We start from the raw sequence: 72,089 nt of genomic DNA, 5'->3' as shown, positions 1-72,089 counted from the left end.
ATATTCCATGCTGCTATGCGATATATCTCCTTGCAACACAAGGGCGGCCTGTTCGTAGCAATGATTCTTAACAGATTCCATTTTTCAGTCTGACAAAAGCCGCTCCTTTTACTGCGCTGCCACTGCCAACTGATGGTCACGAGTATATTGAAAACGTTGCGGCCAGCTACTTCACGAGGGTGGAGTGGTGATGTAGAGTCAGAGAATCCGCCTCGCATGAAAGATGACCCTGGTTTGAAGCCTGGTACCGGGCAATTCTCCACCGGATTTAAATAAAGAAAAAATAGAAGGGTTTAACGCTGCTCAACCGAATATTGACCGAAAGCATTAGCTGCGGGTGACTGAGCGTTTTTTTTTCTTCTTCTCCAGCCCATATATAAAGCATAGCTGTAACCAAGCCATATTAACGTACCTTAGTGGCCTATAGTGGTAACGTGAATTTCAAGGTCCAGGCAGGCTGATTCTGACATAACTTTCCTATGTGAAACGAGAGACACAAGTGGGCAGCTCCTGCCATGGGATCAAGGATACGAACACGTACACCGAAACGGACACGGACACGGCATAGAGCGACGAGCGGTTACAGCTGGCCTATAGTGTTGCTTTCGCAATAAAAAAGAAAAACCGCGCGTCGATGGAATTGCACAAAATAGGCTTGGGTGTGGTCTAAAGCCAGCGAACACCTCCGACAACGCACTCCCTCATCAGAACAGAAGTTCGCCGCCCTGGTGCAGTAACGGCTACAAACTTCCTTTATTAGACCTACAAAACCCCGGACCCCTGTCGCCAGCGTCTTCGGAGCAACTGAACACGCCCACGGTCGAACCTATGATGCAGCGAGGGGTGCTACAAACGTTTGGCTCCGAGGAGAGGCCCCCATTGGAAACCTGAACCTGGCAACGTTTAAAGCTGGAACCCCAGCCAGTGAGGCTAGTTTAGCAGTGTTGTTGGAGGAACTGGATGGTATGCAAATAGGATATCATAGAGTTCAGTAAGGTTAGGAGGCCAAATGAGGCATATACTCAACTGAAGGACGGGCACGTAAAGCGTTATTGAGGTTTACCGTAGAGACTATAACTAGGAGTCGGTTCCTTATAGATAAGGACATAGCCGGTAATATAGAATAATTCTGTAGCATTACTGAGAGGGTAGCAGGCTTCGTAATTAAGCTACATAAGCGGTATCAGGTGAAGGTTGTACAAGCATGCACTCCTACATATAGTTATGATGACCAGGAAGCAGAAAGCTTCTATGAAGATGTTGAATCTGCAATGGGGGAATTAAAAACACACTAAACGGTACTGAACAAAAAACGGATATGGAACGAAAAACTATAGGGGTAACATTAAGAGATAGGAAGCGTTCAGAGTTGGTCAGAGAAATAACTCAAGTTACCGACAATCTAGTGGAAATTAAGAAGAAATGGGCATGGGCACGACATGTAGGGTGACGAGAGGATAACCGATGGTCGCTTAAGGTAACAAATTGGATTCCAAGGGAAGGAAAGCGTAGCAGGGGGCGGCAGAAAGTTAGGTGGGCGGATGAGCTTAAGAAGCTCACAGCGTTCAAATGGATGCAGCTAGCACAAAACCGTGTTAAGTGAAGAAATATGGGAGAGGCCTTCGCCCAGCAGTGGGTATACTCAGGCTGATGATGGTGATGATGAAACGGTACTGATGCGCGAATTTAATGCGAATGTAGGTAGAAAGCAAGCAGGCGACCATGCAGGGGGCCACTATGGCATTGGAATAAGAAATAGTAGGACGGAGTTACTAGTTGAGCTTGCTGAACGCAACAATTTACAGATCCCGAACACCTTCTACAGCATTAAGAAGAACCGGAAGTGGACATGGAAAGGTCCTAACAGAGATAGTAAAATGAAATTGATTTCATACTGTGTTCTAACCTCGGCATTATGCAGGATGTAGAGGTAATCGGATAGGCGAGATATAGTAACCACGAAATGGTACATCTAAAATTAATCTGGATTTGAAGAGGGAGCGGTACAGATTAGATAGGAAGAAGTCCAACAACGTATTATCGGTAAGAGAAAAAGTTAAAGAATCCAGGCTCTCGCTGCAGAGTACATACTGAGTGCTAACCGAGGAAGCAGACTTTAGCCTAGAAGCAATGAACACTAATTTCATAGACATCGTTACTAAGCGAGCGGTACAAGTATGCAGTAGAATTTTTAGAGAGGATACCGGCACACTCTCTAAGGAGACGAAAGAGCTGATTATGAAACATCAGGTTATGAAAGCCTCCAACTGAGCACGACGGAGAGAACATGCAGATGTATCAAAGCAAATCAAAAGGCTCATGGTTACTGACATAAGAAAGTATAGTATCTGGAAAATTGAGCATGCTCTAAAGGACGGTCATAGCTTGAAAGCCGAGGAAATTAGGCACAGGCAAGAATCCAATGTATACAAAGAGGGACAAGGCGGGCTATGTCGTTGCATACATGGACGAGATAATCAAGGCAGCCGAGGAGTTTTATACGGACTTCTACAGTACCCATAGTAGTAAGGAACGGAATAAAATTTGCTGTAATGAAGAGCAATCAGATGTTTCACCTGTAACAAAGCACGAAGTTAAGAAAGACTTAGAAGCTATGAAGAGGGGAAAGCAGCTGGGAAGGTTCAGGTAACTACAGCTTGTGAAGTACGGACGGGATATTTTGCTAGAACAACTGGCTAATGTCTGACGACATCAAAAATAGCGGAATCATGAATTAACGCTAACAGTATCTCAACTTATAAGAAAAGGGACAAAGGACTTGAGAAATTACAGAGCAATCAGCTTACTATCAGTTTAAGGTATTGACCGAAGTAATCGCTCATGGTATCAAGGCAACATTAGAGTTTAGTCAACCAAAGGATCAGGTAGGATATCGGAAGGGGTACTCTGCATCGATTGTATCCACACTGTGAACAGGTGATAAAGGGCTCTGAATATAACCAGCCCCTAGACATAGCATTCGTTAACTACGAGAAAGCATTTGATTCTGTCGAAACCATAGAGGTCATGCCGGCATTACGAGATGAGAGTGTATGTGAGCTATATGTTAAAGTACTGGAAGATATCTATAGTGGCTGCATAGCAACCATAGTTTTGCATTAAGAAATTGTTAAATTCCAATGAAAAAAGAGGTATTAAAGGAGACACTATCTCCACAGTGCTATTTACAGCTTGCCTAGAGAGTGTATTCAAAGGCATGAAATGGGAGAAGTTAGGCATCAATGTCGATAAAAAAGATCTCAGTAATCTGCGATTCGATGATCACATTGCCTTGTGAAGTAACTCAGTGAACCAACTAGAACTTATGATAAATTATCTAGATAGAAAAGCTGAAAGGTAGGCCTAATACTGACATGCACAAAACAAAAGTATTGCTTAACATCCTGGGCAAAGAACAGCAGTTTAAATCAGGTAGCCAAATGTTGGTAGTGGTAGGTGAATATGTCTACTTAGGACAGGTAGCGACCGCAGATCCGAACCACGAAAGGGAAATACCTAGGAGAATAACATTGAGATGGAGCCCATTTGGAAGCTACTGAAACATAATTAGCAGCCTAGCGGCATCACTCAAGAGGAAAGTGTATAATAGTTGCATTCTACTGGTACTGACCTGTGGGGCTGAAACATCGAATTTAACGAAAAGGGTTCTACTTAAGTTCAGGACACCGCAGAGGGCCATGTAACTGAAAATGGTAGGTGTAACGTTAGAGAGAGGAAGCGTGCTGAGTGGGCCAAAAAAATAAATACATAATAAAAGACAGGTTGGTGGTCTTGCCGTCAGCAGTTCTATCATCTTCCCACAGCCGCAATTATGTACTATATAGCAATGGACATTGAAAAGACATAAGACAACATCCGTCATGCAGCAATCCTGAATGCTATTGACATGCTTCATGTCCCTCCGAGAGTCAGCAGTTATGCAGCATCATTTTTGGGCGGTAGACAATTTGCAATACGCCTCAGTGTTGACACAATCGGTTCATTCATTTCACTACGTGTGGTGCCCCAGAGATCAGTATTGTTTCAAAAATGAAGGAAGTGCTAACTACACATTTACATGAAAGGGGACACGGACAAACGCTCTCGCTATTTCGTTCGTTTTTGAAATGCTGCACCAATTAGCCCAGTAAAAAGTCCTTCTCGAATCAGTATTGTCTGCGAGGTTGCTCAATATTAATTTCCTCCGATTGGCATGGCGCTTATAAGATATCCCTGAAATCACGTTTTTGCAATACGCAGATACCATAACGCTATAGCGCACTCACCATGATCTGCTCACTCAAGAGGCCACCCTTCAATCAGCATTAGACATAACCTCTGATTATGCTTCCTCCATAGACCTTCAACTTTCTCTGTGTAACTATATAAACGTCTGTCACCAGCCACTGGGGACGCCGTAAACTTTCTTCAAATCCAATTCGCCTCTCTCTATCAGGCACCCCACTACAAGAAATTCCAAGCATGAAAATTCGTGGCATAACAGTTCACGAATCAGGATCGGAGATTGCTTGGCTTTTTCATGCAAAAAAAGAGCAATTGAGACAATGTGTTTGATTAGAAGAATTGCGTCTAAAACGGGTTGCGCTGGCTTTTCTTTTGCGCGCCAGTTAGTGAGGGAGGTTCTGCAGCGGAGTATTTTTTATGAAGCCTAGTTCCACTATCTTACAAGAGCACAATGGGATCGCCTTGATGACCATAACCTGCCTTCTACGACTCACACCGGTTGTAGCGTTACAAGTGAATGCGCAGCTCAACACCATCGATGAGCTGGTTCAGCAGCGCCGTGATGCTCAGAGACGTAAGGCCACGTTATCACATTCCACGCAAGCACTGAGGGCGTATGCAACGTCACATATTCTTCAGTCATTTGCGACAGTTATCCCTCCCTGGAAATTTGTACAGTTACGAGACAGCAAGCCAACTGATATCCGCAGACAAACGTCTGCCAACTCGGCATCGTCGCTTCGCCAGAGATTTGAAGAGCAAGATACTCACCTGCCTCAAGGGTCCATTGTAGAGTATGTGGATGCAAACCTATAAGGCTGTGAAGTAAAAAAACCAATCTGCGGTCTATGGAGACCTAGCCTGAGTCAGACCTCTACGTTTAAACTTTTGCAACCACTCACATCTTTCTGCGCTGAGCTGGTGGCAGTTCAGGAGGCACTCTGCTCCGTGGCTACCATAGCCATGATTCCTGGAGCTCACCTTGTCATCTACACAGACGCACATCAAGCAGTTCGTTTGCTCCAACATGCCAGCAGTCGCTCTAATATATTAAAAGACATCCACTAGCTTAGGGTACGCATTCTGCAGTCAGTGCGTATTTAGCGGGTCCCACGGTACATGCTGCCTTCCCAAAGATAAGCAGATTTAGCGACCCGCCTCTTGAACCAAGGCGCATCAATGCAACGGCTCTTTGAAGTGGACGACGCTACCCTCCTTTTATCAAGAAAGGAACACCTCCGGCGTCTCACAACTGCACTTATTCCTCCATTTGTGGTATCCCTTCCCCGCGGTCTCACCCGTGCAGAGGAGGTTGCGCTTAGAAGGATCCGGGTTGGTGTTGCCCTCATACCAGCTGTCACTAGGGCGTGGTGTCACTTCAGACACTTATATCCCCGCCAAGGTTGCCCGATCTGTAAAAACGAAAATGTTGAAGCGACATGCACCACTTGTTGTGGGACTGCCCAGGACTGAAACCGACACGAGTCCGGCACCTGACGATAGCTGGCCTTTCAGCAACTAATCCTACCTAATATATGGCTTGGAAGCAGGGACCTCATTACTGCTCATTCCTGGACTTCAAAAAATTCAGGCAACCTTTTTCTATCCGTTTAATCATTTCTTCATCCTTCATTTCTTATCTTACGGACGCCCTGAGGCCATAAATATTGTTAAAAAAGTAATATGCATAGCCAGGGCATGTAGTTCAAAGAGAGTAACCAATTTGATTCCAAGGGAAGGAAGCATAGCAGAGGGCGGCAGGAAATTAGGTGGGTGGATGAGATTCGAAGACATTCGAAGGGGTCAAGCGGACTCAACTAGGACAGAACCGGAGTAATTGAAAGACAATAGTGAGGCCTTTGTCCTACAGCGGGCAGTCCGGCTGACGATAATGATGACTACACCATCATTGATGAAATCCTGGTCTGCTGAGGGATTGCGTTTTCGGACGTGTTCTCTGGTATCACAATGGACCCCAAGACATTTTATTAATACCGATACACAGATTTTATTCGGGTGAAGAATTGCGCTGCACCTAATTTGAACCATGGTTGTGTTACATGCTAGTTGAACGTTCTCCCTGTGCACCACAGTTTCCCAACCTCCTGCGCTCAAATTTCAAATAAGGAAAAAAGCTCATGCTTACATTGTTCTTCATGCGTTTACTTAATACTTTGTTCATCAGCACACACCGCATTGAGGACCTGGGTAAATAAACACCGTTCAAATATCAATTTTGTGAATATGCTGCCTAATTCGTAAAAATATAGCAATGTGTTGTTGCGATGAAGATTGGCAGTGGCGCGAGATGAGCCCTCGTGCTAGGCCTGACAGAAAATCATCGTTCATCCTATCACCATGTTGTGTCATCTCTTTGCTCGTCACCACGTATCATTTTGGTTGGAAGTGCGGCGTGTGTCATCCCCATTCTCGCCTTGGAGGATCGACGCCATTTTCAAGCCGGGACCATCGACCGAGGGCCCTGGGACATCGCTGAGCAGCTTCGCCCCAGCCCTTCGTGCCCAGACACGACCAACTATCACCGCCCTGCCCCCAGTCCGGATCTAAAGACAAGGGGAACAGACAGACCAACCCGACCCGAGACGTAGGACCGGAAAGGCTCGAAGGACCTAAAGGAACCTGACATGTACACGAAACTCCGGTCCAGCCGCTCGCCGCGACATCGAGCCATCGGTTCCATGGACTCTGGTGGCGGATGGTTGAACAGCTCCAGGGGAGGCGGATCACCCAAGCATCATCGTGGTGGCAAGCGCATCATTCTCTATCTTTTCTTAAACATCAACACAATCACATCACCATCGACTTCAACGAAACAATCGGGATGCTTGCTCGGTGGTCCCGGGAAGTGTTGCGAAGAAGAAAATCGGAAGTGGCGCGAGACGAGCCCTCGCGCTAGGTGAGACATAAAATCATCGTTCATCCTGTCACCATTTTGTGCCGTCTCATTGCTTGTCACCACGTAACAATATTTTGTAAACGCAAAACAAGCACAATATTTCAGGCTTCATGGCGTGTTTGAATTTTCAAACAAGGTTGCAGGTGGCGGCAAAAAATGAGACATGGCTGTAGCGAACACCGATCGTAATGCCACTGCTCGCTGGACGTGGCAAGTGGCATAAATACGTGGCAGATATTTCTGCTGCGCAGCGTTCAGTAGCGCTGTTGGTATGCGGATTATGATGAATGACATTACGGCGGCTTTCTAACGGTGATGAAAACATTATACCTCCTGTCATGAGCAAGAAAGGTTTAAATGCTCTGTCCAGCAGTGTATCAAGCTCCCAATCACGTGGCTAGATTTCAAGCTACTAGGAACATATTTTTGTTGTTTTGTAATATCATTATTAGTCATCTTTCATACATTTCAACCACTACGACGAAACCCCTTTTTATTACAATATATTTTTCTTTTCGATATTTTTACTCCTATTCACCCTGACCAGCACCGATTTCATGTTCGTATAGTAGAGGAGAACTTGAGCCCTCGCTTTCCAACCGAGCGTTTCGATTAAAGGCCTAGGGCCTATTGATACGTGCTATGCCCGGAGCCTCAAACTTGACTGCTCAATCTGGTCCGAGGACCGCTATTTGATGACAAACATCAACAAAGACCCGAGGGCTATCAGCTTAGGTGATCCGCCATGAAAATGAAGCAGCCAAACATCTTATTGAAAAACATGTCACCACCCCGGTGGGTTGAATATAATCTTGGACCCAGGTTCTTAATTACATCAAATAAAAATACAACATTCAAAGCACACACTCTCTCACTCGTCGGTCCCCAAACCCTCTCACACGGCGCCTGTCTTCCCTTCTCCTCTCCAGCATATTTGCCACGCAACCGTGCAGCTGGTACCTGTCTGGAAGAAACGCCGCGGGGTACCTGGGGGCTTGGTCACCCAGCCGTCCCGTTCCAGGAAGAAGATGGGGGCGTGGGCGCTGTCCTGGAGAAGTGTACCCTCACCGTTGCTCGCACTCTCTGAGTCGCTGCGGGGGGCCAAGAGCCGCGCCTTTTGCCGCCTTCTGCGGGACATTTAGTGGGCGCTTGCGGCAGGGCAAAAGGGTTCGTTAGGCTGGTCTCCCAGCATCGATGTCTGGCGACACAGCGGGAGGCCACTAGGCTGAGTCGCTGCTGGGGGGCCAAGGGTCGCGCCTATTTTCGCCTTCTGCAGGACATTTAGTGAGTGCTTGTGGCAGTAGAAACGGCTTTATTAGCGGCATCTCTCTGCACCGATGTTTGGCGCCACAGCGGGAGATCGCTGGGCGAGCCGGCCGTAAAGTGTTTTGCAGAAGCACGCCGCTGCTGTTCCCGGCCGATAACGGTGCGTCTGCCGTCGCTTCTTCGCGACGCCTGGGGGGGCGAAGGGACAAAACAAAAACCAAGCCTCCCGCGCACCCCGCGGGGCGCGGCTAGCGCTCGAGTAGAGAGTACAAAACGAAAAAAAAAAAACAGCGCTGACCCCTTGGCTTCGGCGAGCGGGGGTTCGACACCCAGCTCGACTCCACGCGCGAGTCGTTTTTCACAGCGGCCTTACACGTTCCTCCTAAGAGGGTAAATGAGCTTGGGAGTATGGTGATTTACAGAAGAAAAAAAAAAGAACAGGCCGCCACATTCCTCTTTCAAGCGACCATTTCGCTAGGGTACAGCGCGCATAACTCCGTCCCTAATGACGGAAACCGTACGCTCGAAGTCGGGAAATAAAACCAATACAAAACAACGGACTAAAAGCACAGCAGTGAGCCCTAAAATTTGCCACACATGCGTCACATGTAAAGACATACAAACCACTATCGCTAAAATTGCACAAGAGCACGTATAGCTACCCAGAGTTCGCCACAGCCCGAGCGTCAGCACAAAAGCACTCGTCCGCAGCGCACTGTTGTAGCACGCGTCACTGTTCACATCCCATCACGCGGCGGTTGGCGGGAACATTCGCGCCACTGCACAGTTTCCGCCCCATTATGCAACTGTCTTTGCACCACTGCTTGGTGCCGCCAAAGAGTTCCGTGCACGCCACCCGTTGGGTGAGCAGGAAGCTTCATGCTTGGTGAGGCCAGCCTGCCTATGTCAAACAACCAGATCCAAAATCGAACCATCAGGCTTTGTCTGTCCGTGTACTTTCTGCCGGGATTGTACGGCGGCTCGCCCGACGACGCTAGCCAGTAGCGCTGCCTGCGCTACCGAACCGAGGTTTGCAGGCGCCTGCTGCTATCAGCCAAAGCCGATACACTGCAGGTCTCGTGCGCGCCTCGGCGCTCGCGTTGTCGCGCAGTGGTGGACTTTACGGCCTGCGGCACACCGTTTCCAACGCTCGCGGACCTAGCGCTAGAGATCTTCGCACTACTCCTCGATAGGAGACGTCTTGCCGGAACTGGCACGTCGTTGTGCCTTACCTTTGGCGGCCTCGACCCTCTAAGGCTAAGCCTTCTTGAGTTAGTACCTTCTGCTGGTCCCCGTTCATTTGGGTTAGTCCGTGTCGACGTCTTTTCAGACGGACTCACTAGACTTCGCCGTAGTTGAACCGGCCAAGGGCTCGTCACTTTCTTCGAAAATTTCTATCCATGCCACGACACTTCTCGTGCAGTTCGTCTCGCCCCCTAACGCTAGCTCCTATAGCTGCGCCTGCGAGGCTGCACTATCAGTTTCTGCCGCTCCTTGCCTTGAGCTAGCAACGCTTCGCTCATCTGGCTTTCCGCATTCGTCGAATACAAGGAGGGGCAGCCGTAAACTGAACCAGTGCTTTCTGCCACGTGACCAAGGTCTAACTGCCGCTGCTCCGTTGCTTCAGACGCAGTTTCAGTCCTTGCGCTGCCAGCCTGATCATCATAAGCGCTCTCATCAGTACCTAGAAATGTGGCGCAACAAACACAAACACATGGCAAGAAACACAACACAGGCGCACGCTACCAACTATAATATGGATCTGAACACACACTTCCTCTTCACCACGCCTCCTATTCTACACCCAAGTATATCTTCTCATCATCCTCTGCTTAGCCAAGGAGGTAGTAGCACTTTCTTCCCCGCAGAACATAAACATCGTCCAAGCATGGCAGTCACCAATTCTGCACTCACGTACATCTATCTCCACACACCTCTTCTTTGCCCAGCAGCTAATACCACAATCGTCCGAGTGTACCACAACCATCATCCGAGCTGGACAGTCACAAAGTTAACCACATAGTCACATACTAGCAAACAACCACCACACATGTGCAGTAAGGCATGTCCATCCAAAACACATCACTTGAGAAGTCTCTATGTAAAGAAAAAACTGTAACTTGCCCAGCATGTCTACGAAGCAACGAAGTACATGAGAATGAGAAGTACATGTATTTGAGGGAAAGAAGGATCAATAAACAAACATGGCCACAATGCACGACAGGTGTCTAAAAATAACAGCATTAGGGCCAAAATAAACTAAATTCTTTTCATTACTCAAGAAGATTCTTCAATAAATGTAAATTCTTTGCTAAGTCAACTCTGCGAGGCTTCACTAACGCATACATCTTCTTTCTTCTGTATCCAGAATGCCTCTAAAATTTCGCGCGCCATCTTATCCCTACTCCTCCCTTAAATATTAAGCTTGCTAAACAATGGCTCACATGCACGTCTGACAGTGCAGGGTAAATTTGATCCTTTCTCGTTTTCTGTGAAATTCTCATGTTCTCTTATTCTATCATTGATACATCTTCCAGTCTGCTCTATATATACTTTACCACATGTCAGTGGAATCTCGTAAATCACTCTCACCACACATTCCATAAAAGTCTTTGCATGTTTCTTATCGTATTGTGCTTTCTTTCTCCTCCCTATTAATGCACACAAACCACCCAGTTTTTTGGCGCAAAAACCACGACTGGCACATTATTCCTACCTGCCACCTTTTTGAGGCAGTGGACCACTCTATGAATATAAGGTATTACTTGTGGGCGTTTATTTCTCAACTTATCAGCAGTCCTTCTTTTCCCTTTCATTTTCTGAACCAGTCTCTGCTACCGCACAAATAATCGTAACCGGGAAACCGGCCACCAGAAGCCTTTTTAATTGGTTATTGAAGCTATTCACATAATTTTAACACGGCCGACTCCAAACAAAGGGAAGTTATCGCTCTTTTAACAGTCTTTGAATGGGCTGAAGCATATAGAAGTCGCTCTTTTTTAACAATGGGAAAATACTTCCAACACACTTCCCCATCACAAATTTTTATATTTAAATCTAGAAACTGCAACTGGTTGTGCACAGGTAGTTCAAGGGTAAATGTAAGTTCTTTTCCTTGTAGACTAAAAATAGAAAGGACGCGTTCCACAATTTGAATCACTGCAGAACCTTTATCCAAAATGGCTAAGAAATCAACAACATACCTAAATATTTTAAAACCTGAACCACTGAGGAAGTATTCGGCAGATAGACAACTTTCTGAGGAAGAGGAGATGATGATCAGATGATGGTCAAGATAAGAATTATATTACCGCAAGAAAACATATATACATGGGCAAACTGTAAGTTACAGCAACACGAATCACAAAAACAACTGTAACTTAAAAGAAAATAGACTCTCACACAGAGATATCCCTCTACAAGCCCTTGCTTTCCTACCGAGCCTTTCAGTTAAAGGCCTAGGGCCTATAGATGCGTGCTAAGCACGGAGCGTCAAACGTGACTGCCCAACCTGGTCCGAGGACCGCTTTTTGATGACAAACATCAGCAAAGACCAAGGGGCGGTCACCTTAGGGGATCCGCCCCGAAAATGAAGCAGCCAATCAACTTATTGAAAAACATGCCACAACCCATGTGGCTTGGGAACAATCTTGGACCAGGTCCTTAATTACATCAAATAAAAATACAACATTCAAAGCACACACTCTCTCCACTCGTCGGTCCCCAAACCCTCTCACACGGCGCCTGTCTTCCCTTCTCCTTCCCGGCTTGTTTGCGACGTGACCTTGCAGCTGGCACCTCTGGAAGAAACGCCGCGGGGTGTATGGGGACTAGGTCACCCAGCCGTCCCGTTCGAGAAAAGGGGAGGGGGCGCTGTCTCAGAGAAGTGTACCGTCGCCTTTGCTCGTACCCGCTGAATCGCCTAGGGGGGCCAAGGGCCGCGACTATTGTCGCCTTCTGCGGGATATTTAGTGAGCGCTTGGGACAGGGCGAAAGGCTTCGTTAGCGGGATCTCCATGCACCGGTGTTTTGCGGCACAGTGGGAGATCGTTGGGCGAGACGGCAGTGAAGTGTGTCGCAGAAGCGCGCCGCAGTTGTTCCCGGCCGATACGGGTGCGTCTGCCATCGCTTCCTCGTGACGCCGGGGCGGGGGGGGGGGGGGGGGGGGGGACGAAACAAACAGATCTTCCCGCGCACCCCGCGGGGCGCGGCTATGGCCCGAGTAGAGGAAAGAGAAGGAAAAAAAAAAAACAAAACAGAGCTGACTGCATAGCTTCGGTTCGGGGGGGTTCGACAGCCAGCTCGACTCCCCGCGCGAGTCGTTTTTCACAGCGGCCTTACACCAACCATATCTCGGGTTTCTTGTTCTGGAGCAGCAGAGTCATTTCGCAATATCGAAGAGGGATGTGTCCCCATTTAGCAAGGCATGTTCTGTTGCCATGAAAACAAGCGATCTCTCATTCACCTAAATATTCTATCTCCTTAGCTCGTGTTCCCTTTATAATAGAATCTGAACATTGTATTTTTTTCTTTTTAGCCGCCCGATAATATGCCATATCGCTTATCATTTACATAAGCTACGCTCACCTTTTTTTTAAGTTGTTGCCGAGACTACGCGAACTGCAATAAATATTCCCAGAAATGTCATGGCAGGATTTCGCACCAACAAAGTATTTTTTGTATTGTAATTTTTTCTCTTTTAGTGGACTGTATTTCTCGCCACGTAAATGGCATCTAATAAAAGATAACGACGATAATAAAGATAACTGGGAGTTAACTAGTAGGCTTTTGGAGATAATGAGAGAAAAGGTTCTTTACTTCTTGATTGGCACTAGGCGCGAAAATTGACGACGAGGACGCACACGGTGACAAATGAAAAATCCCTATAGATCACCGCAGCATGACTACAGTGAAGACGGATACACCTTTAAAGTACGAATTGCATACAGCAACCGGAGCTTTCTCTCTCAGTCAGAAGCTCAAGACGAGAACCCTTAGATTCTCAACCAGATTTCTTAATCCCTCAGCTCGTCGTCGATAAGGCATACCTTTCACGGGCAGGCCTTCGGGCGCAGCAGTAAGTAGCCTGTAACCGCTTAGATAGGCGGACCCACCGCTCTTCCAACGGATCCCATGTGACCTGGTAATGTACAAACCAAGAAAAGCACTAAACGGCAGGCAACGCTCGGCGCGATTTCGTCTGACTCGACCGCGACGACACGTAGTTTACCGGCTAGCAGGTACACGCATTTTGCACGAAACGTGACGATCTCGAACTCTGACTTTACACCTTCCCCTTCAAGAGGATATCTGGGCCGCTGGCCCTGATTATCCAAAAACATTGCAAACTGGCGCAAAGCACTTGCAAAACCCAAAAACAATGGAGTGCGGGCACACTGTGTTGACCATCCGTCACATGCGCGCACGCATGAAGCCGGCACACACACGCTGAAAAATAAGGAACATGTGCACTGCCTTACAGAAACATTAAGCATCAAAGGGGTCAGGGCTCATGGTGAATCACATATCTCCTTTGGAGTTGTGGAAGCGGAACAACGCATCAGCATTCGCGTTACTTCCCCCTAATACGTACCGAACCCGCTCCGTCAGAGCCGGCATTATCAGAAGCACGTTACGAGAATAAGGGATTTTGTGAGTCAAAAACATATTTCCGACCTCATAAGTACGTCTGAGTCGACCTGCAACCTTAGTCCCTTGAGGACTTTCGCGCACTGAATGGGCTGCTCTAAGCCTGTCAGGAATTGCTCGTTCACACTTCAGATGCAGTCGGTGACCTTCTGCCATTCCCAAACTCCACCTCAGCCCTCCGCATTGCTATGCGCGCCTCTGACTCCAGTTTCAGTCTTTGCAGCTCAAAATCCAGCTCTAGACGCTACATAGCAAATGCTTCTAATTCCATTTCAGCAGAAAGCGCTTGATTTTCTGCTTTAACCGTTTAAATTTTGGGCTCATCCACGATAGCTCCTGTGCTCTGGGGCACTTCATCTGATATACTGCTGCCCTCTGTCTCACACTCTGCCGTTCTTGGCATCATGCTAGCGTCTTCACCTACACCCATTATAATTCTGAACCGCGACTCCTCTCACGAATTAAGATTCCCGCTCACCAGTATCGCCGTAGACATTTGCTTCCATAGTGCTGCGGCACTTTAAGTCGTAACGCCACTTCCTGAAGGCTGCCTGGGACGTCTGTACCCTGGAAGTCCCTAGTTGCAGTCCCACTGAAGATACGCTGTCACACTGCTCCGCCGACGCCGATGCTCCCTGACGGAGAGCCACTTCTTGAAAGCTGTTTGGGCCGGGCTGTTCCACTGACGTCCCTGAGTCCAAGTCGTTTTATAGTTCCTCTTCCACGCATTTCCGCTACCGCAGATGTGATGCTTCCTGCATGAAGCCACTACCTGAAGGTTACTTGTGACGGCTGCACTCCGGAGGTTCCTGGGTCCCAGTAAATCTATGTCCGGTCTCATGCAGTTCCGCTGCCCTGATGGTATGCCTCATGATGGTATGCCTGGTATGCCTTTAACCTCATAAACTGAGGTTAAGGTCGGGAGACCTCAACCTGGGGGGCCTCAACCTCTTAAATTGAGGTTGATGTCCCCCAGGCGACCTCACCTCACATTTCAGGTGACCATTGGCGACCTCACTCAACCTCACCTCAAACGCAAACTGTGAGGTTGAGGTCGGGTGCTCGACCTCAACAAAAAAATAGAATAAATAAATAAATCGTAACTTAAAGCAAATATACATTTCTTGATAATCCTAGGGTATATAGGCAAGCAAGAATTTCGTCGTATGAAGGCTGTATTTTACTCTTAATTTTATACAATTAATAACCCGGATAAAAGCAGAAAACCTCCGGAGACTACATGTCCAGCTCTGTGCTAAAGTGGCCATCCTTTCCCCCCCTGGCCTACCCTTTTGTGGTCGGTTTCATTCTAAGACCTACATGGGTATCACGTTACTACGCATAGGCCCATAATGCAATACAAAGAGTTTATGCCATGTCACCCTCGTGAGTAAGATTAGTATTAGAAATAAAAGAGCCAGTTCTTACTATATACTGAAAAGACAAATGCTGTTGACCCTAGTGACGATGACAACAATGACGATATGCCGTTTTTCTTAATTCGAAAAAAAAAATTGATGACTGTCAAGCTTTTTTTTGTAATACACTGTACATTGTCTTGCGACCGAATACGTTAAATTAGATAAGAGTAGGAATACAGTGGTGTCTCCTTAGTGTGGACGCTTTGGTTTCCGACCAAAACTGTCCATACAGCGTGTCATCCATAATAACGAGTCATGAATAAACACGAAAAGTAAAGAATTGAGAAATAAATTATAAATAATGGTTGTTGTTTTATTTAAATTTGTAAATAAAAACAACCGAGCTGTCGATGCTACCCTCTTCTCCATGAATCCATCGACCCAAAATCGGCTCATTCCTCAAGAGCCGCCATCCTCTTGAGTAGCTGAAGTGAGTAATGCCTAGACTGAGCGTAGAATAATCTTTTCCAGTGAACATCAGCCAATTTTACTGAACAAAAATTCCGTAAGTCGTCACAGGTAAAACCTATCAAGATGGAGGAGAAGGAACGGTACGCACCCATAATGTTGCCGAGGCAGCGAGCCTTTTCTTGAATTATTTGTTCTAGATTCCATGGCCAGGTGTTCTTCACTCGAAAGCGAGGTTATGGTTGCCAATCCGGTCAGCTGCGCCAGGAATGGTTTTGTACTTCCTGATTGGACATGGTCACGAAAGATGACGACAAGGACGCAGACGTTAAAAAATGGAAAAAAAAACTATAGATCAGCATATCATGGTTAAAGCGTAGATGGACAAAAATTTGGAGCACGAATTGCATGCAGCCGCCTGGTCTCTTCCACTCTCTCAGAAGCTCAGGACGAGAACCCTTAGATCCTTGACAACATCCTTTCGTAATGCCTCGGCTCCTCGCTGATTGGGCAGACCCTCTCACGGGTAGGGTTTCTGACGCAGCAGTAGCCTGTAGCCGCTTAGATAAGCGGATCCACCGCTCTTCCAACATCCCTTGTGGCACTTTAATGCACAAACCAAGAAAAGAACTAAACAGCATGCAACGCTGTTATGACTTGACCAGACAAAATTACAAGAAAAGGAAACCGTGTATGCGCACAGATCTCACGTCGTCTAACACACACCACTAATGTAAAACACAAATGAACAAATGAACTCGAAGGCGACAGCGTTAACGATCTGCACTTCATTGCGGCGTGAGCCAACCGAGGGCGAAGTACACTCGAAAAAAACAGAATGGCCCTCTTTTCTTCATTTCCCACGAACGGACCTGCCCGGTCGAAGCCGAAATGCCTGAAAATGAGCAACCACCTCCACTTCACCGTTCAACCTGTCAGCTCAACCGGCGAGGTTTATATGTTACCTGCTCAGTGGATTGTCAATAGAATCGCACCGAAGCCACTGTAAGATGGCAAAGCACAGCACGTAGAGGAACTGTTGCTCCGTAAGCCCGATGTTTACACATTCGCGCCCCGTACGCGTTTCTGGCCTCGCTTCCCCTGATGGGGCTGGGGCAGGTAGGTCACCGCCGGTTGCGGCGGGGGCTAGCCTGCCACCGAATTTTTATCTGTTATAGGCCGTCATTGCACCCGCCACCGCTTCGGTGGTGGACGACGGCTGTTGCTGCGGCACGCGTCTTTCTTTTTTTTTCCTTTCCCTCTTCCTTTTCTTTCTTCTCTATTTTCTCTTCTGTCTGCACGAGGCAGCGGAGGTGGCTCAGCTACAGAGCCAGTAGCAGGCCCATGCATTTTCTTTTCCTTCTTTATACAGCCACAAAAACAACAACAACAACAACGGGCGAGCAAGGGGTGCCGTTTCCAAAGCCTTCGTGGAATTCGTACAGCCGACCGGTGGGAAATGTACGTTTTCGAAAAATAGGGGACAAGGGGGCCGCACAGGCACGACACAGTTCCCGCGAAGTCTCTGTTTAACGTATGAGCACGCACTTTCGCAGGATCGAGTTCACGCTTCCACTGCGGTAATTTCTCTTGTAGTAAATATGCCCGGCCCCTCGGCGCGAGCCCCTAAAAACGCGAGCGTGATGGCACATGGTTCGCAGGTCGGCGGAAACAACTATTTTGCCCGATACGTGACGATCTCGAGCCCTGGTACTCTATATTGAGATAAGTAATAACAGTGCAACGCATCAATTATACGATAGTCATCATGCTCTTAGTAACCATGGAGACATGAGATAGTCAAGATGTAGGACGTACCTGAACGAGAATTTCTGTTAACTAAAATGGCAAGCATGTAAAATCATACATTTTTTATCAATAGCTCTGATACTAATAATGTAATAACCTTATTTGCAGTGATATATAAGAGCGTAATGATTAATACGATAATGATGAATGATACGATTATAGCGTGAGATAGGACTACGGATAACGTACCTCAGCAAAAATGTCAGCTAATGTTATCAGAAAAGGTATATAAGTAATCAGACAAAATAGTTGCTGATAACAACAATAATTGGAGAGTTATAGGTAATGAGATTGATAACGTCATCAACTGATCAAATGATAGCATGTCTAGAAAGATGTCCGAATTCACGACATCCTAACTAAATGGCACGAACATAAGACATAGCAGAAGAAGTGTCCCTGCTGAGGTGGCTGCTCATCGCTTGAGTGAAAACCTTACTTTTCGCGTAAATACGATCCTTACATCAAGAGAATTGACTTCTCAGAGTCCGAGGAGGTTCCGACCGCTCATGTATCATCTGGTAGTGTGGCATTCATCACATAATTCCTGCAGCTGAACTGCGCTCTGGGACTAGGCCTAGTGCCGTCCTTGGCACGCTGGCGGAGGTACCTTCGTCGGCGCCGCCTGTCTCGACGGCATTACCGACCGCACAATTGACATCCGAGCCTGGGTCCCAACTCCTGGTTCCTGCTCCTGGTCCATCGGCTGCAGCACATATCCCGCCGTCTCAAAATGTGCATCAGCCCGTGAGTGATCTGTCCCGAGGGCGGAGGTCGGGAATGGCTAACCAGCTTCCACTTGGTGATGGAGTTTCCACCAATGTGAGTGAGCAGCCGAGCACGCCAATGGACGTGTCTTCAGCGCTACCATCTGGACGGGCGGCACAGCGCGGTGCTCAGAAGCGTCCTTCAGAAGACATTGCACCGGGATCATCTACCGCAAACAACAGTTCACAAGGCAAGCGTTCCTGTACAACAACTGATCACCCGGTATTTTCAACACCCGGATCACCATGCTATAAAGTGACCATTAAGGCTCTGACAACCAAGTGCCTTACTGAGATACCAAACAGAGTTATTCAGGCGAATCTGGACGCATGTCTTGGAACCAAGGGTTTCCGTGGTTTCACGACCAGGAAGAAGTCGAATACAATTGCTGTGTGGCTCCCGAGTTTGGCTGCTGTTGAGTGTCTTCAAACACTTAAGTGTATTTCAGTAACAAGCGAAGTCTCGGTTCCAGTCCAGGTTTATCTTGTTGATGGTTCCGATCTACAACGCTGCATTGTCTACAACGTAGATGTTGACGAGGACCAGGCTACACTTCAGCGTGAGCTCTACTGCCCTACTCATCGTGTGATTCAAGCTCGTCGCATGGGAAAGGGGCGCTCTTGCATCGTCACCTTGCAAGGCCCCGTGACTCCCCCAACTCGCCTATACTATTATGGCTGCATTCTACGCCCTCGACCATATAAACCAAGTGTCGTCTACTGTTATACCTGTTTCCGACCTGGACATATGCATAGGTCCTGTCCTTTTACAACACCAGATGACGCTATGCCAGAAGAAACAGTATCTTACCGATGCGGACTTTGCAAAGCTAATGACTATGACATCACCTCTCCAACTTGCCCAACAAAGCAGAAAGCAACTCAAAAGGTGCGTCGTGGAATACAAAGGCAATGGTCTCAACATGTTACTTCACCACCGTTTCAGACATTCAACAGATTCGAGGCTCTCCAGTTGGACGACGATGAATGGCCACAGCTATCTGAGACAGAGCCACCGGCAATCTGTACACCACATGCTTACAGCGCTAATGTGAGTGCACAACGTCGTCACAAACAGAGTACAAACGTGAAGGACATGCCGGAACCTCCGCAGGACGATGTGACAGCAGTTGACGACCAAATTGAAAGGCTTTTAGCGGAGGTCTATAAGCTCCGAAAACATCGTGAACTGCTTGCTCGTCGTAGGCGAGCAACGGAATCTCAGACCGCGAATATCAAAGCTGCCTCGACAACGATTATGTCCCATACTCCCATGCCGTTCACTGACTCCCAAAAGTCTTCTGCTGCCCTGCCTGATAACTCTTCGAAGTCGTTACTGAGGTTTATGGTCACTCAGTTATCTAACCTGACATCTGTGCTTTTGCGACATCTGGACTCATAATCAAGATGGCGACTACAAGATATCGCGGTGTGCTTCAGTGGAACTGTAGAGGGCTCTCCACAAAGGTTGGAGAGCTCAAATCCCGTCTTCGCATGAACAAGCTTCATGTATGGGCCATGCTACTGCAGGAGACCAACGCGTTGCCACCCATTCCTGGTTTCAGTGGATACGTGTCTCCTTCCATGGACGATCGACGTGTTCACACGGATACTCCTCCGGGAAAGGTGGCTGTATATGTTGACACACGGTTTCCTCAGGTACGCCTTGCTCTGGAAAATTGGTGTACTTCATATCAGGAGGTTGTTGCAGTGGCAGTCAAATTTGGTAAGGCAACTGTTGTAGTTGTGTCAGTCTATGTAAGGCCTGGTGGTGGCTCTCCCTCCCGCATAAACCTGGGATGGTTACTGAATGTTAGGCAACAATACCCGGGATGTCCAGTTTTAGTTGGTGGTGACTTCAATGCGCCTCACCCGGACTGGGGATACCCCACCTTAAGTCCTCGTGGCAGGCGAGTGCGAGACGCCTTTACGGATGCGCTGTTTATTCTCCTGAACCATCCAGATACACCAACAAGGACTGTGCTTCATACTAGGAGTGGAACATACGCTCCAGATCTTACGTGGTGGTCAGGAAACGGCACCCCCTCGTGGCACTTAGAGCCGGACTCCTGGGGCAGTGACCATCATCCTATTGTCATCGGTCTCTATCCATCACAGGCCCGACGATTACGCCGCAAGTGGACAGTTGTTAATTGGGACAATTTCCGCGTCATTCTTCAAAATCACTCTGTGGAGTCGGCACCATCGCTTCTAGACCGCATAAAAAGAGCACTAAATGAGGCTACAACCATTACCTGGGTGGAGGTTGGTCGACCAACACCGGATGTGCCTCTGCTCAACTTGTGGGCTGCTCGTCGACAAGCGGAATTGACTGCATCCAGAGACCCAACTTCTGCGCATGCACGTACAAGACTAAATTACATTACTGCTAAGGCTAGAAGGTATGAGCGTGATCTCTCACGGCGACAATGGTACCTGTGGTGCGAGCAGTTCTCCACACAGTCATCGAATGCTCATCTTTGGCGAACTTTTCATGCCATGGAGCACGGTAGTCGCCGTCCTGATGCAGCGGCCACAGCATGCTTTGCAGCAAACTTGTCTCCGAATGATTTCGCAAGACAAGCAGCACGCATGTTTTTCCCCAAGTACGACGTGTTGCCTGCACCATTTACAAGAACTTACTTGTGGGGCATGCCAGCCCATGTCGACAAGCTGCCATCTGCTGCCGACACCGAGGGAATCGCGAGCCCATTCTCCATGCCCGAATTGCTTGCAGCTATAGATGAGGCCAACCGAAAGACAGCGCCCGGTCCGGACTCCATTACGTACGAGGTCTACAAGAACCTCAGTGGTGATGCACTTCCTCAACTCCTTGACACCATTAACAAGGTATGGCTAGACGGCGATGTACCAGACAGCTGGAAATCGGCTATTGTGATCCCTATTCCAAAGCCGGGGAAAGCACCAACAGACCTAAGTAACTTTCGACCTATTTCTTTAACGGCAACAATTTGCAAGATTGCTGAGAAAATGCTCGCCACACGAATCTCGTGGTGGCTTGAACATCACGGTTTCTACCACCCGGCCCAGATAGGCTTTCGACCATCTATAGGCACAGAAGACGGATTGGATGTCTTGGCGTCCTCCGTATTATCATCAACACGCAGCCACAATGTACGCACCGTCCTCGCCATGGATGTAGAGAAGGCTTACGATAATATCAGTCATGCTGCCATTCTGGATTCAATTGACATGCTTCATTTACCTCTTAGAGTACGCAATTTTGTAAAATCTTTTCTTGAAAATAGACAATTCGCAATACGCCTAAATAACGAGGCCATAGGATCATTTGTCCCTCTTCGCGGCGTACCCCAGGGATCGGTGTTGTCACCAACATTATTTAATATTGCGTTTATCTCACTTGCATGGCGGTTACATGAAATTTCTGATGTTAAATTCTTAATATACGCTGATGACATCACGGTGTGGAGCACACACAACGACCTACTGACTCAATCATCGGCCCTGCAATCAGCTTTAGATATTACGTGCACATATGCATCTTCCATTGGCCTTGAACTTTCCGCCAGTAAAACTACGTTCATATCAGTCGCCAACCGCTGGGGCCGCCGTAAACTATCGGCAACTCCTATTCGTCTACATCTATCCGGAACCCCACTTCAAGAAAGTCCAACAGTAAAAATATTGGGCTTAACAATTCATGAATCAGGAACTGGAACTACATGGCTGTCTGGCGCTAAAAAACAGGCGTTACAGACACTGGGTTTGATTAGACGCATTGCTCCAAAAATGGGCGGCGCTCGCTCAGATGTTGCGAGACAGTTGGTGCGGGCAGTTGTGCAACCGCGCCTTGTTTATCAAGCCCAATTTCAGCATTTAACAAGGGCACAATGGGATCGACTTGAGGCTATAAATCGAGAGGCAATGAGGGTCATCACCTGCCTCCCTCGCATTACACCAATCGTGGCACTCCAAGAAAACGCACAATTAAACACAATAGATGAACTGGTGCAGCAACGACGTGATGCACGCAAGCTTAAGGCCACACTCTCTCACGCAACGTGTGCTCTGAAGGCTTATGCTTCGAAACATTCACTACTACCACCGCCACTGCCAGTTCTTCCACCTTGGCGTTTTGTACAACTGAGCGATAATAAGCCGACTGATTTACGCCGACCAAGAACACAGGAAACGGCGTCGTCACTTCGCGACCGAATTATGGAACAAGACGCCCGCTTGCCACATGGTTCAATTATAATTTACGTCGACGCAAGCATCAAAGCCTGTGAAGTGATAACAGCAGTTTACTGTCCTAGCAAATCTTCATTGAACAAGACGGCAACATTTCAATTACCGGAACCTCCATCTTCTTTTTGTGCGGAACTGCTTGCAGTGCAAGAGGCGCTTCGCTCTGTTACCGCCATTCCCATGCTTCCCACGGCCCGTATTATCATACGTACAGATGCCCTCCAGGTGACAAAGCTACTTAGACGAGTTAGTAGTAGCCCGGAACTCTGCCAGAACATACACAGTCTAGCGGCTCGCATACCAAATCCAATTCGTATTGAATGGACCCCGCGTGACCTTTTAAGTGCTCAAAGCCAAGTGGATGCTGCAACCCGCATATCAAACTCGACATCGACATCGCCAAACCTCATAAAATTAGACAATGCCACCCTGCTTTTAACACGAAAGGAGCACCTCCGGCGCCGTACACGTGCTCTTATACCTCCGTGTACCGTAAGCCTCCCCCGCGGTCTAACCCGTGCAGAGGAGGTGGCGCTTCGGAGGATTAGAGTTGGGGTGGCCCTAACACCAGCAGTGATCCGAAAGTGGCCACAATTTCGGTATTTATATCCACACCCTGGGTGCCCCATCTGCAAGTCTAAGAATATAGAAGCAGACATCCATCACCTACTGTGGGATTGCCCAGCGTTGAAGCCAACGCGGATCCGGCACCTGGTGGCAGCTGGCCTCTCCCTCCATAATCCGGAGTCATATGCTGCTTGGACACTGGGACCGCATCATCGTTCACTCCTCGACTTCATTGCATCAGCCAACCGTTTTTCATTTATTTGACCACATCCCTCATCCATCATGACATTCCTCTTATGCCCTGAGGCAATAAACTTCGCAAAAAAAAAAAAAATAAGACATAGCATCAGAGACAGGTAAGCGACGAACGGGCTTATAACGAGCTGCTGAACGTACAGTGCATTCGCATTTAGGCAGCTAAAGACATCGGTGCGGCCGAATATTAGTAATCAACTATGACAACAGGTATGTCGTTCAAATTTCTTACCGCAGATAGTAATGCTGGAGCACTGAGAGGGTATGCAATCAGCAGTCTCAAGAAATATATGGTTGTCTAAAATTTGGTGCGCCGGCGCAACGTCTCTCTACCAGATGCGGAGACACTCATCTCCTGGTATAAACCAAATAAAGCCTATTTGGTTTTTAAGAGGGTAATATTTTGGTTGTAGGAGAAGCAAGTGGCCCCGCCGGAGTGGTGCAGTGGTAAGACGCCCGACTACCGTGCTGGAGTTTCCAGGTTCGAACCCAACCGCGGCGGCTGCGTTTCGATGGAGGCGAAACGAAGTGGCGTTCGTGTGCTGTGCGATGTCAGCGCACGTTAAAGATCGCCAGGTGGTCGAAATTACTCCGTAGCCCTCCACTACGGCTCCTCTATCTCTCTTTCCGCTTTCATTCCCACCTTCCTCCCTTCCCTTACGGCGCGGTTCAGGTGTCCACAGAGCTAGTGTGACAGATACTGCGCCTATCCTTTCCTGTGAACCAATTATAGTTATATAAGCAAGGGCCAGTACATCGAACTGGGCTCTAAATCAGTTATTCTCGGTCCAAACAAGGGGAATATGCGTTCAAAGCGTTCTGTAAGTTCAACAATATTATTGCCTTATAGTAAGCTGTGCTCGAATTGTTAACAAATAAACCTCATAATTATGAGTAAAAATGTTTGCTATGGTGTTTACTATACCCTCTTCATGAAACGTGTTTTTTCTAGGTGACTGGGGCTACGGCGAGGAAGAAACTTACGAGAGAGAGGTTACTGGTAAGTAAAGAAACAGACTCAGAACCTTTATGAGGAATACTGTGTTAGATACCAAAGCATATAAAAAAAACGTGTCAGAAGTGACTCGGCGGTACAACAAATGAGAAATCCTAATTACACGATCTGTGTCGAATGCGTCAGTTCTGTTGTCACCTTTAAAAATGCTTAATAGCCGCTACTTTTTTGCCATAATTTCAGCAGGTAACACTACTTTTTCAAGCAGTTTCTTGCTATAGTTAGCACTTTCGTTTCTTATTGTGCCTGCACTCAATTTTACTTTGAGCGGTTCGCATTTTTTGTCATGAGACGTCTAATCGCAAACGGGAGGAAAGTGAAGTGCGTCCGACAGCAGCATTCTGTGTATCAGCTGGACATCGCCCGTAAAGTTGCAGGAGAAGGTCGTTGCGAAGAACAAGAACATTTAGTGCTGTGTGGTGTTATCGCAATGCTGACGTGTTACCACAAAGGCCTGAAAACAGGGGCACGTGGTATTTGAACGCGGACGCAGCACCAAGTGGACTTCAGGTTCGTGGTGCACTGCTTCTCCCTCGGATTGCCTCTGCTAGGCCGGTGGTCTCTTCAGCAGAGATTGTGGTTTTCAACTTGTCATCACCCGAAGAAATGCACCATAATTTGACGTACGACCTCCCGAGTGCTACGTGCGGTGCCTCTAGTGTCTTCCTCTGGCTACCTCTCCCACCATCCGCGTAATTCACCACCATTGTATGCTATTTGCCATGCCAATAGCAATGTCATTTCAACGTCTGGAACTCTACATCATCACTTGAACGGGTCACCAGCAACGTATTTATGTCAATTCAGACGTCCACAAGGAACAATATATCAATGGTGTACTTAAAACAACGATAATGAATCTAGGGATGATATTAGACGGCTGATTTGATGTGAAGCACACTGCTGATGATTGGCGCTGTCGATAAAAGGCCATTCTAAACGCTTGTAGGTTTGAAGAAAACGACTGCGAATATGCTTCAGTGGAAAATTTTTCAGGTTAGACGGTGTTGGGCGGGTGTTCCGGATAATCTACGGGTGTGTGTGACATGAGGGCTGGTTTAAAGTGTGATAAATTTTATAATATATGGGAAGACGGGTGATTTTACTACAGGAGGTTATTTAGGAAAGATGGAGTTGAGATATCAGCGGACAAACGGTAGTGTGAAACCATAAACAGCTGTATTTAATAACGACCTCATATCGATGCTTCTAGCCGTCCCTCCCATATTAGAAAGGATTCGGTCCTTCCGCCTACTCAGCTTATGCTGGGGAGGAGCTTATGCCGACTAAGCTCAAAGGAAGCAGATTACTAACGAGCTGTGTTGCATAGTGAATGGTATTTTTTTAAACTGAAGTAATATTAAAAGTAAATAATTGGCTACAACTAAACAAACAACAATGACATAACTAGTGTTGGAGCCCACGAGCTCGGAGTTTCGCATCCGGTTAGCTACCGCTGAGTTTATATATTGACCTTCTGATATATCTATATAATATATATTTACATTTATATACTTATTTCGGTATTTATAGATTTATATTGCGGGTATCGTATTCTTCAGTGTTCGTCAGCGTTACCCTCCATCACAGCAGCCTACGTGAAACGTCTTGTGATGCCCCGAGTGCCGAGTAGAATACCTCAAAGCCTTGACACCTATGGAAGCATAAAGGGGCTATAAGAGCTCCTGCCCTCGCCGGTAGACCACGTTATACATGACACTCGCGATATCACAAGACCTTCCACGCCCGCCAATATGGTCGAGGGTGGCGCCGGCAGGTTCTATTGTGCATAGAACGTCGTCGATCACAAGGCGGACTGTGCAGACTGCTAATGGTCCAATTTCCTGAGCGCTGGCAGTGCGCAGATGAATGGCAGGAAGCGGCGTCATTACCTTTTAGAGCGCAGCTCTTTGGCGGCCGTTCCTGGGTTTCGCGGCAGCGTCGGCGTCGGCCTCGTAACCAGTTCCGCCCCCCTTTCAGCCCCCCCGTTCGAGCCGGCGCTTTGGCCACCGGAGCCTCGCAGGAGGAGGGGGGTACACTCAGCGGCGAATGATGGGGGCAGGAGCGCGCGCAGCTACCGGAGCACACGAGGAAAAAAAAGGGGGGTCGCCGGAGGCAGCGCTAGCAGCGACTGACTGACGTCGCTAGCTAGTCAACACAACGTGCTGCGTAGAACACCGTCGCCGCCATGCAGAAAGAGGAGACCCCTCCCCCCTTCCTGAGTGGAGGCGAGGGTGCTCTCCGGTGGCGGAAACGCCGACCCGCTCCGCAAGTATGCGGGCGCACCGAGACGACCGGTGCGGAGGGCAATACAATAGCGCTCGCATCCTTCATCGTACAGCGGCGGATCACGGTGCGTGCATCCCGTTCTCACTCGCTTCCAGGCTCGCTTCACTCGCTAGCGGCGTCAGCGAGTCGCTTCTATCTGTTCGTTGCGCAACGTTCCTATGGACCCACGCGCTGCCTCCCGCAACCTCCCGATAACTCAATTGCTCTCTTCATTTCTCGGACCACAAAGCTTCTTTAATGACAGCCAAGAACTGTTAGTGGAGTGTTTCTTAAAGGAATACGTGTGAAAAATTTAAAACAAAAGAAGTATGTAATTGTGCTTATATGCCTTGCTCGAAATCCTTGCCTCTTTTTTTCTGTATTGGTTCACGGGAAAGGAAAGGCGCAGTATTTGTCACATTTGCTCTGTGGACACCTGAACCGCGCCGTAAGGGAATGGAGGAAGGTGGGAGTGAAAGTGGAAAGACAGAAAGGGGAGCCGTAGTGGAGGGCTACGGAGTAATTTCGACCCCCTGAGGATCTTTAACGTGCCCTGAAATCGCACAGCACACGGATGGCTCTTCGTTTTGCCTCAATTTTAGGAAAAGATGAAACAGCTGATGAGCTGCGCTCAAATTTCGCATTAGGAAGCAACATAATCGTGGGCATTTTTTTTTGAGTCTGCGACAGATGGCGTAACTAAGAACTGAAACGGTTGTGCTAGTGTCTACTGTTTCGTTTACAGGAACTCCTTCAATGAATACTGTAATAATGTTGGCTGGTACGGAAACAGATGAATTCGTCTCTGATGGTGTCGTTCTTTCCTCTGGAACTGCTGCCGTTAGTTTTCAGTGTGGACACCTGGTGGCGGTGGACCATCGGAGAACGCGAACGGCGGGCTGGAGACGGTGAGTGGGGGGAGCGGCGATCGTAACCTGTAGAGGATTACGCAGGAGGCTCAGCAAACACGATCGAGAGGCACGGGGGAAGATTGTACGTTGGCTCACGCGTATAGGCGTAGGGACGAGGGCCACGATTGCGGCACGAACGAGCCACATGGCCAGCGACTTCACAGGCGTAGCAAATAAATCGGTCGCATGTCTACGCCAGGGGCTGAAAGGCTGTGGCTGTGATACGGCGGAATACCGTACCATAAGCGAGGGTTGCAGGTCTGCTGAGTTTGCTGAGTACCCTGAGGTGCGTATAGGAGGGAAGGCCGGCTACACACAGGGGCGCAATGTTGGGTCGTGCCGTCCCCAAAACATCAGCGCACGTGACAGGAGCCGCAACCAGGAGCTGGTGAGGTGGTGATGGCAGAACATCAACGATCTGCTGCTGTATGATATGCCGAAGTGTGGGAGTGAGTGGCGGCGCAGGCGCTGGCGGGCAGTTAGACAAGGAAAGCTGGCGTGCGACTTCCTCACGAACAAACTGCTGAATGTAGTCAATGAGCGACTGTTGTTCCCGGCCACCTTCCACGGAGAGAGCCAAGCTGGAAAGTGTGGCCTACTGAAGGGCAGATTGTCATGTTGAAAGCAACTGTTTGCGCAGCTCATCGAAGGTTTGGCAGAAATTGATAACAGCGGACAGAGTTGGTGTGTTTTGGCGACGAGAATCTGGGAGGCATCATCGTATATGGCTTGCATAATGTTCTTGATCTTATCGACCTCGCTCATGGTAGAGTTGATGGGCTTGCAGATGTCGACGACATTCTCTGTGCAACTGGTGAAGATTTCGCCGTTCTTTTGGGCCCAGTATCACAAGCATTGCTTGGCGCGAAGTTTACGGATAGCGGGATGGCCAAAAACTTCGGTCAGGCTGGTCTTGAAAGCCGTCCAAGTAGAGATGTGAGTCCCATGGTTCCGAAACCGTAGACTGGCAACGTCACTCAAATAAAATATATTTTTTGTGAGGTTCATGGTGTAGTCCCACTTGTTGTATGCACTTACGCCTTCATATGATGCCAACAAGTTTTCCCACATCCGTGTCATCAGTGCCGCTGAAGAAGCCTTGGTCACGCTCCCATGGAGCGCCAGAACAGATGACAGGCTATGAAGGCAGTTGGGTTGGCAGTTGGTTGGCGGTGTCAGGCATCGCGTAAGTGGTAGGCCACGTACGGCTGCGGAGCTCCAATTTGAGTGGATTGCTGTGATTTCTACACCTTGTAATAGAAGATCTTGCACACGGCGCTACGCTGTGAACAGTGAACAGAAAGTTCGGCGATCAGTCGTAGAGCTTCATCTTCTTCTCGACTTGTGTCAGCACACGCACGAGCGTCGGAGCTAGCGTTGTCGTCATCTTTCATGAACATGGTTGTAATCGTTCCCTTTCTTGAACATCATGAGCTGAAGACCTATATATATATATATATATATATATATATATATATATATATATATATATATATATATATATATATATATATATATATATATATATATATAAGGGGAAATGAGGGTGCTCGTTATAATACATGAAGGAAGAAGCCAACAGTCGTCGAGAAGAATTGGTTCACAGGAAGGGAAAGCGCAGTAACTGTCACACTTGCTCTGTGGACACCCTACCCGCGCCGTAAGGGAAGGGAGGAAGGTGGGAATGAAAGTGGAAAGAGAGAAAGTGGAGCCGTAGTGGAGGGCTACGGATTAATTTCGACCACCTGGGGATCTTTAACGTGCGCTGACATCGCACAGCACACGGACGCCACTTTAGTCGGCGAGGCCAAGGAAAGCGATGTAGCGTAGTTGGAAGAGCACCGGAAGCAATATTCGAAGGTCGTGGGTTCGGTTCCCACCATCGGCACGTTGTTTTTTCTTCTACTTTGTGTTTAATTATCTTTCCCCTAAACATATTAGATTACTAATTTCAGTGATTATGCAAGTAAACATTAAGAAAAGAGACATAAAGTACCATCCCCAACGCTTTCCTTGGCCTCGCCTACTGCTGGCTTCTTCCATCATATATATATTCAGTGTGAAAATGAAATTGGTAATATAAATCCCATGACTAATTTTTGTTTTCAATGAGATATTTATATGTGTTGAGCAAGTGTTTCGGACAATGCTAAAGAACATAGTTTTGCAATATACAATGCGTTTCTCTGAAAAAATCTTATATCACTATTGCAGGATACAGGTAAGAAAAAAACGGCACCCAGCTATCAAAGAACCCATGCAACCAATAGATACCGTGCTATACTATGACTTCACGACCGACCGCCTTGCACCTACAAGTAGCGCTAGAAACGTGGTTTCTTCGAGTGAGTCCGTGCTGGCATAAAGTTCCTAAATACTTCGTGAGTTCCAGCTAAAATACATTCTTTAATGTCACACCAATGATCGGTGACTGTCGACGGTGACAAAGACGACGAGTGTATGTCGAAAGGCGCGTGCTACCAAGAAGGCGGAAGACAAAGAAGAAGACGCAAGAGACTGACGCGCTAGCTAAACGGTCGACCGGAACACCGACCTGAGCTTCAACGTACCCTTACATTTGGTGGAGTGTGCTCTTCGTTCTCTCCTCTCACGCTGGACCTTCGCAGCCGCACACTCGCTCCGCCATCCGCTATACCTGAGGCAACAAGCCAGACCGCCACTCCACGCTCGACTGATCCCAGCGTTTCCCCTACCATCCTGTGCTCTGGTGGGCTTCGCCAGCGTGGCCCCAGCTTTTTCAGTGGCGCCGACGACCAAGATGTAGACGATTGGCTATCCTCCTACGAACGGGTAAGCGCCTACAAGTGGGACGATACCACCAAGTTAGCAAACGTCCACTTTTACCTGACCGATGTAGCAAATTTATGGTTCCGGAATCACAATCCCGACCTACCCACCTGGTCGGCCTTCAAAACGAGGTTTTCCGAGGTGTTCGGCCGCTCCGCTGTGCGCAAACTGCGCTCCGAAGAACGCCTCGAAGCCCGCGCTCAGAATCCTGATGAAACGTTCACCAGCTACATAGAGGACATTGTGGATCTTTGTAGACGTGTTGATCCTTTTATGTCCGAAGTTTACAAGATCACCAAAATCCTGAATGGAATCTCCGAAGATGCATTTCACATGTTGACGGCCAGAAACCCGCAAACCGTCGTCGAAGTGGTTCAGCTCTGTCAGAGTTACGACGTTCCCAAGAGGCAACGAGCTTCTACCCGGCGTTCTCTCGTGAACGATCGGTTATTCGTGCCTCCGACAGCATGCGGTCTCACTTCTGAACCACCTTCCCTCCTTCCCGAGATCAAGGCCTTTATATGGGAGGAAGTGGCTCGCCAACTGTCGCTCCTCCCTGCATCTGACGCAACCACCCCATCGCTAGATTTTGAACTTCGACGCACCATCCAGGAGCAAGTTGCAGAAGTTTTACCGCCAAGCTCTCAAGTTACGCCTGTGACAGCCCCTTAAAAGTACGCCGCTGTCGCCGCCAGACCACCACCCTGCCCTGTCGCGTATGCTGCGCCTTTACCACCGCCAGCACCTCCGCCCCGCCATTATCTGCCTCCTCAACATCCGGTCAACAATCAATGGCGGACCTCGGACAACCGCCCAATCTGTTATTCATGTGGCGTTCCTGGCCACGTCGCCTGGCTTTGTCGCCTGCGCGCGCAGTCATACCGTGTTCGATATTCAAATACGTTAGGGAGAACTTTTAAACAACAACAACATGCCTTTTAATTCTCCAAACTGCACTCACTATTGACACTGTTCGGAGAGCGTCTCAATGAACCACCGCACTGCTCCGTAAATGTTGAGTGTCTCTCACTTGAAGGGAGCACGCGTACGAGCGTCTCTATCTCGCGCCACCCACCGACCACACATAACACACGCACACAGAGCAGTACCCCGCGGTGAAGGATGGGCTGTTCCAGTCCGTGTACATCCATCCCCCGTTGTCAGTGGGATGCCCAAATGTTATGCTGTGAAGACCGCGAAGGCAGCACCCGGAATATTCAGCATCCTCCCCGCCGAATGAGCGCTAGCTCATTAATTTCTGGTTTCCAACGGCTACAAAAAGTACCACCTGGTAAATGGATCATACAGGATCGCGTTCTTCCACCTGACCCAGGAAACTCCTCCGTGATGCCACCATTTCTGCGCCTGTTGGATTTCGAATGCACAGAGCAGGCCCTCATGTCGATCCTTTTTCCGATCACAGTTGCGAACAAAGCGTCGCATCCAAGCTGTGACTCGCTGTAGGCGATTAAGATTTCTGAAGCGCGTAATTTCTATCACCTGCAGAGTTGCTTGTTCGGCAGCATGGCTGACCGCTAGCCTTTTACTTTTCCTTTCATCCTCGGCTCTCTCGGTCGAAATATCAGCCGTCGTGTTAGGTAAGGTTGTTGGTGACCTCTCAAGCCATTTGGGTCCTTTCCACCATTTTTCACTCACACCTTGCAACAGGGCCCATCCCAGTCTAAACCAAGTTCCCAAAAGCTCTTGAAACAGCATTTTCGCTGTGATCGTCACTGGCCTCAGCATACCGAGTGGATCGAAGATTCTCGCTGAGGCTTGGAGCATGAAGCGTTGGTGTTCCTGTTGACAGTAAGAAGCTCCAGCGCCGTTTTCAGGGAATACTTCAGCTCATCGTTTCCTCTGTCCCACTCGAGCCCCAACACTCTTGCCATGGCTGAAGTCGTCGTCACAGTGTCGGCGCAGGCATTTCCAACGCCGTCAGCATTGAACCGTTGTAGGAGCTCGTTGTTGGAACTCCACTTTCGCCGTTTCATTCCCGCTGAGCTCATTATTTGCTTTGCCTCCTCATAAAATTTCGTCGACTGTTCCGTGTTGCTGACTCCGGTTATCAAATCTTCGACGTACAGGCAGCTTCCTAAGATTTGTGCGGAGTGAGAGAGGTCCTCAGAGACATTAGCCAGATGTTGTATTGTGGTAGCCAACATGAAAGGAATACTTGTGGCGCTAAAAGTCACTCTTGTCATGCGCCAGACCTCTATATCACCCTCTGATGAGCCCTCACTTGACGCAGATGAATTCCAGAGGAATCGCAGTGCGTCGCGGTCCGCACGTTTAATGCCAATCTGAAGAAAGGCCTTCTCAATGTCGGCGGTCCATGCAATTTTGTGGCATCGAAAGTTCAGAATAAGCCGCTGAGGTCGGGGTTTAGGCTCTGTCCGGCGCTGAGGGCATCGCTAAGTCACAAGCAGCCTTGTGCTTTCGCAGATGCATCGAACACTATGCGAACTTTGGTGATAGAGCTCTCTGAAGGGAAAACAGCACGATGAGGCATATAATACACTCGAGACGAGGTGCTGTCGAATTTGTCGGCTGGAACTCTTTTAGCAAAGCCTTTATGTAGGTAGTCACAGATGGCTGCATCATAGACCACTAGCCTGCTCTTCTAGGGTCTCAAACGCCGCATCAACCAGGCCAGGCGTTCTCTTGCTACAGCTTCGTTGTTGGCTAGCCCTTGATCAAGTGCCTTCCACGGGAAGCTCGCCTCGTATCGCCCATCGGTCAAAGTCAGAGAACGAGTAAAGTCTTCTCTCACCTGCGGCTCCTCGCTTCCAAGTCGGCAGCTGCTTGAGGAGATACCGAGGCTATCCAGCTCCCAGAATGCTGGAAGTTCGTCTGCTAGGTTGGCGTTCTTGTCACAGACGTGGTGCGCAGAACGGCAATGGTGGAACGCGACACACCTGAAGTAGGCAGTGGTATCGGGCCTTGCAAGGTCCAGCCGAAGTCAGTCTTGAGCGCAACCAATGCCCCTTGCGCTCTCCTTACTTCTGCGTGCACAATAGTCCAATAATAATCAGCGCCAGTAGGATTTCGATGCCTTGCGTGAAGAGGCGAGTTGGTGAGATGGTGACATCCGCTAATTTCAAATCAGCCACCTGACTCATCTCAACAGCGTTTTCTGGAAGCAGTAGTTGGTCGGAGCAGATTTCTTCAATTTCGAGGGCTTCGATGCTGTGCTCCCTGCAGTCCTACTGGCTTCGTAGCCGGAGCTTCACTCGGCGTCGTTTTTTCTTTCTAACGTTGGTTGAGCCGTCGAAAGTGTAAATGGTCACTTCGTCTTCACCGATCACCTCAAGATCCAGTATTCGCGAGAGCTTCTCTGTTATAAACGATCGTTGACTGCCTCCGTCAAACAGACAGCGAGCGATGTGTTTTCCTTTCGGTCCGTCGACCCACACCTGGTGGTGGTAGAAAACATTTATATAGGACAAATACAGGAGGTTATGCGTGAGCTGACCCTGAAGGGGCCAACCCTCACAAACACTAGGTGGAGGTCCCTAGTTCGGGACCCCAGTGGCGTCTGCCGCCGCTCGGGCTCGCCCGACTAAGGCCCGTTGGGCCTTCAGGTCGGAGCAGCCGAGCAGGGTCGCCTCCCAGTCCTCCCGGGTTGGGTTGGGGTGAAGGGGGATAGCCGGATTTGAGGGGCAGGCCCACACCATCTGGTAGATGTCCGAAGACACCACCCCACAGTGCGGGCAGCTGCCAGAGAAGGCAGGCTCGAAGTGTTTTAGAGCTGCCGGGCACAGCAGTGTGTTTGTATAGAGGCGGAGTAAGAGCCGCTCATCCGCCTTTGAAAGGCCTTTACATGGGCGGGGGTAAAGGCTGTGGCTAGATTGGTAGTAATTTACGATACCTTTGAATGTATAAGCGGGATTAGGATCAGCGTCCTGGTCGGAGGAGGAGGAGGAAGCTTCCCGGAGAGAGAGCGCGCGGGCGGCGGCGTCGGCAGCCTCGTTTCCAGCCAGTCCCTGATGAGCAGGAGCCCAAATAATATATCGGGTAGCGGGGTCCCCAATGTAGGAGCTATTTTGAAGTATTCGGTAGGCTAGATAAGGGGTACAGCCCTGTTCGACATTCCGACAGGCCCCTCGCGAGTCGGAAATTATATATTTCTAGTCAGAGTGGGAAGCAGCCAATGCTATAGCGACCTCCTCCGCATGAGTTATGTTGCGAGCCCTGAAGCTAAGACCGTTGACTGTTTTCGCCTCGTGGACGACTGCGGCCGTGTACCACCCCCCATGGTGCGGGCCAGAGGCGTCCACATCAAAAACGCCGGGTTTAGAACCATAGTGGCGTGCCAGGGCTTCCGCCCGCGCCAGGCGTCTGCCATCATGGTCTTCGCGTGCCATTTTGGCGGGAAGAGGGCGTACGCGGAGGGCAAATCTCCACGGCGCTGGAATGCGTGCCCGTTCTTCCATAAGTGTCGTATGTCTGATGTGGAGACGGGCAAGAAGGCGGCGGCCCGACTGCGTCTGCGACAAACGCGTATATTCATTTGTGAGGTGCGCTTCCCTCAACTCCCTGAAGGTGTTCACTGCTGCATCCACAGTAAGTAGGCGCAGGCTTGAACAAACGGCTTTATTCACAGTGCTGCATACAGGCAGCTCGAAATAAACTCCCCCCAGTACAGCACATGACAAACGCATATATACACACACAGCAGCCTGACACATGCGTAGAACAGACATGATGGTGATACCATTATATCTTATCACACAACAGTAAACGCACGTGTCGCACCCCAGATACCGACACAACATTCACCATTCCCAGTGACATGAGGCGCTGGTTTGAGGTAGTCACCGAAATATCGAGGGCCCGCTTAATGATTTTGCGGAGAATGACCTCGAGGACCTCCTCATCTTGCTTCCGCAGGTGGAGATATGGAGTCGAATAAAGGATTCGACTGGTTACGAAGGCGTTTGCCAGCCGCAAGGCATCCTTGCTTCGTAACCCCCCGCGTTTATTGGAAACCCGGCGGACCATGCGGCCCACCTGGTCCCCCACCTTGCGGAGTTTAGCCATTGTGGTGTCTGGCTTGCGGTGTTGGTGAATGAAGAGTCCCAGTACTCGGACTTCTTGTTTCTGGAATTGGACCTGATTGAAGAGCAAGTTGAATTTTAGTAGTGCATTTTGGAGAGGGGCGGATGTGCACAAATTCCGATTTCTGTGGGGAGCATTGAAGGCCGCAGCGGCTAGCATAGCGGTCTACTATAGTCGCCGCCTGCTGCAGGCTGGCCTCAATGTCTCCAAGGGAGCCCTGTGTAGCCCACAGAGTGATGTCGTCGGCGTACACAGCATGCTGCACGCCCTCGACAGCACCCAGCTGGGCCGGCAGGTGCATCATGGCCAAATTGAATAGCAGGGGAGAAAGCACTGCGCCTTGCGGCGTTCCCCTGGTACCTAGGGGGAAGGGGCCGTGTTCGTTATCCTCAATGCGGATGTAAGATTGGCGGTCTGTGAGGAATTGTGGTGCTGGCGAAGACTCTTAAGAGTTCCTTGGACTGCCAGAAGATCAAATCAGTCGATATTGTCGACCATAAACCCTGACTGCTCATTGGAGGGTCAAATTCTAAAGTTAAAGCTCAGCTACATTGGTCATCTGATGAGAAGAGAGGAGTCGCTGGAGAAAGATTTGATGTTGGGAAAGGTTGAGGGTCGCCGGAGAAGGGGTAGGCAGCGAACGCGATGGTTAGATGGCATTCTCGAGGCATTGCAGATGAAGCTATGTGATGTTAAGAAGATAGTGAGAGACCGGAAAGCGTGGCGTGACATGGTCCATAGGGTCACGAAGAGTCGGACACGACTGAACGCCTGAACTGAACTGAACTGAACTGAGGAATTGGCAGATATATTGGAAGGCACGGTGGCCACAGTTGGTTTGACTTAAATGAGTGAGAATAATGTCATGCGTTACATTGTCGAAAGCCCCCTTAAGATCCAGGGCGAGTACGACCCTGTCGTTATGAGGGCACTCGAGGGGGTCAAGGACTTCTCGATGTAGTTGAAGCAAGACATCCTGTGCGGATCTGTGTGGGAGAAATCCGTACATGGTGTCCGCGAAGGCATGTTGTGTCTCAAGGTACTCAGACAACCGGTCCCGCACCATCGTCTCCATAAGTTTGCCCACACAAGAGGTAAGAGAGATGGGGCTAAGGTTGTCCGTGTGTATTGCTTTGCCGGCCTTTGGTATGAATGTGACCACAGCGGTTTTCCAATCAATGGGGAGTGGCGTATCTCCTCGCCATATTGCATTGATGTAGTCCAATAAAGTGGTATAAGCTGAGTCGGGAAGGTTAGCTAGTAATTTAACAGTGATTTTGTCCCGGCCAGGTGCAGTACCACGTTTCATTTTGCCCAGGGCTGCCCGTAAGTCGTGGAGCTTAAACGGCTGATCAAGCTCAGCGTTCTCAGAGCCTGCATAAGAGTACGCCTGCCCACGGGTGTCCTGTATGTTGCACAAATATCGATCCCTGAGTTTGTGCACGAGTTGTGTAGTATTACCAGAGAAGGTGTGGACTACACGCTGAAGATGTTTTTGTGTTTCTCTACGGGTCTGAGTTGGATCAATGAGGGCGCGAAAGAGGCGCCATGTGTTTCGGCTGGACATTTGACGCGCTGCCGTGTTGCACCTATCCACCCAGTTAGAGTCTGCGAGCTGGGCCGCATACTCAGCCGCTCGCTGGGTGAGCTCGGCAATTCGAGCTTTAAAATTTCTGTTATGTTTCTGCCGGCGCCATCGGCGGACGAGGGAGTGACGAGCTTCCCAGAGGTGGAGTAGGTGGTTGTCCAAATCCGATACCACCTCTGAAAGCTAAATCTGAGTTTCGGTGGAGCGAAGGTATGAAACCAAATGCTGGGACCATGAGGTGTACCCTTGCTCTGTAATGGATGTTGTGTTGTCGAAATTTTGTCTGAATTTCGTCCAATCTGGGAGACGGGCTTGTGTTGTGGGTTTAGAGAGTGGGCGAGTTCTGATTGTGGTATTGATAATGCAGTGGTCGCTGCCGAGGGTTTCCTCGGTGTTGACCCAGTCTGCATGTTGGATGTTATAAGTAAAGGTGAGGTCCGGACAGGTGTCCCTTGTCACGGAGTTACCAAGTCGGGTTGGGTGAACGGGGTCAGTGTGAAGAGTGAGGCCCAGCGTGGACGCAAGCTCCGCCAACCTGCGCCCTCGGTTTTCTTCACGGTGGTAGCCCCAAAGCCGACTGGGGGCGTTAAAGTCGCCTACAATCAGGAGGGGTCTCGACCCGCGACTCTCAGCGCTCGGCTGAAGAGGTCTGAAAAAGAAATGTGTTGCAGTTTAGGAGGACAGTATACACTGAGAATGTGAAGTGGTGTGTCCTGCTTGCAGAGAGGGAGGAGAGTCACCATCACGTAGGAATATACAATTTGGAGGTCGAGGTCGACAAGATTACCTGTATAATTTTTGTGGACACAAAGACAAGTCGAGGGGTCTTGTTGGAATGTCGTATAGCTTGTGAGTGCGGCGCCAATCCCTGGCTCTTGGAGGGCTACCACGGCTGGTAAGCATTCAAAAGTTGCGAGGTAAAGACGGAAGTTGGCCCGCTTACAGCGAGCACGGAAACCTCTGCAGTTCCACTGTGTTATTGTAAATGGGGAAGCCGAGTTTGAAGGTGGAAAGCGCCTATTTTTAGGGGGCCCCGCCATCATTAGGATTAAATATAAATTTGGAGGGAGCGACTACCTCACAGCCAGCACCCAAAGGCTGGGCATGGAGCTCAGTCCCCGGGTGAGGGACCGCTTCCTCGGAGTCCGAGTCTATGACTCGACGGCTTCTTTTGGGAAGTCGAGCGGACACAACCCGAAGGGGTCCCTATCGTCGGAGAAGGCGGGCATTTTCACTGACATGTTTTGAAATCATAGCCGGAACAGTCTCCATGACCTTGGTCAGGACCTGCACCATTGCTGCACTGATCATTGAGGTAAATTTCATAGTCAGGCGGGCCTCCATCTCAGCAAGGACCGCCGGGAAGGCTGGCGATGATGCCACCGGCTCGCTCTCCATGTTCTCCGGGCTAGGAGGGCAGGGAGGATAAGAAGCCAATCTGCTTTCTAAAGCTTGAATTTTGGTAAGCAGCATCTGATTTTGGGCCCGGATTGCTGCCATCTGTTTTTGGAGCTCGATATCAACGTGAGAATGGGAGGGAGGGGGAGGAGAGGAGGCAACCCCACCCATTCCACTCACCTGTTTGTCATTTTTCACGGCATGGGCCCAAGCGTCAGCTGTGCCATCCGTCTTGTTAGTATGGGCTTTGTGGCCTTTTCCCCCATTCGGTGGTGGCGGAGGCGTCTGTCCCTTGGCGCCACCTCCGTAAGGAGACTATTGCTGCTTTTTCGCTGTGATGTTGGTCTGACGTTTTGCTATGTCTTTGGTTGTGGCGCCGGAGTGTTTTGGCTTCCAGTCAGAATGCCGTGTGGCTGCAGGCCCCGAGCGCTTGGCCGTAGAGGGCGAGCGGAATTTCCTCGAGCACTCAGGAGAGTTTGTTGGGTGCCCGAACCCACATGTCGCACATTTCGGCTGACAGTCGTGAGGAGCCCGCACCCCCTCCACTGCCGGCGCTTTTTGGCCACACAGGCCGCAGTTTTCACCATTCGGGTTGGGACATGTGTCCGCCCGGTGTCCATCTGTACCGCACTTCACACATGCCGGAATTGTTCTTTTGTATGCCCGGACCAGGGCAATTTCTGAGTTGTAATGCACATACCGAGGCACAGTCTTCCCGGCGAAGGTGAGCTGGGCCGCGTTGGAGGTGCCGTATTTTCAGATGTCGACGATCTCTCCGGCTCGCCTATGAATTTTTTTGTTGCAGGGACGCAGTGGTCTCACCGCTCGCTACGGTGCTGACACCTTTTTAAACATTGTCGGTTTGCTTAAGATGGCCCCGCATGGCAATGGAGCCTTTCGGAGAGGCAAGTTGAAATTCGCCAATGAGGCGATCTGCCACGTCGGCAACCGGGGTGCCCGTGACAACGAGATTTTCCTCCCATGAAGGAAGCAGAGTGAGAGTAGCTGCTGCCGACTCACCCAGTAGGGCCTTCAAAGCTTCTCCCAACTGACCACATTGATACAAATCCCGGAGGGCCACCGGTGTACTGGGTTTGAGGACGACTTGATAGTCATCCGGATGGAATCTTGGAAGTGGTCTGGGTTTCCACTTCGGTGTCGGCTTATGAGCTGAACCGCCTTGGGACGCATCCTCGCGCTGGAAGCCATTTTGCTGATTTGAGAGCGCTGACTTCGCTGACGCGGCGGAGGACGCTATCTTGGCTCGTCGCTGGGAGCGGCGTTCCACGAGTTTGAACAGATTTTCATGCCGGAGAGCTGATCCCGGCGGAAGCTCTTCGGTTGGGGCAACCGGGACCGTGGACCAGGCCATAGTCTCGGGATTGTAGCCTCGCTGAGCTTGCAGAGCGGCCATATTCTCCCGAAAGGCTCCTCGGCTCGGAGACGGCGTCAGCCGCCGGGCGGAGGAGGCAGCCGCGGCAGCGCGGCCTGGGCCAGACGCTTTTCGGCGAATTTCAGCCCCGCTTGGGTGTGCGGGTCGCAGTTCGCGGTGAGAGGCACCGGAGCCGACGGAAAACACGTCAGCCCTTGGTGCGCGCTCGAGGTGAACTCGAACCACACCTGCGCCGTCTGCAGCAGCACGGCGTTTCTATTGTTGCTAAGAGACACTGTTGAGTGCAACCCAGTAGCGGTCTCGCCCTCGGTGTTCGGTGCCGGTGGATCACAAAGCGAGGTGATGTGTCGTCGACCACACTTTTGACAACGTAGTGTTCAATTGTTTGAAGTAAGATTAACCAGCCAAGAAGACGCACACAGGAAAAATCGACACAGAAAGAAAGAGGCTTCAATTGTTACACCCTTTCGTCATGTGCCCCTTCTTCGCGCATCGGTTCGGGTGTCCACAGAGCAAGTGTGACAGTTACTGCGCCTTTCCCTTCCTGTGAACCAAATTGCATTACATTACATTAGCACCTCCCTTCGTTTCGCAGTTTTCTTTCGTTTCATCAATTGATATCGGAGCATTGCAATCTGCCACCTCAAGCCTCTCTGAAGCGCAGAAAGGGCATCTTTCCTTGCTCAATTTGGCACCCACCTGAAGGCTGGCCGCTGAGCCTTTGCCGTAGACGCTGTCGGAACGCCGTTCACTGGCGCATTCAGGTCGCGTTTGCTGAGGAACGTTCGTGCTTTCTCCGTGCGCCGTTTTCCTGCTCTCCACTTCCAGGCGAAGTGATTGCTGAATGGCTTGGAGACTCGAGTTGTCGAGCACGTCCTTGTTTGCACTGTGGGCCTTATGGTACTCAAAAGCCCATTCGGGCGGCAATACTTGAAGCAAAGCCGCGGACAGCATCGCACCATAGCTGTCCGATTTGACACCTAAAGTTTCAAGTCCTGCGATGTTTCGCTGAACATGATCGTGGAGGCGTCGCAGCGCGTTCACGTCACTGAGAGCTCTAACCTGGGGAAGGTTTTAACAGCTGCGTGAGGTGCTCTTGCACGAGCACGTCCTGACGCCCGAAACGCTCTTGGAGTGTCTTTACAGCGTAGTCGTAATTCTTCTCCGTCGCTTGGACGCCGGTCAAAGCTGCCGCCGCCTTTCCTGTCAATGCTGTCCGCAGGTACAAGAACTTTTCTATGCTGGTCAAGCCGTTATTCTCGTGGACTGCTTGCCGGAATTGCTGCTGGGGGCCGAAGTCATCCGCCGTCGTTAGTCGCTCAAGGTCCTCGTTGAGTCGGTTCAGTTCGGCGCGCGTAACGTCTTTGTTTGGAGACGCTCCATCGCTGTCGTCCGTTGTAGTTGGAACGCTGGTTTCAAGTTGCCGTTGTTTTTCGCTTAATCCCGGGTTTCGGCAGCAAAAATATGTTCGATATTCAAATACGTTAGGGAGAACTTTTAAACAACAACAACAACACGAATTTTATTTCTCCAAACTGCACTCACTATGAATACTGTTCGGAGATCGTCCTAATGAACCACCGCACTGCTCCGTAAAGGCTGACTGTCTCTCACTTGAAGAGAGCACGCGTACGAGCGTCTCTATCTCGCGCCGTCCACCGACCACACACAACACACGCGCACACAGCCGTACCCCGCGGTGAAGAATGGGCTGTCCCAGTCCGTGTACGTCCATCCCCCGTTGTCAGTGGGATGGCCCAAATGTCATGCCGTAAAGACCGCGGAGGCAGCACCCGGAATATTCAACATACCACAATGGCCACCGCCTGTACAGTTACAACTACAGTTCAAACTATGAACCTTCCCCTCCCCCTGTCCCTGCTGGCACTTCTACGGACTCATTTTATCCTGACCACTCCTCCCGTCGATCGCTGTTTCCCCGCCGTCGTTCCTTCTCGCCGCTGCGCCGTCGCTTTCCTGCTGGCCCGGAGGAAAACTAACAGCCGCAGTTCCGGAGGGAAGAACTGCGTATTCTTCTGCTTGTGCAAGACCGCCCTCTTCCCCGGCCAACGTTATCGAAGTGTTTGGTGATGGCGTCGCAGTTCTCGCGCTTGTGGACACTGGCGCGCTGTGTCTTATAAGTGCCAACTTTTGCCACCGACTTCGTAAAGTTACGACGCCTGTTCAGAAATTTTTTATCCGAACTGCCAGCTCACATCGCATTCAACCGCTTGCAGCGTGCACAGCTCAAATTGTCATTCAGGGTGTTTTGCACGTCGTCGAATTTCTTGTGCTGCCTCACTGCTCTCACGAACTGATTCTGGGTTGCGACTTTCTCACGCATCATCATGCGATTATTGATTGTGCCCGAGCCAGCATCGAATTGTCTCCGTTTTCACCGGCCACCTCGTCTGACACACCGCTCCACGTCGATAAGATAACCATGGCCGAAGATACTGACATCCCCGCCTGCTCTACCGTCCTTGTGCCAGTTTCCTGCGCCTGCATTTCTGATTCGACAATTCTTTGCACTCCGACTCATGCCGCTAATCGTCGCCATTGCTTAGTCCTGCCATTCGCTCTTCTTTCTGTGGTGGCTATAGCGCAATAGACTTCTGTAACCCGTTGCCTTGTCCTTCAACGCTTCTTCGTGGAGAACGTCTTGGTCATGTCGAGGCATTTGATGACGCTATGACATATGCCGTCTCAGAAGACCCAACCCCACTTCAGCTCGACACTATTGACTTGCCTGCTTCTGTACAGAACGACGACTCCACTGCTGCTTTTTCTGGCTGTCTGGATGCCAGCCTTCCAGCATATTAACGCGACCAGCTCGTCAGCTTGCTGCGCTTCCGTTTCTCATTCGACCTTCCTCGGACATCTTTAAGGAGCATGTCGTGTCTTGCGAGAGGAAACGACACTGTAGCCGAGGTGCAACAAGAACTCGGGTTTATTGTCATCCGGCCGTCAGACCGCGCGTCCCGCTGGTCGACGACTGCCCGTGCAAACCAACACGCATGTGCTTATATCGAGATACAGACAGGCAAGGGGGCGGTGCCCAAATACCGGCACGTGGCCGTTAGTTGGCCGTTTGCTTATCGTGATACAAACACTACATTCCCCCTTCCCTAGACGATACATGCTCTCATTACATATGGTTGACATTTATAACAAACGGTTAGTTTTTATACAGAAATAAGAGAAACAAGTGAACGGTTCAAACTAGTTCCAAAAGTTGGTTGACACAATCACGGCACTGATGTCTACCGATCCGGCGGACGTCTTTCTCTTGCCGGATACCGATGTCGTGTTGAGGCTTCGTAGCCCCTGTCGCCAGGAGAATATCCCGAGTCGTGATCGATGTCTTCGGAACCGAGGGCTTCCGTCGATACTCCGCCTCCTGCGGCAAACGCCCCTGGATCTTCCTCAACTGTGCCTGCTGCTTGTTTCGGCGGCCGCATAGCACTTTGTTCATCAGTGCCCGTCGATGACCCAGATGGTTGCCACGGCTGCCAGGAGTCCTCACCATGGGCGCCACAACCGTGGTCTGCAGACGTTGCCTCCGGGTCTGCCTGCCTTGTGCGTATGTGGTCTTGATGCCTCTTCTACTCCATGACCCCACGTGGTGTTGTCACCTGTAGCACACAAGACACTGGCCCCGAGCGTGACGTCACCGTTGCCTCTAACCATCTTGGACCTACTCTAGAGTTCCTCACAAACACTTTGTCCCCAACGAGAAAACTTCTCGGAAGTTCTCTTCGACTGCCAGTTTGTCGAAATTGCTTTTGCTCGACCACTGAACGAGTACTAGGCTTAAGTAAATCGAGTCGAGTTCTGAGAGGTCGCCCGATCAAAAGCGAAGCCGGAGATTGCTGGGTGGTTGCGTGAGGTGTATTCCGGTACGCTAGAAGGAAACTGGCTAGTCGCTCTTCAATGGGCCGGGCTCTGTTGACTTTTCGCAGGCTTCTTTAACTGTTCGTACGAATCTTTCAGCCAAACCGTTACTTGACGGGTGATATGGCGCGGACCGTACATGTTTTATTCCGTTCATCTTGAGGAATAGCTGAAATTCTTCGCTGCAAAACTGCGGCCCGTTGTCTGACACTGACCTCGGGCAATCCAAAACGGCTGAAGAGGTCACGCAGCTTACCGATGGTAGCTTCTGCCGAGGTCGACGGCATCAGGAAAACCTCCGGCCACTTTGAATGAGCGTCTACCGCCACCAAAAAGTTGCGCTGAAGAAACGGGCCAGCAAAATCCAAGTGGAGTCGGGCCCATGGCCTCGTAGGCCAAGCCCACGGATGAAGGGTAGCTTGGGTAGGCAGCGCTCGTCGCTGCTGGCAGGCCGCACACGTTTTCACGGTGTCCTCCAAGTCGGCGTCAATTCCTGGCTACCAGACGTAGCTCCGGGCAACTTCCTTCATTCGCACTACTCCAGGATGCCCCTCGTGCAGCTCGTCCAGGATTGTCTTCTGTAAATAAGGGGGAACCACAATGCGCATTCCCCAAAATAAACATCCTTGGTTAACCGACAACTCCAGTCTTTTTGAAACGAATGGTTTCATCTCATCAGCCACTCGCTCGGGCCATTGACCCGTTACCGCGTGAAGAACCTGCCGTAAGGTATGGCAACGTGATGTTCCCGCGCAATGTCCGAGCTTGTTATCGGGAAAGTCTCCCACCGAAGTGCGTAGCAGGCGGTTACTTCGTCGACCTCTTCCTTCTCGCCACTCCCGGGCAGCGGTACACGCGACAGACAGTCTGCCTCTACGTTGCTTTCCCCTGAACGATATACTATATTGTAACGGTAGGCCGACAGCGTAATTTCCCACCTCTGCAAACGAGCCGCGGCAATGCTTGGTAATGGTATTCCTGTTTTGGGACCGAGTATCGTCTGTAAAGGCTTGTGATCAGTTACCAAGCTGAACTCTCTACCGTAAATATAGTAATGGAACTTCTTAATTCCGAAGACTAAGGCGAGCGCTTCTCGCTCTAACTGGCTGTAGTTCCGTTCACTCGGCGATAATGTGCGTGATGCAAACACGGTCGGCCGCCTGGAACCATCTTGTTCCACTTTTGATAAGACTGCACCCAGCCCATAAGATGAGGCATCGCACACTACCTGAAGCTGAGCTTCCGGATCGTAATGTGCCAGCACCGGCGCTTTTATTAGCAGCCTTTTTATCTTTTTGAATGCTATGTCGCACTGTTCACTCCAGACCCACGGCACATTCTTGCACATAAGCTGATTCAGTGGGAAGATGACTGTTGATAACTCTGGCAAAAATTTTCCGTAGTATGTCACAATGCCCGTAAACGTTCTCAGCTGTTTCTTATCGGCTGGGACGGGGGCTTCTAATACGGCCTTTACCTTCTCTGGTGATGCTGCAATTCCTTGTTTACTGACCACGTGACCCAGAAACTCCAATTCTGGTTTCAAAAATTCACACTTCTCTGCCTTAATCCGCACTCCTCTTCCGTGCAACCTGTTCAGTAACGCATCCAGGTTCACTAGGTGCTCCTTTTCGTTCCGGCCCGTGACGAGAATATCATCTAGGTAGCATATCACACCTTTCAATCCTTTTAACATGTTGTCCATTATCTTTTGAAAAATCGCAGGCGCGCACGCCACCCCGAAGGCTAAGCGATTTACTGCATACAGTCCTTTGTGCGTGTTGAGGGTGAGGTACTCGCGCGAAACCTTGTCCATTACCACTTGCTGATACGCTCTACTCAGGTCAATCTTCGAGAACACCTGCCCTCCGGAAAGTGTGGCCAAGATTTCTTCGATCTTGGGCAAGGGGTAGCTGTCAATGTTTAAGCAAGGGTTCAAAGAGACCTTGTAATCTCTGCAGATGCGTACGCTGCCATCTTTTTGTACCACAGGTACAATTGGTGAGGCGAAAGCACTGTTCGAAATGGGCTCGATCACGCCCAGACTAACTAGATTTTCCAGTCCTTTCTCCACCGCTTCTTTCAGTGCGAACGGAATGATTCTAGCTTTACAAAACTTTGGATGCTGTTCTGGCTTCAGGGAAAGTTGAGCTTCCTCACCTTGAATTTCGTCGAGTTCATTGTTGAACAACTGCGGATGTCGGTTTAAGACTTGTTTCAAGTCCCGGTGGTCTTGCGCACCCAGGTGATTAACGCTACTCCAATTGAGCCTAAGCTGATATAACCAGTCTCGTCTTATGAGAGCAGGACCCTCCTGGCAGAGAATGTGCAGAGGTAGCTGGAGAGACTGGTGCTGATGCTTCACGTTTACTGTTGCCACTCCTTTCGGGCGCACGCACTCCCCTGTGTACATACGAAGCAACACCGATGCCGGGCGTAACTTCATCTGTGGGAAGCGTGAGCGAAATAAACTGTACGGCATCACTGACACTGCTGCTCCAGTGTCCAGCTCCATGTCAAGCGGCATTCCCTGAATACACAGCGTAAAGCGTATAGGCTCTTGACGTGGTTTCTCGAGCGCTGTTTGCAACAGTGGCTCGATGTCTTCCTCGGTCCCCAACACGCCGAAGCTTTGCCTCCGGAAGTTTCCTTTTCGTGCGTCTTGCCCGCTCGCTTTCGAAGGGTGCGAATCAGATTCAAGCTGGGAGCGGCAGACTTTTTGAATATGTCCTACTTGGTGGCATTTAAAGCAAGTCGCTGTTCGGAACCGGCAAGCCCGGTTGCGATGACGCAAGCCACATCGACTGCATGGTGAACCGTTCCGTGCAAGGGACTCTTCTGCAGAAAAATTCTGAAGGTCTTCCTGGGTTGCACTGCTAGATCGGCATTCTGTGACGTTCTTGGAAGCAGCCTCAACTGATAAGGCTACCTCAACCGCCTTTTTGAAAGTCAGAGATGCATCCTCAACAAAAAGCCTCTTCTGGATGTCAGCGCTAGAAATACCACATACAAATCTGTCTCTCAGAGTTTCTTCTAAGTTAGCTCCAAAGTTGCATGTTTCTGCAGATTGCTTGAGGCCTGCCACGAACTGCGCGATGCTCTCCGTTTGTTGTTGCGTTCTTCGGCGAAACCTTGCTCTTTCCGCAATAACCGATGGCTTGGGTGACAGATGCTCTCGTAATGCTTTCTGCAGTTCTGACAAAGTCTGACTAGCAGGAGCGTTCGGGGCAGTCAAACTCTTGAATAACTTGTACGTCTTCGGACCCACGATACTCAGGAAGGCATCTACTTTGTTCTCGTCTGGAATCTTATTCACTCTAAGGAATGCATTAATCCTTTCTTCGTAAGTTTCCCAATTCGACTGAGATTCATCGAAAGATTCCACTTGCCCAATCGTGACCATCCTGGCAGTTTCCGAGTCGCTCCGTCGTTGTCCTTCTTGTACGCTTGGCTGAATATCCGTCTTCACGGTCCCCGTGGGATCGGTCATCGTTCTGCTTCAGAATCCCATCCTCGTCGCCAAAAAGTTGTCGTGTCTTGCGAGGGGAAACGACACTGTAGCCGAGGTGCAACAAGAACTCGGGTTTATTGTCATCCGGCCGTCAGACCGCGCGTCCCGCTGGTCGACGACTGCCCGTGCAAACCAACACGCATGTGCTTATATCGAGATACAGACAGGCAAGGGGGCGGTGCCCAAATACCGGCACGTGGCCGTGAGTTGGCCGTTTGCTTATCGTGATACAAACACTACAGAGCACATCCGTAGTCACTCACTGCATCGACACCGGTACGCACGCCCCGGTACGGCAGCGTCCTTATCGGGTATCAGCTACAGAACATCAAGTTATCACCAAGCACGTTAATGACATGCTTCAGCGTGGCGTCATCCAGCCTTCGCACAGCTTTTGGGCTTCTCCAGTTGTTCTCGTGAGGAAAAAGGATGGCTCTATACGGTTCTGTGTTGATTACAGGCGTTTGAACAAGATAACGCGAAAAGACGTATACCCGCTTCCACGTATTGATGACGCTCCCGATTGCCTTCAAGGTGCCGAATCCTTTTCATCTCTGGATTTGTGCTCGGGCTACTGGCAGGTACTCATGACAGCTGACGATCCACCAAAAACCGCTTTTGTGATGCCTGATGGTCTCTGTGAATTTAACGCCATGCCGTTTGGATTGTGCAACGCGCCGGCCACCTTCGAGCGCATGATGAATACAATTCTGTGTAGACTCAAGTGGCATGACTGTCTTTGTTACCTGGACGATGTTGTCATGTTTTAAAAAGACTTTACGTCACATTTGGACCGTCTCGAGCGTGTGCTAAAGTTTTTGACTGATGCCGGCCTGCAACTAAATTTGAAAAAGTGCTGCTTCGGGGCTCGCCAGCTTCCTATATTGGGACACGTTGCTTCGAAAGACTGTGTTCGTCCAGATCCTGCGAAACTCCGTGCAGTAGCTGAGTTTCCACGCCCAACTTCTCTAAAGGAGATGCGTAGTTTTATCGGGCTGTGCTCGTATTTTCATCGCTTCGTCCGCAATTTCGCTTTGATCATCTCGCCGCTGACTAATCTTGACGGTGACGCCACTCTTTCGTCTTGGACATGCGACTGTGATGAGGCCTTTTCGACGCTTTGGCGCCTTCTAGTGTCGCCTCCGATTCTCCGCCAATTTGACCCTGCGGCGCCTACCGAAGTTCACACTGATGCCATCGGTGTAGGTCTCGGCGCTGTCCTTGCACAACGAAAGCCCGGCAACCGAGAGTACGTTGTTGCTTAGGCCAGCCGCACCTTAACAAAGGCCGAAAAAACTTATTCTGTAACCTAAAAGGAGTGCTTGGCCATCACTTGTGCAATTGGGAAGTTCCGCCCATATCTCTACGTTCGTCCCTTTTCTGTTGTTACGGATCACGCACTCTGCTGATTGTCCATCCTTAAAGACCCATCCGGCCGTCTTGCTTGTTGGGCCCTCCGCTTACAAGAGTACGACATTCAGGTAACCTACCGGTCTGGCCATAAGCATTCTGATGCCGACACCCTGTATAGGTCACGCATCTCTTCAATGCGGCTCTGACTAGACAGCTATCACCATAAGTGACTCATCTTCGCTAGAAATTACCGACATGTCCAATGAACAAAGGCAATACCGTTGGATTCTCTTCTCACGTTTCTATCTACACTTTCTCTGCGCCCAGCTTCACGAACGCTTCGCCGTTAAGCTCGTCATTTTTCCATCCGCGACGGCATGCTTTACTGCCGAAGTTACCTTTCCGACGGACGCAAGTGGCTCCTTGTTATTCCTCGACACCTCCGTTCGGAAATATGCGCCGCTTTTCACGCCGATCCTCAGTGTGCCCACGCCGAAGTGTTGAAAACTTACACTCGTCTTCGCCTCCGCTATTACTGCAGGGTATCGCTTCGTGCGTCATAACGTTCGCGCATGACAGGAATGCCAACACTGCAAAAATCATCCACACCACTCCACCGTTCCAATGCAGCCCTTGCCCTTCCCCAGCCAATTATTCGATCGTGCTGGTATTGATCTTTACGGGCCACAACCAGTCACTCCAGCTGGTAACCTTGGGTCATCGTGGCTGTTGACCACTTTACCCGCTATGCAGAAACAACATCTTTACCTTCTCCGTCGGCGCCAGACGTTGCGTCTTTCGTCCTCCACCATCTCGTTGGGCGCCACAGTCCGCCTAAAGAATTGCTCAGTGACCGTGTCCGTGTTTTTCTTTCCGAGACCATTGAAGCCCTTCTCCAGCAGTGCCGCATTGTCCACCGTTCTACCTCGGGCTACCATCCGCAGACAAATGGCATGGCGGAATGTTTTAACCTAACCTTAAGTGACATGCTGGCCATGTATGTCGCGTCCGACCACTCAAACTGGGACCGGCTTCTCCCATTCGTCACGTACGCTTATAATACTGCCGTACAAAGCACGACCGGCTTCTCCCCCGTTTTCCTTCTATACGGCCTTGAACCCACTTCAACTATGGGAACGATACTTCCTTATCGCCCTGACACCTGCGAAGCGACCAACACCTCCTAAGCAGCAGCATATGCAGAAGAATGTCGCCAGTTGGCCCGATCATTTAAAACCCAGGACCAAGGTCACCAGTAGTTCCTTTGCGCACCGTCTTGTCCAGCTCCTTCATACAGCACAGACCCCCTCGTGTAGCTTTGTGTTCCTGCCACCCCCTCTGGCCTCTCTACCAAACATGCTTCCAAATACCATGGCCCATATCGGGTTATTTGCCAGACCTCTCCGGTGAACTACGTTATAGAACCGCTTGTACGGACACCGGATATGCGTTGCCGCAGGCGTGAAACAGTGCACGTTGACCGCCTTAAGGGTACGAACACACAGGCGGGAGAACGCGCGCGGCGTGCCGCCAGCGGCAGGACGCCCACGCGGCAGAGAAGCCTGATCGGTTTCGCGCGGCGGTCGCCGCGGAGGTCACGTGACAGCGCTGATCTCGCCTTGTGTCCGACTGCGTGAGCTGATCTACGATTCTTTTTTCGGCCAGCAGACCTCATTCTAGCTTCCTCTTGTCCCTCGTCATCTACCGCGACGATCGTATTTGCTCCGCAGCACACCGCTGGAGCATTCTAGACAAGTTTGCTGTCCTGCACACATTTTATCCGACGTGAATGTTCAGCTGGCACTGAAGTATGAAAACTCGCCTGCGAGAAAGAACGCTTTGCCGATGATCGCTCATCGGTTAAATTTCGCGTAAAAGTGGAATAACCGAGCAGTCTCAAGAAAGTGTTCTATTATTCTCTCACTGAGGCGAAGTTTTCAACACGGAGGCACAAGAGGAGAATGCTCCCTTCGTCGTTGATAGCACGGGGCGCTTGATCGTGGTCTCGTCGCCTCAGCCGCGGGAAGTTAGCTTTGGTAGTAGGCACGAGATGGCGACACTGCCGCGCACGTCGCTGAGCCGGACGGCTCTCATTGGCTCTTCCGATTCGCGGCACGCGGCAAGCCGCCGAAAATGGCTCTTCGACCCATTCGGCGTGCGGCAGGTCTACCCGCCGCCGCGGCAGGTTTTGTGGCAAGCTGCTTGCCGCAGGCGGCATGCCGCGCGCGTCTTCCCGCTAGTGTGTCCCTACCCTAAGGCCTGTTAAGATCCGCCTGTTGTGTCGACACCATGAGTCGGCAGGATTCCTCCTTTTTCTCCCGTGGATAATTGTAGTGTCGCACTAACGCTCGGTGACTGTCGACGGTGACAAAGACGACGAGCGTTGTCGAAAGACGCGTGCTACAAAGAAGGCGAGACAAAGAAGAAGACGCCATAGACTGACGCGCTAGTTAAATGGTCAACCGGAACACCGCCTGAGCTTCAACGTACCCTTACAATATATTTACTCAGTTCGATCGATAGTCGTTTGTTAATCAGAGTAGAACAGGTAAAATGCAAATTCTGATGGTGAATTTCAGCACTGTCGAAGGTTTATGAAACAGCTATCTTGTTTTGAGCTTCACCGCATCTCTCTTTCGCCATGGAGCCATACGAGGTGGCATGGAAATGTGTTTCATTTTCCTCGAGAGAGGATTGTGGAGAGTTAAAGTCCACGGCTTGCAATTATTACGAGAAGAATAAGAGCGGCCATATTATCTGCAGTTGCATACGGGAGATGATCTGAAATGCATATGTTCGCAGGGAGTATCAGCAACCGTAGCGTAGTGTGGAAGAAACGTACGTGTGTGGTAGTGAGTGACCTTCTTGGAGTCAGCATGGGTTGGGTGATGGATGTCAAAGAGGAGGTGAAGGAAAACGATGGAAAGGTTACAATGCCCTCCCGGAAGCGCCAACAAAACGCAGGCAAAGGACGCCGCGCGGAGGCGTATGGCGACTTCACGAACTGCGCATGCGGCCTTGTGTACATCGGTTTTATTGCGGAAGCAATGCTACTGCCATTTTCAGCCCTTCGCGTAGCCACGGTCGGTAGGAACGTGATGGCTGTGACGTCATACCAGCTGCGATACATGGGCTACCAAGTCGAGTCGTCGGGTGGCGGTCGGTAGGCACGGCGTGCCGCGGATGAGATTATGACGTCAGTGCGACGTCATACCAGCTGCGAGAAATGGGCTACCAAGTTCAGTCGTCGGGTGGCGGCGGCAGTCGGTAGGCACGGCGCTCTGCAGCTGGAGCAGGGCTGCTACCGAGTGGAGGCGCTGCTGTCACCTCTTGTCTCAAAGTTGAGAGAAAGAGAAGGGAAAAGACATTCTAATGGACGCTTTGAACAGTAAAGCCTTTTTGTCGACGTGTTCACGAAGCAGCCAGGAACGTTGGAATGCAACAAGGCGGCAACGACGCGTTCAGGAAACACACGAAGAACAGCAAGAACGGCTTGAAAACGAGCGTATTGGTCGTGCTGCTCGACAAGTAAAGTATAAAGAACTTTCGAGGAAATGGCGTGCAGAGGAGACGTCGCAAGAACGAGCTATACGTTTGAAAACCAGACGGGAAACATGACTTCTGAAGGCTTGTTTCACTGTGTCAACGGGGGACTTGGAAGAGCAACGACGTTCACAGTATGCGAGATTTAGTGAATTTGGCTGGGATACGGGTCAATTTTATAGAGTATTCACGAATAATCCCTTCGGAAGTGTGTGCTCGGTGTGTGATCGCCTATGCATGAAGACTATTTGACTGCAGTAAACGAGCTTATGTATTCTACTCTTCACCTAGCTTATACAGAATGTGACGCGGAGACTATGAGAATGTGTTGTCGTGTGTACAACGTATGGAGTGAGGCTAAAAGATCACAAGGTCCCCCTCTACTGTGTCAAACTGATATCGTTACCCGAAGTATTTCAGTATTCCTTGCAGTTGACTGATTTGCAACCGAAGACAACGACTCGTTGGGGAAACAGTTTGGACTTGGTTATGAATAGACTTTCCACTATAGATGTCTATGTGATTACTCATGTGGAGACAAAGTCTCACTACTTCAGTGATCACTGAACTGTCTTCATAGGTATAAACAATAAAGCTAAACAATACGAAACTCCAATGTGTGTCCTGTGTTAATTGTACGGTCAACATACCACACCCCAATTGGCTACACTACGAGCTGAACTAGAGTGTAGCCATGCTATTATTTTCAAAACCTGCCGGGCTTAACTAAAGCTAAGCCCCACCTTATTTCTTTCGACTTAATGAGATCCCAACGGTAAAGAAGACTGCCGCCGACTTCAGCGGCAGCGGCAACGTTAGTCCCCTAAAGCCATGGAGAACGCGCCGACTGCTCCATGATAAATTATTTAAATATAAGAAGAGAAGCCGGGACTCGCGGCTGACCCAGTAGGAATGACATCGTCTATTGACAAGAAGGAAGACCAGAGAATATGTTTCCTGGACGAAACGTGGATGAATGCCGGGCACTCTCTCGACTGTGCGGATAGACATAAATGTTCCTTCCCACCGCGGTGCTTTCATGTGTTGTCTGTCGACGGATCTGAGGAAATCATCAGGAAATTGGAAGTGCTTGATCGTTACGCATCTCGGAAACGAGAACAGCTTCTTCGGCGGTTGCTTGGATAGCCTTTGCGGTAAAACGTTGGCGACCACCACAAGGAGTTGATCGGCACGCGCTTCGATATCTGGTTTCATGCTCTTTTGTAGAAATTGCGACAAGGTAGTGTTTTTGTAATGGACAATGCCTCTTAGCATTTAGGGTTGGAAGAAGTAGTGCCTACGTCTTCTCGCAAGGAAGTAGTGCAGGATTGGCTGACATCGCAAGGGATTATTTGGCGACAGAAAATGCTGAAAAGGAAGCTTGTCAACCTTATGACCTCGGTAAAGCACCAATACATGAAGTATCGGATTGACATTGCAGCCGAGAGGGTAGGGTGTGTTATGCTGCAGCATCCACCCTACCACTGTAAGTTAAACCAAATCAAGATCATATAGGCAGAGTGAGGCAGACAGGAATATTACCACATTTATGCAGAGAGATGTAGAGGTTCTCCTTAGAGAAGAAGCCTTTAAGGTGACAGCAGAACACTGGGAAAAAACTTTCAGGCATGTCATCGGTATTGAAAAAGGTTTAGGAAAGACACAATTGGCAGTGACCATGTCCAGCTTATCATCATCCATCTCGATGAAGATGACATGGAATTCGAAAGTATGTGTCTGGAGTAGAGTCCATTGAAGACTTGTAGACCTAGCCCCTATTTACAGTGTCCTACAAGTATTGGAACTCTATTGTCTCACCACTGAATTTGCTTCTGTTGAAAACACTGCTCTAATTTGCTGTGATTATCTCAACAGTGCATACTGTGTAGTTCACTTAGTTAAGATCGCGTTCTGATGTAGAAGTGAATATGAGAAAAGCTGATTCAGTGTTTCATCCCTGACCACAATTGCTGCAGTTACCTCAGTACATTTTATGCGTGGCTCGGTGCCGACGGCATTTAGTTACAGAAGCCAGCGCTAGAGAAACTGCTTCAGTGTTTATTTTTTTCATCGCTGTGATTAACTCAGTGGTGTGTGTGTGTCGTATACTTGGCTCGGTGCTCACTGCCATTCACATATAGCACTGAGTATGAGGAAAGTGGTTTGAGTGTTTCATTCCTGATCTTGTTCACTGTGATTAACTCAACAGTGGATAGTGTGTAGCTCACTCAGCCAAGATCGCTATCTGATGTGTTTTATTCCTGGCCATATTTCCTGCAATTAACTCAGCTGTGTGTGTGTCTTATGCAAGGCTCAGTGGCGGCTGCATTCAGCTACAGCAGTCAACACTACAAAACTGCCTCACTGTTCTATTTTTTTCTGATGGTATGTGTCGTGTGGAAGTCAATCTGCCATTTGCATGGCTAGCAGGCTTTTATTAAAGGAGAGAAGCTGTGAAAAGAAGTTTCAATATAATTTATGGTTCACTGCACGAAATCTACAACATGCCTTTTGTAAAGTGTTATGTTATTGAAATTCATACGCCATGTTTGGCACATAATTTTGGCGTCACTTTGCCTTCGTGCACAGTACCAATTCCATTCAGTGCTATGCCGGTGGAAACATAATCAGTTCTTTTTCTGAACGGATGTAGCCATTATAGTAGTCATGTAAAAACTGAACTAGATACATATTGGATAATGGCACAGAACTGCAGGTTAATTGTCACCTTGCTATGTCTTGATGTGCATCGGGCCCTCCAGGACAGCGTTAAGCCAAGTGGCAGAAAATGCAATACAAACTTCTACACATCCATCCATAATCCACATCCCATGCCTCGAGCAGTGCACACTATTGTTTTTATGGCAAGATCACTAAGAGAGCATTATATACAAATACTTGACCGCATATGATTGAAAAAGGCAGCAGTTTGCGTGGCCTAGTTGGGATATGTTTCCTTGATGTGTCTAGCTTCTAAAATAATAGTAGAGGTCATAGCCAGCCCTCCATGTACTGTCATGACATGCTATCGCAAGACATAAAACAATGGTATACTGCTTCACTTAGTTCATATTTTGGCGGCAAAAGTTTTCTTGTTTCGGTAGTAATCGCACACATTGACTGACAATGCTGCGATCTGACTGCATGGCAAATTCAAAGGGTACATACATACAAAAGCTACGTACAAAAGACTGCAGGTGCCGCAAGTGATGTGAAGCTTTTCTCACATGCCTGCATTTTCCTCTACGAATCAACTTATAAAAAGGGCCCCCCAAGACCTGAAATAAATCCTCCTTATTCCCGATAACTTAAAACACGTCATAAGTATCTGCTTAGAAAAACTCCTTTTAGGACAATGCTGCATACCAACTTTGTAGTTTTTTGTTAGCCTTGAGTGACGACGAAGAGCCCAGGGCAGCACTTCGGAACTTTAAACAGTGAACATATTTGCACCTACATCTTTGTCATTACAGGGTTCTTCTGAACCACCTATTATTTTTTGAAAGCAAGTCATCTTCTCCGCATTGGACTGGCGTCTGCTTAATGAAATATGCAGTGACCTTGGCCTGCGCATCGCGTTGGTATTTCAAGCTCTATAATTTTTTAAATATTTAAACAGTACCATGTAGAACGAAAGGAAGAAGATGGTTTGCACGGTTAGAAAAAAGAACTGAACAAGGGTAAATGGGGTACGCCTCAGTTCGCAGATGAGCCAACGTTTCGACAAGTGGACTTGTCTTTGTCTGACAAAGCGATCATCACTGGCAGGGGTTTAAATACGCTTTTGTTTCCGAAGAAGAAAAGCTGGGGAGGGGAAAGTGGGTGTGAAAGAGTGGGGAGCAGAGGATGGGTGAAAAGAAAGTGGGTCATGAAGTGGAAAAAAAAATCTTCAGTATGTACTTATCAGCCATGGAACCAGGGATTCTGTGACCTGCAAAAGAAGTAAAAGCGGCTGTACCAGGAAAAACTACAATGCCGGTTAGGTGATTAGTCACCACTAAAGTCGGTTTGGTGAAAATACACCTTACAAAGGGAGGCTATGCAAAGGGCCCTGATAAGACATATCTAGGGGGGCAATTCTTAAAAGGAGGGGGTAGGGGGGAGTACAAAGTCATAGGATAATAACCCCATAGTGAAAAACAATAAACATTTTAAGTATGTATCTCAACCTGGAACCAGAGATCCTGTGGCCTACAAAAGTCAAAGCGGCGGTAGGTGGAAAAAAACAGTACCGGGTAGATTAGTCACCACTTAGGCAGGTTTGGTGCAGATACACCATACAAAGGGAGGGTTTGCGAATGGCCCTGATAAAGCATATATCTAAGGGGGCATATATCTTTCGCATGACAATACCATGTCATACGAAAGTTGCTAGGGCTCTCTCGTGCAATGTATGCAGCCAGTGATTACGTAGAGAAGGTGTTGTTCATATTGTAACGATGTTGGTCACTGGGGCTAGCTTACCTGAGCCGGTACGGGCGAAATTCCACGGTCCGAATTTTAGGTATATCCTGCAAGTGCGGAGTCGATTCACTTCGTTTTTCGCTTCGAGCGCCCACTGGCATTCCTCCCTCCTTAAGCGTGACGTACACGGCACACGTGCACACAGATGGACAAAAGCAAACGAAAAAAAAGTTAGCAGATGCCATTTTTCAGTTACCGCAAAAAATACGGCTTCATGCGTAGGACATGAACTGTTTCTGGACGAGGTAGCCGACGGCCTCTCTGCTCTGGGCCATCTGGGAGCACCTCATAGTTAACGTCGCTGTGGCGCCGCAAGATTTTATATGGTCCGAAGTAATGGCAAATCAGCTTTTCTGATAGGCCACGGCGTCTAACAGAAGTCCACACCCACACCTGGTCCCCGGTGTTGCAGGAAGCTTGTTTGTGGCGGAGGTTGTACCGGCGTGAATCCTTGTCCTGTTGCTGGGCGATGTGGACGCATGCTAGTTAGCGTGCTTGCTCAGCATCTTGGGCAAAGTGCTCGGCGTCGGTAGAAAGCTCGCTATCTGTTACGCAAGGGAGCATTGCGTCCAGCATCGTCAGAACCTCCCTGCCGTAAACTAGGCGAAACGGCGTAAAGCGTGTAGTCTCTTGGACTGCCGTATTGTATGCGAATGTCACATATGGTATGATAGCATCCCAAGTCTTGTGCTGGGCGCCGACATAAATCGCCAGCATGTCCGCAATGGTCTTATTAAGCCTTTCCGTCAGCCCGTTGGTCTGCGGATGGTAAGCAGTAGCTTTTCGATGCGCCGTACCGCTGAGATGAAAAACTTCGGCCATCATTTGTGAAGTAAAGGCAGTCACCCTGTCAGTAATAATACAGGTCGGAGCAATGTGCCGCAGCATGATCTGGTGCACAAAGAAATGGGCAACTTCAGATGCTCTACCACTAGGTAACGCTTTGGTCTCGGCATATCCAGTCAGATAGTATGTGGCGATGATTATCCAACGGTTGCAACCGGTGGATCGAGGGACCGGACCGAGAAGGTCTATGCCGACTTGATCGAACGGTGCGCGTGGTGGTATTATGTATTATGGACACGAGAAGGCCTGCAGGCCTTGATTGCGGAACCTTCCGACGCTGACATTGCCGAGAGCTCTTGACATAGCATTTAACAACAGTGGCAAGGTTGGGCCAGTAGAATGTCTTTCGTATTCTAGCAAGTGTGCGAGAATAACCCAAGTGGCCAGAAGTTGGTTCATCGTGAGACGCGGAAAGGATTTCCTCTCGGAAAGTTGCGGGTACCACGAGGAGGTAGGTTCTCGACTAGGATCTAGAGCTGTGCTTATAGAGCACACCACTTCTCAGGCAGAAAGTTGAGAGGCTCCGAGAAAAGCACTTAGGTATTGTGGCTGGCTGACCTTCTAAATAATCGATCAGTGCTCGTAACCCTGGATCAGCACGCTGCTGATGAGACATATCTGAAGCATCACCAGCTCCGAGAAATCTGCCAGAGTCACCCGAGTGTGGTGAAGCGAGCTCCGACGGGCGCACGAGAAAGCGCGTCAGCATCTTCATGCTTATATCCGGACTTATAGACTATAGTGAGGTCGAACTCCTGTAGGCGAAGGCTCCATCGCGCCAAGCGGCCGCATGGGTCACGCAGGGTGGCCAGTCAACACAAGGAATGGGGGTCAGCGACCACTTTAAATTGGCAAGTATAAAGGTAGGGGCGAAATTTTGCAGCAGCCCAAATAATGGCAAGGCATTCCTTCTCAGTAGTTGAATAGTTCATCTCGGCGCGGGATAAAGTACGGCTGGCATAGGCAACGACTCGTTCCACACCCTCTTGATAATGCACGAGAACGGCCCCAAGGCTAATGTAACCGGCGTGTATGTGGATTTCTGTCTCACCGCGCTCATCGAAATGGGATAGAACAGGCGGCGATTGGAGACGGAGACGCAGCTCGGCAAAAGCAGCTTCTTCCTCGTAACTCGAAAGAAAAGGGGTGTCTCCCCGGGTGAGCCGAGTCAGCGGTTCATCACAATTAGTGAAGTTATCAATAAAACGCCGGCAATAACTTCACAAGCCGAGAAATCTGCGAACATATTTCTTGTCACGTGGAATCGAAAATTCCGCAACAGCAGTAAGCTTGCCAAGGTCGAGCTTCACGCCGGCAGCGCTTACGACATGACCGAAACATTTAAGATCTCGGTAGCCAAAGTGGTATTTCTGTGGCTTAAGTGTCAAGTTAGCGGATGGAAGGGCTTCGAGTACTTACCGCAGGCGCTTAAGATGTCGTGCATACGATTCTGCGAAGACCACCACGTCATCTAGGTAGACTAGGCAACACTGCTATTTAAGCCCGGTGAGGAGAGTTTCCATCATCCGCTGAAATGTGGCCGGCGCGGAACAAAGTCCGAAAGGTAGAACTTTAAATTCATAAATGCCGTCAGGTGTGACAAAGGCCGTCTTCTCACGATCTCGCTCATCTACCTCAAGCAGCCAGTAGCCACTTTTTAGATTGATTAACGAAAAGTACTTCGCACGCCGAAGGCGGTCAAAAGAGTCGTCTATCCGCGGCAAGGGGTAAACATCCTTCTTGGTTACGGCGTTCAGCTTGCGGTAATCGACGCAAAAACGTAACGTGCCGTCTTTCTTTTTAACTAGAATGTCCGGGGAGGACCATGGGCTATTTGAAGGCTGGATAACATCATCTTCGAGCATTTGTTTAACTTGTGACTTAACTTCGCGCTCGGTCGAAAAGACGCGGTATGGGTGCTGGTGGATTGGGCGCACATCATCGAACGTCCCGATCTGGTGCCTGGCAATGGAAGTCTGATGCACTTTTGACGATGATGCAAAACACTCTCTCAATTCGAGTAACAATGAAAACAGCTGTTCACGCTGGCTCACCGATAGCTCTGAGCTAATATCGAGGTTGTCGAGGGATGTGGGCGGTGGCACGGTTTCTGTGGACAAGCGCTCGGACACTTCAGATATGCGTGCCGCGAAAGCTACGGAAGTGTTCCGAAAAAGGTGTCGATACTCGTGCGAAAAATTGGTAACAAGTACTTTGGACTGATCACAGTTAAGATGGATCAAACTGCGAGCCACGCAGACTCCCTGCGTCAACATATATTGTGGTGAGGCTACCCAAAAAAACAAAATATTGTCCCTCTGCCCGTACCACTATCCGTAACGAGACGTTAGTTTCGGCTATTGCGTCACCATCGTGAAGTACATTGCATTTGACATTAACGCAGGTGCTGGTTCAGGGTGGCAGCGTGACACTGTCCGCATAAACTTGAAGCACATTGAGTGGTCGCTGTGTACTGCTGAGGGCCACTGCTTTCTCAGTAGAAAATGAGACCTTAAAATCCCGGAGGTCTATATTTGCGCCATATTCAAGAAGAAAATCTACACCCAGAATTAGGTCACGTGAGCAGCTTTTCAGAACGAGGCAGCTTATCCCAAATGTCGACCCTTGAATATGAACCCTGGCCGTGCACATGCCTAGAGGAGTAACCAGATGACCACCCGCAGTGCGAACGTGTGTGCCAGCCCATGGAGTCAAAACCTTTTTGAGAATTGCGGCAAACAGGCTGCTCAAAATAAAATAATCAGCGCCAGTATCCAACAAAGCTCGAACATGTGACCATCCAGTATTACTGGTACGTCCAACGAAAGCTGCTCGCGAATATCAGGCTTCTGAGTGTTTGAGTGCTCTGCGTCGGTGTACGCGGTATGCTTCACCTGCAATTCGTCGTTGTTGCAGGCGCGTTGTTACGGTGTCCGTTCCACCGGCAATTCGTCGTCCTTGCGGGTGCGTTGCCGCGTCATCTGTTTCACCGGCAATTCGTCGTTGTTTCGGGTGCGTCGTGGTGGCGGCGAGGTAGCGTTATAATCGACAACCGGGGACTTTCCAATGTCGATGCGTAGTCTTTCCGTGTCCGCGTCGATGGGGGGTCTCCCGCGCAGCGATGTTCAGCGAGCCTATCCCCGAAGGTCGCTGCTTTCAGTTTTCCCGCTGGGGGCTGGACGATCGGCCCTGCGCTGCCCATGAGGACCTCGCTGCAGATGGCGAAGGGCGAACCCTGGGCGACGGTGATCGAGATTGCCGAAGACGAGACGGAACACAACGGCGCTGGTCATTGAGGTAATCTTCAACGGCTCGGGGCCGTTCGCCGTAGCGAGGCTGCGGAGAATCGGCGGAAAAACCTTCGAGGCTCCGTCGACGGTAGGGGCAGTGCAGATATAGATGACCCGGTTCGCCGCAGTGAAAGCATAAAGGCCGGTGGTCGGGGGTAGGCCACTCGTCTGATTTTAGTCTAGACGGTGGAATCCGTTACGTACTGGATCACGGGGGCTGGTGTTGTCGGTGCAGCTACGTTAGCAGGAATGAGGGTGGCGACTGAGGTGGAGAGTATTGTAGCACCTCGGTGTATGTGGTACGGTGACACTCAGGTGGCGTAAGAGGAGAAGCAGGGTGAGGTTCACCGCTTCGAAAAGGGGGCCGGAGCGCTTGCTGCACTTCGTCGCGGACAACGGTCGCAAAAAAGGTAGAAGCTGGTTGAGGTGTGCCATACAGCAGTCTGAGTTCGTCGCGCACAATTGAACGTCCGAGCTCCAGTAGGGCCGATGCGTCCATGCCATGCAATGGTAACTCGGCAAAGACGGAGGTGGCGTGGACGGTACGATTCTGTGCCGAAGCTCGCTGCTGAAGCACTTTTTCTATCGTGGACGTTTCTGCAAGGCATTTGACTACAGTTTTCTGTGGGCTGCGCACCAGGCCAGCAAAAAGCTGCTCTTTGACGCTAAGCATGAAGTAGCGCAGCTTTTTGCCCTCGGACATTATAGGGTCTGCCCGCTTGAAGTAGCGTGTCATGTCTTCGATATATACCGCGACGGTTTCGTTAGGTATTTGAACCCGAGATTGGAGAGCGCGTTCGGCCCATTCGCGGCGATCTGAGCTGCCGTAAGTAGCCGCAAGATGACGCTTGAACTAACTCCAGGAAGACAGCTGCTCTTCATGGTTCTCGAACCATGTCCGAGCGCCATCCTCAAGGCTTAAGTACACGTTACGAAGCCGAGCGGCGTCATCCCCGAGGTGGAAGGTAGCTACCCTTTCGTAGTGCTGCAACAAGTCGTCGACATCTTCATAAGTGTCCCCGTGAAAGGTCTTTGGGACGCGGGGGTTCCGAAACGTCACATATGTAGGGGCCGCTCCGAGCATTGCGACGACGTCGTGGCTGCCGGTAGTCATGGCCGATGGGGAAAACTCAGGTGGTAGGCCTCGTTGCCTGCGGCTGGTGCGGTGAACAGGCGTTTCCTCGAATATATGACCAGCACTCCTGCTTAGCTGAGGGGTACGGGACATCAGACCTGACCTCCACCAGATTTGTCACGATGTTGCTCACTGGGGCTAGCTTAACTGAGCCGGTACGGGCGAATATCCACGGTCCGAATTCTAGGTATCTCCTCCAAGTGCGGAGCCGATTCACTTCGTCTTTCGCTCCGAGCGCCACTTCAACGTCCTTCGCTCCGAGCGCCCTCTGGCAATATTAACAGTACGCCGGGGAATACTGGTCCCACAAGGTGGAAACTGCATGTAGTGCAACGTGCAAAACATCACTATGTCCGGTACTGGCATGTGCCCGTACTATACTACGCCCGATAATAAAGTTGTCCACTCTCTTGCAACTGCCTCCAACTGATTGTGTGCCACAAGATCCGTCATAGCGCTTCAGTCTCTCTTAGGCACCAGAATAAACGGATCGCTACAGTAGAACAAATGCCTCGTAGTGGTAGTTGTGGATGATCATTGTTCACTATGGTCTAAGGCATACACTGATGCCGTCTTCATCCATCCTCGTTAAAACGCTATTCCTTCAATATGGTGTTCGCCATAACCTTTGGGATGTTAACCCGTTTGAAACGAAACCAGAGTACAACAGTGTGCGTGCATTGTAGAACACAGTATCCACAGCGCTTAGCAATTGCTATAGTTTTGGCCTCTAACACCAGCTTTCAGTAACACGTTGAAAATTGCTTGACAGAAAGAAAACTGACAAATAAATCAAGGCGTTGTCATAAAAAGATAAATTCAAGCATATAAATTCAGGCAGCTTACTAAGACAATGTGCACAGCTGACCTGGAAGGTGCCAGCAATTTGGCGACAGAAATTTTGTGTCTGATTCAAACTTTGCAACACTTTGTACTAAAGAAGCATTTTCCACTAGACAAAAGGAAAATGTGCTGAGAAGCTCCGAAACCAAATATATTTGCTGGAGTGAATTTAAGCTTTTATGCATGAGATACATGACCAAAGTTTCGGACAACAAGGTTTTTTGCCGAAAATTTTAATTCCCGGAAGAAATTTAAGATATGCAAAATATCCACAGTAATGTTTACGATTTCAAGGATTTGCATGCAGTTGCGAAAACCGCTAAAATTTTGCAGATGTAATTACATTCTATAATGAGAAGTGCAACCCTGCCGTGCTTTTTTGCTGAATAGGGCGGTGTGTCTCTGCTTTTGGTCTAGTCAGTTGTAAGTGCTGTGATGCACTCTTCACATAGCAGCTAGGGGTTCAACGTGGCGCTCAGTGATGCTCATGACGACGAATGCTGTAACCTGCCTTCATAGGATGCTTTTGTGGAGGTGGCAGTACCAACAGCGTATTCTTATACTGCAGTGAGAATGGGAGACATGTTCAAGGGTGTACTCCTTTGTGTACAATGCTATAATGCTATAATAAGTTTCATAGCTTGCGTTCATGCAAATGGCCATGCCAGCAAACTTACCTACTCTGACGATAGAAAAGTAGCACCTATAAAGGCACTGGCAAAAACATTCTTCTAGGCACTCCTATAAAATTTAGCGTGGCGGATAATGTGCATGATCATGTGCTGTAGATTTTCAATGCAACACTTTATTGCTTGACATGCATTTTACCGCTGTCTGTACCAATGAAATTCAATTAGTGAAATGCTAACGCATAGTGTCACTGAAGCACAAATGTGATGCACAAATGAAATGATGCAAGTGAATTTACAACCTCAGCAAATTGTCTGAAAATCTTTTATTTGAATACAATGATACACATAAACAAATCCGAAGTGCATTACTATTGTTATTTCACTAATAAAGTAGTCCTTCTTAGAAGTAACAAATCAGGAGCTGCATATCGCAAAGTAAACAGAAGTGAGGAAAAACCTACCAATTGGGTTAACACTTTATTTCTAGTATTTTCTTAGCACTTAACCGAGTAGCACAGGAGTGAAGAAGCGTCTCAGAACTACCTGGGCAACATGTATGCATTCACGATCAAAAAAGGGCAAATATTTTTTTTCCTATTATTGGCGCTTCTTGATCACGTAAAGATTTAAAAAACAAAGCAAATAAACAATTAGCTGGGGTTTAGCTTTAGTTAAACTCAACTCAATAGTAGAAATTAAGAAGAAGAAATGGACATGGGCAGGACATGTAGTGCGAAGAGAGGATAACCGATGGTCGCTGAGGGTAACAAACTGGATTCCAAGGGAAGGAAAGCGTAGCAGGGGGCGACAGAAAGTTAGGTGGGCGGATGAGATTAAGAAGTTCGCAGGGGTCAAGTGGATGCAGCTAGCACAGAACCGGGTTAAGTGGAGAAATATGGGAGAGGCCTTCGCCCTGCAGTGGGTATAATCAGGCTGATGATGATGATGATGATGAAACTCAATAGGTTGGGTAAGCAGTACTGCATAAAATCCATTAATTATTTGCCTTCTTCATCCGTCTCTTGAGCCCGTTGTTACTTCCTGACTGCAGCAAGCCGAAGTAGTTTCTCTTTCTGTTTATCAGACAGCATATCGAATGGTCGGAGAAAGCGAGCGAAAACGCATTTTTTATACTCAGTTTACACCTCCTCTCCACATTCAGAAACATCTGCGAAAGCGCAGCGCCTCCCCCTCGGCGACGCCAGCGCCTCCACTCGGCAGCGTGGCTACCGACCGGGTTTACCCGACGGCTTGAAGAGGGGCCCATCTGCGGTCGATCTTGTTGCTATGGCAACAACGCATCATCTGCGGCCGGCGTGGCTACCGACGGGGCTTACCCGACGGCATGAAGAGGGGCCCCATCTGCGGTCGCTCTAAAGGTCAAGCGTAGCTAGCGGCCGGGTTTACGCAACGGGCTGAAATCTGGCGTGTTATTGCTTACGCAATAAAATTGATAAAACTGGAGGCCAAGGCACCCGGCACGGCTTTCAGATAAACAGCACGGCATAGGATCCAAAGGAGCATGCGGTGCTTGACGCTTCACTTATGTTTCTCTGCTTTCATATTATAACTCTTTCTGGCTTTACTGCCGTGCGCTACTCATTCACCGAATCTCAAACACTTACGGGGGCGTTCACGGATAAATAAGAACTAGCTGTTTCCACCAGCTGTCGCGCTCGCTGGCGTGATAGGAACATGGGCAGCAACGTATATCCACTGACATCAAAGGGACGAAACGGGAGGCGGATCGGCACTCACGCTCGCACTTACAAGTTCACGCGCAAGAAAAGAACATCGTCGGAGGGCGATACCACCGCTGTATGGCCACAACATTTGGAATCACCGATGAAAGACCCAAATATCACAGTAAGCAGCGGCGGTCTCCCGATGGCACCTAGAGTAATAGCGAAATGCTAGAGCGATCGTTATCACCCCGCATAAAAATACCTCTACACAACCCACAAATGACGCTTTTTGCCGAATCCCACCTTTTGGATATCAGTACACAGCACTAACTTTGGACTACGTGCGCATCTAGTTTAATTTTATGACACCGACGTACGGACGCGACAACCGGGGACGGCTATTTTGGTAAAATTCCGCAAGACTGTGAGCGTGGAAGAGCATGTTTTTTTTTTATTTTTTTTCCTGTGCGTCCCATGACGTTACACATTTGGAGCGATGCCACTGGCTGGAGAGGGGGGGGGGGAGGGAGGTCGTTTGGAGGCTGTATCTTTTTTCTTAACTTGTCTCTGACTATAGATGTGGAATATGCCGTTTCTGTCATTTAAGTTGCAAGATTGGACAATCGTCACTTGCACACTAAATTTTGTCGTTCAATATTTTACTCAATACTTCTAGGCAACATTTAATTTAGGGAGAATTATTAAAAACCAGAATCAGAGCGCTGCAAAATTCAACCCTAAATGCTGAAAGAAAAGAAAATATTTCTCACTAAATCTTTTTCTTCGATTATGGATATCATTTTCTTAATTTCAAGAAAAATGTGAATTTCTGGACACTTTACTCAAAGCTTCTACTGATTATTGTAAATATTTATCCCTATATTCTGGCACCATGTATTAGGTTTTTACCATTGAAACGTTTTCTCAGTATTACGCAGGCCTGGTTCTTTGTTGATGCAAATGTTTTAGCTCTGGAGGTATCTGATCATTCTCCATATTACTCCGAAATTGGCCGTTGTTCAAAAATATAAAAATATGAACAACATTGATTTGAATTGAGAACGGCCCTATCACCGATTATAATTTAAACCACATAAACAATGTTCATTTCTTAATAACTATCAGGCAATATAGAATTACGTTATATAAAGCGAAAACATTGTGATAGGAGCGAAATCGACGTAGTAGAACAGGGTGTTGGTGGTGTCAGTAAAGGTAACGCTGCTGAACGCGATAAAGATCTCACTTCGCACATCTGGCCTTACCCCATCCTGAGTGAAGGGTTCACGCCATGACATCTTCGTGAAAGTTTCCTGTGTACGTCTTAATAAACATCGAATCAACCCGAGCTTCGTCGGAGTTGACGTCTTGCCTGCCCGAAGTGTCTCATAAAGGACAAGCCAAACTTAGGCCCACGTCCAACATTTCTGGCCGCATCGCCGAGAGCAGCACTCCTTCGCGGGAGCAGCTGTTGATGACGTGGATGAATGGCTCAACCACTTCTAACGAGTGAGTAGCCATAACAGGTGGAACAATATTGACTATCAAGCAAATGTCGTTTTCTCGCTCACGGATACGGCCATAATGTAGGTTGAAACTAACGAGGATTCCTTGACATCGGGCCCTCGATGCATCGAAGAACTAACGAAGTGTTTTGGTCATTCCTCGGGGAAAAAGAAGATTGCTGAGGAGACATTAGCTCACCAGGCTGAACATCCCGGTGAGGCGTATACACAGCATATTGACGCAATACTGAAGCTATGCAAGGTTGCCTCGCCTCTTATGTCCGACGAGGACAAAGTGGGCCATATGCTGAATGGCTTCGCTGAGGATATCTACACGTTTCTTATCAGCGCGGAAAGCCTGAACTCAGTCGCCGATGTCGTACGGTAATGCAAAGATTTGAGAGTTTTAAGATGCGCCGAATAATACAAAAATTAAGTCGCTTAGGCAGAGTGACAGCCGTTGCTGCCATTGACACAACTTCCGAAGCCACTGATCTTGCCTCCACTATCCGCCGTATATTTTGAGAGAAATTGTCCCGCTCCCATGCACACCCTTCTGATTACACGTTCGCTTCTAAGCGACGATCGGGTCAGTCTTCTTCCCTCAATGCATTGGAGTTTAGTACGCACAACGCGCCGCACTATCCTCGACCACACAACGCTCCGATGTCACACTACGACCAACGCTATTATGAGCAGCCGGCCCCCGTTCACGACCAGAATGCACGACATGATGCCGTTTCAATGTGTCCCGGTGCCGATGAATGCTACCGTGCACTCCGATCGCTCCGCCGAAAGCCAGGCATAGCCCGCTAATCGCCCGCCTCTTGTTTGCTACCGCTGCGGGAATCTAGGCCATATTGCAACATTCTGCCACCGCTGTCAACCTTACAGATACGGGCCACCAGTGTTCCCAGTGCGAATGGCTTACCAGGTTGCATCTACTTTGACTGCGGACTCGTCTCCTCCAACAGAACATCCGCACATCACCCTTCGTAATTCATCCCCGGCATAGGATGCGAGTGTCGCTCTTCCTCCTATGGCTCGCACACAGCGGTCTCCGTCATCTATTCGCCGGTCCTCATCACCTCGTCCGAAGAACTAACCAGCGCGACCGATGGAGGTGAGGCCACTGGAACCTCGATATACTTTGATATTCCTCCTCCCGTCTCAATGCTCAAGAACAAAGGTTGTGTGGTCCTTAATGGCGTATCTACATTAGCTCTCGTTGATATTGGGGCAACTGTTTCTGTGATTACATGAGATTTAAATTTCTGCCTCGAAGCAAAGCGCTGTTCAAGCGTAATGAAACCTAACTTTTTGTGGCGTGAGTGGAGAGCCGTTGTATCCTCTTGGTGTGCGCAATCTTGAAGTTGAATTGGGTGGTTCAGTTTATTAAACTGAATTCGTTGTTATTTCTAGCTCTACCCGTTACTTCATTTTTTCAATTGAATTTTGAAGCTGTGCGGAGCGACGATAGGCAGCCCAAGTTTCGAGGTTTATTTGTGTCCAGTATCATGAAGAGTATGTGTGACTCAGGAATGGTTTTTTGTATATCTCATGATATATTCGTGTCATTGCGGGCTACAGCATATGTTCCGGTGATTGCCGCTATTGGTAAATGTAAAATGTTTGAAGCGCTAGTGGAACCAGTCCATTCGACTTAATTTATATGAAATGTTATGGTACCGCACTTGCAGCCTTCTGTGGTTAACAGCAGCGAGTGGTTGTTGACAGTTACTTCATCATCTCAACCCACCGTTTTTCTCAGCTGCTTAAGACTTGCTTTATGTGAACCCGTTGCGCCTTCAGTATTGGCGTCGGTCGCGGCTGGACCGGCTGAACGTGTTCCAGCGTACAGAGCTGAAGGCACAGTTCCAGACATGATCAACAAACCTACGAGCATCATTTAACGCCGCTCACTTGCAGACATTCTGCTGCAGTGCTGAGCTGTCTTCAACTTCTTCCAGTCCCTTGGACTCCCCTTTATTCCCAAGCCATGCCAACCACACTATCAATACTGGTTAGTTTCTGCCGATTCGCCACGAGCCTTATTGTGTGTCGCCGTCGGAGCGCAAAGTAATCCACGAGCAAGCCACAGGGATGCTTGAGAATAAGTTCATTCAGAAGTCGTCCAGTCCTTCGCCTGCTCCCGTGATTCTTGTTTGTTAGAAAGACAGCATTTGGTGGTTTTTCATAGACTACCGGACGATAAATTTTGTCACGAAAAACTTTGCATACCCTTTGCCTCGCATTGAAAACTCCATAGAATGCCGCTATGGGGCCGATTTTTCCTGCGCAGATCTACAATCAGGTTACTGGCTAATCCCGGTGCATCAAGGACACAAAGAAAAAATTGGGTTTCTAACGCGGATGGACGTTTTGAATTAAATGTGATGCCGTGTGTACTTTGCAAGGCGCCTGCGACGTTTGTAAGTTTTATGGACACGTATTGCGCGGCATTAAATAGGGAATATGTCTATGCTATCTTGATGATGTCGACAATTTTGTTAAATTGTGTAGACGAGCATAACGGCCGCTTAGCGCGCGTATTAAACTGTGGCCGGATTAGTTCTCAATTCTAAGATGTGCCGCTGTGGCAAGCGTCAAGTGTTGGTGCTCGGCCGTCTCGTTGAGGAAAATGGTGTGAGACCAAACTGTGAAAAAACAGCAGCTCTGGAATCATTTCAAGCAGCACAGACAGTCAATGGGATCCCAACGTTTCCGGCATTTTATTCATTGGTTTGCCGGCATCGCCTACCCGCTTACGTGATTTCATAACGAAGCTTCGTTTGAATAGACTGCCGGGTGCGATGCCTCATTCTGCCAGCTGAAATTCCTACTGACCACTCATCTCTTTCTCCGGCATTTATATATTTATTAATTTATTACAAATAATTACAGCGCTCATTGGGCAATAAAGTATGGGTGTTAATTGCAAACATAAACATACAAAACCACAGAAACGCGGAAGCGAAAGCGTACAATCAGTTCTAACGTAACAAAAGATAAAATAATACTTCTAACTGCCAGTTAGCCAACAGGACGGAAAACCATTCAATGCCCGGTAGAAAAGACATAGAACAAATATATTTTAATTCAGTTTCACAAAGCACTACATTGTATGTAAGTTAAAACAGGTTCAGTTAACGATCTCAATTTCAAGTAAAATATTAGGCGGAAATACTACCTCATCCGGGAGTAAATTCCCATCCGAAATTAAAAGCGGAAATAATGAAATTTTAAATTCATTAATGAGAGTTTGATCGGGCCTTATTTTTTGGAATTGTCTCCTCTGTCTTGTCTGATTATGAGGTTGTTTTAAATATATGTTCCATCAATTCCTGTATTACTGTTAATATTGTTCACAAGCTTTAACCCCAAAATTTTGCAGCGTGCGGAAGGCTGTTTCCTACTTAAACCCTCCAACTATTCGACCCCTCTTCATCAACCAAAGTTCATACCGATGCTAGAGGCGCTGGAATCGGCGCTGTTATGGTTCAGCGCAGATGGTCAGGAGCATATTATTGCATATGCGAGCCGCTCCCTAAGGAAGCCAGAGCGCAACTGCACCATCCTAAAAAAATGCCTTGTTGTGGCCTACGCTGTGCAGAGGTTCTGATCGTACTTGTATTGTTGACCAATCACGATTGTTAGTCACCATCACACCCTATGTTATCTCATCAATCTTCGAGATCCATGCGGTGACCTCGCGCGCTGGGCCCTCCGTCTACAGCAGTATAACTTTACGGGGGTATACAAGAGCAGGCGCAGACACTCCGATACAGCCTCTCGTGTATGCCGCTGACAACAACAGAGTGTGAAAGCGATAATTTGGACCATCAAATTTCAGCCATCGTACCATACCTTCCTGCTGTTGTGGTGTTTAAAACTGAGCAGCGCGAAGATCCAACTCTACAGCCAGTTTGCGAGCGCACGCAACCATAAAGTTAAAGGTCGTTTTTGTATCCGCGAAGACCTCCTGTGGAAAAAGAACTACTCTCCTATCGGCCAGCGATACATGATCCTTGTTCCAAAGGATCTATGCGCTTGTATTGTATGTGTGATGCATGACCACCCCGCATCCGAACATCTGGGATCGGATTGTATGCTCCGTCGAGCTCAACAGCGGTTTTACTCGCCGAGAATGTGTTCCATGTCAGAAGGATACGTGGCCAGTGGCACGCAATGTTAGCGTCATAAACGCCCTACCTGCGCTCCACCTGGCCTACTTCATCATGTGGCACCTCCCAGCTGTCCATTTGAACAGGTTAGAATTAATCTGTTTAGAACGTTTTCCCAAATCTCTATACGGCAACTGGCGGATCGTGATATATTCAGACTACCTTAATCGCTATTGTGAAACAGCGGCTCTACCATCGGCTACCACGCATAAAGTAGCGCTGTTTCTTTTGAATTCGGCCGTCTGGCTGCATGGACCTCCAAGAGTAGTAAGCAGTGACCGAGTCCGCCAATTCACTGCCGATATTGCTGAGATGCTACTACGTCTAGGCACAGCCTCGGTTCCCGCTCGGTTTGCCCGCTTGCGATCCATTGCATCAGAACAGCCTTTCAAGGACCGCTACAATGGCCACCACTTGCATGTTACCTACGCACCAGGCGATATGTTTTGGCTTTGGCGTCCACTCTGGCTCCGCAGTTTACATCAAAAGATGTTGGCCCACTATGATGGCCTTCATGTAGTTGTGGCCAGAATTATTGACATGACGTGTGGAACTACAAGTGTTACGTCAACTGGTCGCCTTTCAGCAAAACTGAACTCTCGGACGTCGCTCGCCTCAGGCCAAGCCATTCTCGCGAGACGGCATAACTTGCTTGGCAAGCTTCGGCTGTGCAGGGGGAAAATGTGACAGGAGCGAACACGACCCGTAGAAGGACAGGATCTTGGTGGTGGAAGAAGTAAAAGTGGCGCTGCTGAACGCCGTCAAGACCTCACTTTCCACATCTGGCGCGACCCCTTCCCCAGCGTAATGTTCACGTCGCAACAATTTATTCGACTTTTGCTTGAGTCCTTGCATGTTTTCAGAACACACCAATATGCCTATACGTGTGTATTGAGATAATAGCGGTAATCGAGGTCCTATGAACACGTTTTAGCTTTTTCAATAAAACTATGTTGTACAGATGTGTCCACAGTAAGCAGAAAAGCTTAGCTTAAAAGATATACATTCGTTTTTCTGGGAAAGAAATTTTATATTGCATGTGGTGAAAAACACCGTTTTGCCATTTCAAAAAGCTGTAACTTTCGAGGCCTGCTGCTAGCACAATACAATTTTGTCGTGCCTTATATATCAGGTTCTCGAGAAGATCTGCAACTTTTGCATTGCCAGTGTTCACTAAAGCCAACAGTAATAATACCTAATTAATTTCTGATAATATTGATAGTGAAGA

This window comes from Amblyomma maculatum, unplaced genomic scaffold (assembly GCF_055883805.1).
Source record: "Amblyomma maculatum isolate TAMU_Amacu unplaced genomic scaffold, ASM5588380v1 scaffold_39, whole genome shotgun sequence".
Classification (NCBI taxonomy): domain Eukaryota; kingdom Metazoa; phylum Arthropoda; class Arachnida; order Ixodida; family Ixodidae; genus Amblyomma; species Amblyomma maculatum.
This window is presented reverse-complemented; position numbering follows the sequence as displayed.